General features: G+C 38.8%; 1 protein-coding gene across 1 annotated transcript; it reads right to left on the reverse strand.

Annotated features, from left to right (window-relative positions):
• Positions 1 to 31179: 31179 nt before the first annotated feature.
• LOC119140718 (very low-density lipoprotein receptor-like) lies at positions 31180 to 31836 on the reverse strand. The gene has a single exon (XM_037372252.1). It carries the CDS (start codon positions 31834 to 31836, stop codon positions 31180 to 31182), a length of 657 nt encoding a protein of 218 aa, XP_037228149.1.
• Between the last annotated feature and the right edge of the window lie 40253 nt (positions 31837 to 72089).

The following is a 72089-nucleotide window of genomic DNA, read 5'->3' on the forward strand; positions in this document are numbered from 1 at the left end:
TAGCTTTCATTGGAGAAAAGCTGCTTCTTTTTTTTGTTTTGTTTTATTCATTTAAAAATATATATGCATTTCTAAGCATAATGTTTATGCAACTGAAAGCTTTTTTAAAGGGTTTTTTAATCACATGAGAATTCAGAGAATTTCCTGTACTTGCTGTAATTTACCTAACTAATGAAATGGTTACATAAAGTCTAAAAAGAATAGGCAATTTTCTAATTTCAATCTGATTGAACTGAGAAACTTACAGTTTGTGTGTACATATGTCAGAGGGGCCAGGGGTTTAGTAAATTTGCTGAAATAACCTTTCTTCACAAATTAGTTTAACAGAGATAAGATGCTGTAATTCAATCACTGACGAAACTTGAAATTCAAATGTTTGGAGGCATGGTGAATTGGTTTTAGTTGTGCAAGGAAAGAAAAAGTCTTTTCCAAACCAACAGATTTAAATACCATCAGATCAGGTTCACAATGAACTGAAAATTAACAAAACTATTAATTGTATATTAAGCCAAATACCTTATTGAAGCAGTAAACTTTATTGGGCATCTGAGATATAATCTTAAATGCAACAGTAGAAGCTGCAAACAGCATTTACAAGCAAACAAAACAAGACAATTAACCCTTGAAAATAAGTTCTTATTTTGCTTGCTAACCAAAAGTACAGGAGAACTTATTTTATTTGTTTGTTTTTTTTTTTTTAAATCCAAACACGTATTTATGTACATGCTTTAATTCATAGCGGACCTAAAGTGCGTGAATATCAATGGACTGCACATATGTGGTTAGAGTAGGTATGTACTTCAGTGGTTTTAACATCAAGTTCTATGCTAAAGTGGGTTACCAATCTGACAAACCAGATTGTGTCAACATCTTTTATTTTCTGATGCAGATCCAACAAAAATATGAAATAAACTGTGTTATCACTAACTTAACAAAAGATCAGAAAGCAAATTACTCCATACTTTGTCCACAGGTAATCTTTTTGTTCACCTATATAATTTTTGACTAATGAATGAACATATATATAAACATATGCTTGTAAAATTGTAAAGATTGTGTATTGAGTACATAAATTTTGTATAAAAGGTTGATTCAATGACAACATTATCCAGATTTAAATATATATATTCATATGTGACATATAGTAACATGTCATTTTTTGTACTGCACACCTACTGAGAAAAATGATATGACTAAAAGAAGTGGTGTCCAGAGCATTGTTTAGAAGAAAACAGAGATTAAAAATATGACTTTCTGAGGAAAAATAAGTTAATGGAAGTCTTGTTCAAGACCCTTGGAATTTCACCTAGGTAATTTTGATGGGGGCATTCAGAAGGGCAGGTCAGTTAACAGACAACTATCACCAGAGCTTCATTCTGTTATGGGCTACTACAGCAGAAACATCAGAGAAACCTGCTCCTCACCTAGGTATTTGGTGTGAAAGAATAAGAGTAACGAAACAGACTTTAGTCCATTCATACCATTGCATGTTTGGAGTACCCATCACTGACTTTTAGGGTTACAAAACCTGGAGAATTAAAATCTATAGTTACATGTGCTGTAAATGTGGCTAATGTTCCAGTTTGCACATCCCAGACTTTAATGATTGTCCTTCTATAAGCCTACACTTCTTGGTTGTTGGAAGAAGGGTTCGCCAGAGTCAAGAAGACGCTCAATATGAGTTATGCAACTTGCTCAACTTTATTAGTTTCTAACACTACTTATATAGAATCGATACACATGCATATTCGTAAAGCAAAAATATAATTGGTTAGTAGTCTCTAAGCGCGCGCGGTTCTCACACCCCTAATTATCATGACTAAAATAAGCATTCTATCCATGTAGCTAATTGTGTTGCTGTGCTTCAGCCTTGTAGTTTGTTACTCCCTATATTCCCATACCGGTCCCTATCTTTCTTGGCTCTGCACCTGCTTTCCCAGCAGCTGTACCTTGTTACAGCCATGGCCTGTTGGCACAACATAATTACTTGGCCTCAGGATTCAAGAATAGCTCAAGGCTACCTTTCTTGTTAACTTCAGCACAGCAACTTCAGTACAGTTCTGATTACAGGCCTATTCTAATACCAGGCCTGGATTGTGCAGATCTTCAGAGATTCTAAGGCCATGCTTCTGCAGCCATTCTTCTACAATTCCCCATTTTTCTTTTGCACAAGCCAGGCCTGGTTGGTTATGTTAAAAACTACTCTCTTTAAACAAGAAAAAACACAGCTAAAACCTAAAAGCATTACAATAATGATTATAACAAAGCATATTCCTTCCGTCAATAACGTCTTTAACCAACCTGTTATGCCCAATCCTCTCAACCATTCATCAAAGGGATTATCATCAACAAGAATATGCTTCATGTTTCCCTGCAGTTGTGACAACTTCTTGTGGATAGATATGGAATGATCGGAAAGGTTCACACAACACATCCCTTCAAAATCCTCACAACCGTGTCCATGTGCTAATAACAAAAAATCTACTGCAGCTCTATTTTGTAATGTAGCATGCCTAACACTATCTACGTCAAGCGATAACGAACTTAAAATCTGCGATGTAAGATTAAATTGTTTCTCCCCCCAACACGCTAACCTTCGTATATTCTTAGCGTTTAATGCAGCCATTGCTCCTGGCATAAATATGGAGGCTAAGACATTTGTTGTTACAGACTGCAGATCGACTCGGTCATTACATGTTTCATCAAAGGTGCGCAGTGCCCTCCGTGATCTATGAAAATGTGGAGTCATTTTCAATAACTCTTTCATACGTGGAGCAAAGAAAGTTAAACGCCCTAAATAACATGGTCCACCGACAGGATTCAAAGGAATCCCTGGCCATGCTCTATCTCCACATATCAAAAAGACTCCCGGTGGCAACTGATAGCCCCCTGATACATTTACATGTAGGCCTCCAGTTTTCAATTCACCCCAATTAGGTGAACTGGTTAGATTTTGAAACCTTGTATCAAACTCCCATTCACCTTGACGTGCTAGCCACGATCACCACGGTTCACCAAACCAAATTACTCCAGTGCCATTTACAGGTTGAAGTGGTGGTACCGTGTCCTCGCATTCTGGCATTCCCGTTGCAGTTACGTTAACGTATTTTACGGGCCCAATGCTACCCAATAGGTCTAAGTCCTGCAGTGGCAAATGATATGATCGATTTAAATTCTCAATAACCGTTTTCTGCCACGCTGCATTACGCATACAAGGCCAAACATATTGCCCATTTGGACTCATACATGTACCATTCTGATTGGAAGTCAGATCCACTGTTTTCACATTTCAAAAAACCATCAAAATTTGTTTCATTGTCTTGCAGGGGAATACCAATTAAACAAGTTCTAAAGGGGTTGTCTGCTTGCTGAAAACTTAAACAAAAGTCTGTTACCCCTGTGATATATGCCCATGTCACCCATATGTTTGTTCTAGGCAAGATGTCAAAAATACTTTGGCCAGTGGGTAAAAAATTCATCAAGACCTTAAACCAAGTCCACCACTTAAAGATGTTTAGTCCTGCAATTTCCACCTTTTTTTTTTTTTTTTTTTCATGCCACCCCACAGATCTATGCTTTCACAGATTCTGATGATGTATACTGTCTCCAATCAGCATGGTATTACACTAGTCGTATGTTTTCTCTTGCCTCATGCCCGGTTACTAATCACATACACTCTTTACACCATTTACATTTAAGCTTTGGCTTACAGAACTGTTTTACCCCACATAGCATACATCGGCACAATACCCACGGGTTACATCCCTTACAACACAGAGAGTTTATTATGTCTGCTCGCTCTGAGTCTTCTCTTCTGTCTTCTGATCTTGACATACAGGTCACACAAACTTGCTAGGGACCCATATAGGTCCTTCATCTCTGGAGATACAAAAATAACCTCTGCCGATAAATAACACCAGTTTAGGTCCTTCCCATACACCTGAAGCCATATTTTTATACAGAACATTCAAACCAGGAACTGTAGTTGTTTGGTTCCCTCGCGCTGTTTGGTGATGTATAACAACAGGTGGTCCCTCTCTACCCTCCGTAAGGGAGAGATAGTTTAAGGTAAACAACACCTTAGTCAACCGTTTAGTTACGTCTATGTCCTGTGATACTTTCTGTCTCTGAAGATAATCCTTCAGGGTACGGTTTGCCCTTTCAACAACTGCTTTCAGTTCTAAGGTTTGAAGGTTGTCCCGTGGTTCACCGGTGATCACTTGCTTCTGCCACTGATTATCGGATTGCCAAACACACGCAGCCTTCTTCATCTTTCGTCCTGCATCTGTAAACACCGTTGGCCCTTCAGCTGGTCTTTTTGAGCATAACGGTCTCGCAATCCACTGATAATGTTCTAACATCTTCCAGAGAGGTCCCTTTGGCCGGTTGTTGTGTACAACACCTGTATAACCCATCAAGGCTTTCTGTATGGCTGTTGAATGTCTTAGAAGCCATTCATAATCATCACCACGGACTGGAATACTGATATCTGCCGGTTCAGTCCCATCAATTTCAACAATCCTGTCTCTTTCTTTTCTCACCAAGGCCGCTACTGCTTCAGGGCGACTTAAAATACGATGTCTGGGTTGCAATGGCAAAAACAACCACTCTAAAATGATCGCCGTATTTTCCCCCTTTTTCTTTTGCCATTGCAAAATAAGGGCAAAAGGTGAAGTGGCAACATTACAAACCAAAAAAGATAACGGATGATTTGCCATTCGGTGACCACACCAGCCAGTCTGAATCTTGCGGGACACAACTTCTAGGGCAGCCCACTGTTCTGGTGAACAAGTTCAAGGACTGTTGGCTTCGGTGCCATGCAACCAGGATCAGAACGGTTGCAAATCATCGTTGGTGAGTCTCTTTGTGTGTCATCAGGGTGTAAGGGAATCGTGAAAAAGAATGCGAGGACACGGTACCACCACTTCAACCTGTAAATGGCACTGGAGTAATTTGGTTTGGTGAACCGTGGTGATCGTGGCTAGCACGTCAAGGTGAATGGGAGTTTGATACAAGGTTTCAAAATCTAACCAGTTCACCTAATTGGGGTGAATTGAAAACTGGAGGCCTACATGTAAATGTATCAGGGGGCTATCAGTTGCCACCGGGAGTCTTTTTGATATGTGGAGATAGAGCATGGCCAGGGATTCCTTTGAATCCTGTCGGTGGACCATGTTATTTAGGGCGTTTAACTTTCTTTGCTCCACGTATGAAAGAGTTATTGAAAATGACTCCACATTTTCATAGATCACGGAGGGCACTGCGCACCTTTGATGAAACATGTAATGACCGAGTCGATCTGCAGTCTGTAACAACAAATGTCTTAGCCTCCATATTTATGCCAGGAGCAATGGCTGCATTAAACGCTAAGAATATACGAAGGTTAGCGTGTTGGGGGGAGAAACAATTTAATCTTACATCGCAGATTTTAAGTTCGTTATCGCTTGACGTAGATAGTGTTAGGCATGCTACATTACAAAATAGAGCTGCAGTAGATTTTTTGTTATTAGCACATGGACACGGTTGTGAGGATTTTGAAGGGATGTGTTGTATGAACCTTTCCGATCATTCCATATCGATGCACAAGAAGTTGTCACAACTGCAGGGAAACATGAAGCATATTCTTGCTGATGATAATCCCTTTGATGAATGGTTGAGAGGATTGGGCATAACAGGTTGGTTAAAGACGTTATTGACGGAAGGAATATGCTTTGTTATAATCATTATTGTAATGCTTTTAGGTTTTAGCTGTGTTTTTTCTTGTTTAAAGAGAGTAGTTTTTAACATAACCAACCAGGCCTGGCTTGTGCAAAAGAAAAATGGGGAATTGTAGAAGAATGGCTGCAGAAGCATGGCCTTAGAATCTCTGAAGATCTGCACAATCCAGGCCTGGTATTAGAATAGGCCTGTAATCAGAACTGTACTGAAGTTGCTGTGCTGAAGTTAACAAGAAAGGTAGCCTTGAGCTATTCTTGAATCCTGAGGCCAAGTAATTATGTTGTGCCAACAGGCCATGGCTGTAACAAGGTACAGCTGCTGGGAAAGCAGGTGCAGAGCCAAGAAAGATAGGGACCGGTATGGGAATATAGGGAGTAACAAACTACAAGGCTGAAGCACAGCAACACAATTAGCTACATGGATAGAATGCTTATTTTAGTCATGATAATTAGGGGTGTGAGAACCGCGCGCGCTTAGAGACTACTAACCAATTATATTTTTGCTTTACGAATATGCATGTGTATCGATTCTATATAAGTAGTGTTAGAAACTAATAAAGTTGAGCAAGATGCATAACTCATATTGAGCGTCTTCTTGACTCTGGCGAACCCTTCTTCCAACAAACCTGTTACACAGTTGTGTGCACAATTAATAGAGAAGACATTTACATGTCTTAAGTTCTTATACGATCCATGACAATAGTGGTTGAAAAAAAGAAAAGACATGTTCTTAATTCATATAATCATCCGAGGGGTAAGATCATGTAATCTGTCTTTAATAGTCATACTAGAAGCCACAACAGAAAGAGGAACTATCAACAACCTATTCTCAACTTTTTGCAACCTGTAGCAATAAACCCTAGCAACAAGAAATACTGCAATCAACACTCATACTTTACTAGACATCAGAAATTCCAGCCATGAAATAAAAAGTCATAGTGCACAAGTTTCTACTACTTATGCTGCTCACATGTTTCTTCTGTATCAATTGATGCAGGATTCAAGACCAGATCCTTACACCCTTCCTTCAAAGATCAAGGAACAGGAGTGTGGTTTTTACTTTCATAGCTGTGTAAAGGGAGGTAGATGAGCACATTATGTGAGCTGCCATCCTTCTTTAGCCTGGTTGGGATCAGACCCATTATAGTAATTCTTGGTCTTTATATAGCATTTTTCCCTCTTAGATTTCACAGCCCTTTTCAAGGAAGTGGAAGAGTCTTTGTCAAAACCATATTCACATCAGGAATGCACAGTTCACTCAGAAATTAAACACTTTACAAAAATTGAGTCAGATTCAATATAGTATTATTCTGAAGAGAAATGGAATAAAGCTCTCACAATTCAAAATACTACATTTTGACATTTCTGAAATAACCTATTTCTTTCTTTTTGCCTCTTCTGAAATTACTTTCCATTTGTGTTTTAATATACTACTTCATAAAATAAATGATAAAAAGTCAATTGAAATGTTTCAAATGTGTCGTAACGATCTAAAGCAGATTTTTTTCTTGATGAGAAATTAACAATTTCAGTTCTCCTTTCAAGCCATATGCAGCTGAAATTGGCAATTCTGTCAGTTTTCATTAAGTTGTAATTACATCTTCTGTATAACCACAGCAAGTATACTTATTCCTCTTCTACAAATGAGAAATTTGAGTCATGGAGAAGAAAAGAACTGAAACTCAGAAAATAGATGCCAGCAAAGCTGGAGGTAAAAATTCTAGTTCTCAACAGAACTGAACTAATCCAGAAAACTATTGGCCTGTCAGCCTGACCTCGGTGCTGGGGAAAGTGATGGAGCAGATCATCCTCAGTGCCATCATACAATGTACCCAGGACAACCAGGGGATCAGGCCCAGCCAGCATGTGCTCATGAAAGGCAAGTCCTTCTTGACAAACCTGATCTTCTGCCATGACAAGGTGACCCACCTAGTGGATGAGGGAAAAGCTATGGATGTTGTCTACCTCGACCTTAGTAATAACCTTTGATATCATCTCCCACAACATTCTCCTGGAGAAACTGGCTGCTCATGGCTTGGACAGATGCACTTTGTGCTGGGTAAAAGCTGAATGAAGTTACATCCCACTGGTGGCAGGTCACAAGTGGTGTTCCCCAGGGCTCAGTATTATTCGGGCCAGTCCTGTTTAATGTCTTTATCAACAATCTGGACAAGGGGATTGAGTGCACCCTTAGTAAGTTTACAGATGACACCAAGCTGGGGGGCAGTGTTGACGTGCTGGAGGGCAGGAAGGCTCTGCAGAGGGATCTGGGCAGGCCGAACTGATGAACCAAGGCCAGTTGTATGAGGTTCAACAAGGCTCAGCGCTGGGTCCTGCCCTTGGGTCACACCAACCCTACACAGTGCTATGGACTGGGGGGAGAGCGTCTGGAAAGGTGCCCAAGTGGAAAAGGACCTGGGGGTGGTGGTTGATGGCCAGCTGAACATGAGCCAGCCATGTGCCCAGGTGGCCAAGAAAGCGAATAGCATCTTGGCTTGTAGCAGAAACAGTGTGGCCAGGAGGACAAGGGCAGTGATGGTCCCCTTGGTTTTGGCACTGTTGCAGATGCACCTTAAATACTGTGTTCAGTTTTGGGCCCCTCGCTACAAGAGAGATGCAGAGGTGCTGGAGCGTGTCCAGAGACTGGCAACAAAGCTGGTGAAAGGTCTGGAGCACAAGTCTGATGCAGAATGGCTGAGGGTACTGGGGCTGTTTGGAGAGGAGGAGGCTGAGGGGGGACCTTGTCACTCTCTGCATCTGCCTGAAAGGAGGCTGTAAACAGATGGGGGTCTGTCTCTTCTCCTAGATAACAAGCAACAGGAAAAGAGGAGATGTCTTCAAGTTACACCAGGGGAGGCTTAGATTAGGTATTAGGAAAAATTTCTTCAGCGAAAGAGCAGTCAAGCATGGGAACAGGCTGCCCAGGGAGGTGGTTGAGTCACCATCTCTGGAGGTGTTTAAAGGACGTGTAGATGTGTTACTTAGGGACATGGTTTAGTGGTGGACTTGGCAATGCTGGGTTAATGGTTGGACATGATGATCTGAAAGGTCTTTTCCAATGTAAATGATTCTGTGATTCTATGATTCAATTATTCTAAACTTTTGGGGGTTATCTGTTCAGACAGACTTTTTTCCAAAGTTCAGATTATTTTTTTTTACAACCCATAGAAATAAAAGCAACAGTTATTTATTTCTCAGTGCCTCACTAAACACATTAAATCCAGAGCCTCTAGCAGCCCAGGCTTTGGAAAATTGATCTAATATGTCAAAGAATGCAAGTCCGTAGAAATTCTGTCTAGAACAATGTGGATTTGTACAAAATAAACCTTATGAGAACTCCAAGGTTTTCAAATTGATGTATCTGTATTTTCAAGTGAAAAAATAAAATCTGAATATTTCCAGGTATATTCCTGTATTCTTAGTACTATGTTGCCTGCAGGATTTAAAATCATGACTTCTCCGCAAATTGGTGGAAAGAAATAAAATCATTCATAGAATATGCAGTAGAGGCTGATTTGAGGGCGATATAGCAGTTTCCAAGAGCAGAATTCTGATCCATGTTGATCTGATATGATAATTACATTTTAAGTAAACCCAGGAAACCAAATCAAGAACAATAAAGAGGGGTCATCAATATTCAAGAGGTGTGGCTGGGAAGCTGTCTGGTTAAACCTTGGTGAACTTGGTGAGCTCATATGTTAAGAAAAGCATTCAAACTATCAGCAGTAAACCACATTGCCATCATTTCACTTAGGCTTCCTTGTTTTGTTATTTCTTTTTTGAAGAAAATAAACACTTTTTTCTTGATATTTTTAATGTAAAAGTTTTGGATTTTTCCTTTCAAAAAAACTGTTCAAATTAAAACTGTATTTCAAAATTCCTTAGTTTCAATTTTTTTTCATTAAAAAGTGTTGACATGGTGGATAAAAAGCAGCATTTACTTCAAATTAAAACATAGTTTTAACATTTCAATTAGTCAAAATTTTCAAACAAAAGATATATCTGGCTCACCAGATGTATTTGATATTTCACAAGCTTTGTGGAAATATTATCCAAGCAAAAAGTAAACCCATTACTTCCAATTGTTTTTATAATATGTTCATTCCATCTTCCTATTTTTGCATGTCCTCTAGAATGCCTAAACTGAAGAGGAAGAAATCTCTCACTTTTTGAAATTTTGAATTATATATAGCCTGTGATCTTAAGCATGCTTCCATAATGTGATTCTACAATGAATACATGCAGCAAAGCTTGCATGCATGTTTTACTGAACGTCTCTGTCTGTTTGCAGTCCAGGTGTAAGGGTGCAGATGTGAATCTCAGGTTGCCTTTTGTCCAGCACATATCTAGATGCAGTTCCTAAGGTGGAAGCTGCTATATGTTCACACAAGGTGTGGAGAAAGACCTCTGAGAGTCTAAGGGTAGTCTGTCAGTGTGTGTAATTTCTGGTGAATAGACTACATGTCTGTGGAAGCATTTGAGTGTGAGGTAGGAGAGGAACGGTTTAATTTTGTATTTTGTGTATACAAGTGAGATTTTTCAGCAATTACTTTTAATTCATCTATGTATAATACGTAACAGCTGTTGGCAGAGTACTGCTTTACACTTACATTTTAAATTGCAGCATAAAGAAAAAGAAAATAAAAAAGAAAAGTGGCGGTATCCTTTAGATGATAATAAACTCCCTGTGTTAGAAAGGAGCATTAAACCTGTCCATTTTAAAACTTATCCTTATACATGATGTAGGTGGCATTTACAGACTAAAGAATGGTGACATTTACAGAGGAAAGATGCTTTAGACACAGATCAAAGCCTTATGTTGGAAGACATTCCTCCATTCTGAAGTCACTACGGACTGCATCCAAACTGCCTAAATTCAGTTTCAGTCCTAGTTCTCTTCTCTTTTCCCACAGTGGGCATACAACTTAGGAAACAGATGTAGCATTCTGAATACTGAAAAGATAGTGGTGTCCAGAGGGAAGACTTAATTCATGCTCTGGTTCAGACACTCCCAGGCCTTAATATCTTCTTATGCAGTGTTCAGGAGCCTAGAAGTGTCTGCAGTCCTTGAAAGAAGCTAATATCATAGAATTATAGAATCATACAATGATTTGTGTTAGAAGGTTCCTTAAAGGTCATCTTGTTCCAATTCCCTGGCCATGGGCAGGAACACCTACCACTAGACAAGGTTTCTCAAAGCCCTTGAACATTGCCAGGGATGGGGCATCAATTCCTTCTCTGGGCAACCTGTTCCGGTGTTTCACCATCCTCACAATAAAGAATTTCTTCCTAATATCTAATCTAAATTTGCCCTCTTTTAGTTTAAAACCATTACCCCTTGTCTTATTGCTACAGGCCCTACTAAAACCTCTGTCCCCTAGCCCCCTCTTTCAGCCAAGAGTTCTGAATTACTTGTGTGATGTCTGCTTTTTAAGGTCTGTAGAGTCTGAATAGGCTGCTAGTACTTTTCCTGCTAATCATAATGTATCTTGTGGACTCCGTGATGAAAACAAGATTTTTTTTCATGTCTGAATGTCTATAGAAACTTAACCAGTCCCATATATTAAGCCAGTAATTACTTCTAAAGTATGATCTAGGAATACAATTGAAATTTCATTTTTTGCATCTGTCATATTTTTCTCCTCCTTCTGCCCAGCCCCTGGAATCAGATTAGATTCAGCACAGATTGATACAGATGCTTAATTTTCAAGGTTTCCTGCTGTTCTGGGTTCAGCTGAGATAGAGTTAATTTTCTTTTTTAGTAGGTGCTGTATTTTGGATTTGGTGTGAGAACAACGTTGATAGGACAGTGATGTTGGTAGTTGTTGCTGGGTGATATTTCTACTAAGTCAAGGACTTTTCAGTCTCTCAGGCCCTGTCAGCAAGAGGGCTGGAGGGGCACAGGGAATTGGGAGGGAACACAGCCAGGGCAGGTGACCCAAACTAGACAAAGAGGTGTTACATACCGTATGACATTATGCTGAGTATATAAACTGGGGGAAGAAGGGAGGGGGGAACATTTGGCATTATGGCGTTTGTCTTCCCGAGTAACCATTATGTGTGATGGAGCCCGGCTTTCCTGGGGATGGCTGAACACCTGCTGCCCATGGGAAGTGGTGAATGAATTCCTTGTTTTGCTTTTCTTGTGTGCACGGCTTTTGCTTTACCTATTAAATTGTTCTTATCTCAGCCCCTGACTTTTACATTCCTTTCTGATTCTATTCCATATCCCTCTGGGTAAGGGGGAGTGAGCGATCAGCTGTGTGGTGCTTGGTTGCCGGCTGGGGTTAAACCTCAGCACCGCAATGCTCTCTTTAGCTTGTAAGAGCTGAATAATATGTAAACTTCAGCTGTGTGCACACAAAACATGGAGTTATTGAGTCCTTTGAAGTCTGAAAACCCACATTGTGCTAGGTCTCTGGGACTATTTACTACTGGTCATTAATGTGTTTAGGATAAAAAATTTGCTTTACTTTTTTATTAAATGATTTCATTGCATGGTTGTGTTCCTACTCAGGAGCACAAGGCACTCTGCCTATGAAATCTGTCAAAATAAACAGCTGAGCATTGGGTCAGTTTCTTCACTGAACACTGTTCTGAGTCAAAAAAGGGTCTCACCATAGGAAAGCCACTGCTGACAGTGTCCTACATTTAAATGTAATAAGGCAGAAGAATGTGGTTGGTCTGTGCCATTCTTTAAAACAATTCTAAAATGGTGGATAGGACAAGATGAAGCTCCATAATCTTTCACTAAAGTAATTCCTTATCATTGCCTTGTTACTTTTATCATCTTTTCTTAGCTAGCCATATGGTCTTCTTACAAAAGATTTATCATATAAAACATTACAAACAGAAAGCTAGGTGATAAGCATAAGCAAAGAGTCTTTCAATTGTTGGAGCAGAGAGAGAGTAGCATCCAGAAAGTCATTTATTCACTGTGAAACACGTTTCTAAATTAAATAATTTTCTGGAGGCATCCATTTAGATCCATTGACCACATGTGGAAATGGTCTTCTATTTGCTAATACTAGATACGCAACTTTAATGACTAAATTTGTAAGATGAAACATGCCTTCAAGAAACTCTATGATAATTCTGTAAACCATATCCTTTTGTGCTCCATTTCTCTCCTGCTGTTTCTTTTGTTCACTTGTCACTTCTCATTTCCATGTCATGTATCTAAACTTAGACAGTACGCTCTTTGAAGCAGAAACCAGGACTGAATATTTGTCTCAACACTGAATAACTGGCTTAATCTACTAGTAGGATAGGCGGCTGTAGAGTGCCTTAAGACACTCTAAACAAATTAACCACATATGATTAGAGTTTTATTAGAAAATTTGCTCCCATTTTCAAATACACCAGATGAAATTCCACTAAGACCCATAGGATGTACTGAGTTTTAGTTTTTAAAACTGAGTATAGTTTTAACTCTAGTGGGTTTTTTAACTGAGTTTACTTATAAAACCATAGTTTTATATAGATGACACTAATAAACCACAAAGGACTCCTGATCCTGACAACTCGCCATAATACCCCACTGCAAGTGAATGAAGTTAGTGACCTTGGGACCATGGAATGGTAGAAGGGTTAATATAACACCATGAAAAGAAGTAAAGCCTAAGTGTTCTATAGCATTATAACACTATTTTCATTATTGTTGCAAGTTTTCCTGCATAAAAGTATTCTTCTGTAATAATTAGATCTGAACTAATAATTATAAGACTGACTAGACTTCATTTATACTAACAATAAATTAAAGAAGATAACACCATTCAGATTATCTTTAGGTTAACTGAAATTGTTTCTATAAGCAAAGCTGTGACTCTAACCTAGCTAATCGCTGGGATATTTACCTGCAAATTATCAGAACATCCAGCAACTAACATCCAAAATTACTGAAACTTGACCTAAGTGCAAGGTTTCACAGTGATTTTAGGGATTTCCCCCACCCTTTAAGGTATTATTTTTACTGAAGGATTTATCAGAGACCTGTAAAGACCTGCCCTTGGTTCCGGTTAACATTTAAATATGAATGTAAATGTCTTCTTTTGATCTATCGGGTATTTTTATGTCAACTTCTTATACCCAGAAAATACCTTCCAGACATACACTTTGGTAAAAAAGCAAATGATAAAATACCACTACCTTTCTTGAGAAAGTTTTGCTATTTTTCCTCTGAATACAGAACTTCTAAATCAACAAGATTGCTGTATCTCTGATAAACTGTTGTCATATTTTTATTCATGGAAAGGAAGTCTTACACAGTCCTCCAAATCCACCTCTACATACCATAATCTGCACCAGGCAATTTATTTTATATCATGATTCTAGGATAATTAGTTCAGCCATAACCACCATGTTTTATATGCCTACATTTAGGTGAAAGGAACTCTAAATGAAGTTTACAAAGCTTTTTAACTTTATTCCATCTGTCCTGGATTCTCAGCTGGACTAGAAGGGCAAGGAAAACCACCTCATGTACAAATGGATCCAGGTAATCATAACAGCTCTAGAGATCAGGAATAATATTTCCACCACAGCACAGAAACTTTTTAATCTTCTGAGAGGTTTAGATCCCAGACGTACTTCAGGTAAGTAGTTAGACTTTGTGTGCTTATTGGGTATAGGTACATTTCTTACACCATAACTGTGTGTATGCTTCCTCTCTCGGAATATCCTCCTGGCATTTCTTGCTGCCAGGGACCACAGATAAATACATAGATACATACTTTGCTAAGGCTCAAAAAGCTCATTATAAACATTCATTCTGACCTCGTATGTAAACATAAGCCAATTTTTTTTCCCCGAGTAATTCTCGCATGAAGTCTTATTCCTGGATATGCAAGACGCAGTCTTTTAGAAAGATATCCAGGTCACATTGCCACCAGTATTCCCAGACTCCTCACTGAGTTTCACATATCTGACTCCCCAGAACATCAGCAGGGGCTTTGGAAAATCATCAGAGAATGCTTTCAGTCCTAGATGCTTGCAGTGTGATTATAGCTTCCAAAAACAGTGACACAAACAGCAAGCAGGGGATCAGATCCACCCTTATTGTCTGAAAGTCTTGCAACAGAAATATTAAGTTTTACAGAGTCACTTTGTTGAAGAAGTGATATAATTTAGCATACAGCACTCCCAAGAAGGCAAATGACTGAAAACTAATTGTTTTTCCCATTACAGAGAACATCAGTGATTGCACCACTGTCAGTCTCTTTCAGAAAATATTCTAGACAAACATTATTTGTAATGTGCAGCAATAATAATTCTAATGATACATTGCATATGTACAATGACATCCATCTTGATGGATATCAAAGTGGTCTAAAATCTTGGGGATCTGTTTCTTTCTTATAGCTGACCTGACCTTGGATGTTTGGATAACAAATTGTGATCATAGCTAGCAAAGAATTGAGAAAATCTCCCTAATTTTTGCTGACTTCCATCCAACAACTTCTTGCCAAGGCTTACTTGTTTGTCTTCTGTCAGGTATTTCCCCTGGTGAACATTAATACTTAAAAACATTTAGCATCCAAATCTTCTAGGACTGGAGAAGAGACAGTTTGTTAAGTACTGCCTTTGTTCAGCTCTAAGTTTTAGCATAGTGTGATTATTTTAATTAGTCAGTGGTTCTTCACAGCTTTGCTACTGTGATATACAATGATAGTTATTTGACAATCATTATTGCTATTATTCAACTTAGTGTTTTAATTCCTGCTGCTGTAGTGTAAATGTTAAAATTAAAATTGTAATAAAACAAATGGTAACATTAATAATCACCATTATCATCATCATCACCATCTACAGAGGAGCTACAGAGGAGCGTACTTCATTAAGGTATCCTAATGTAGTCTGCCTTAATAAGGGTTCATAACCATCCAATAGGTAAGCATGCCCTCAGCATATAATAATATCCAGGTTTGGGGAGGAATGTAGTAAGTTTTCAAATGCCAATGACAAACTCCCATTAATTTCAACTATGTGCTATGACGCTATTCTTTAATAATGCAAATCATCAATTACATTTGGACAAGAAAAGGTATGAAAACTGAGAGAATATGTAAGGTGGTATGCACCTTCTGTAGGTGAACCAAGGAAGTCAATTATGTGTTTCATCTCACCTGCTTGACTGTGTAAATGCTAGATTTTGAGTTTAGGTTGATCACATAGGCTCTCTCTATTTGCAATGGAGACACCTCCTCCTAAGAAAGCTCCTTAAGATACATGAGCTGAAGCATCTGTGAAGGTTTCTTCCTCTATAAATTGGCTACAGACAGTGCCTACACATTTCACTCCTACAGAAGGAAAGTTACAGAAAACAACTTGAAAGTCTTGTCATGAGTAACTGTGTGCTTTCATGTGGATCTGACAAGTTTGTATACATCCTCTTTTTACACCATTTTTGGTTTACTACCTAGAGGCAAATTAATATGAGAAGTTACATGTTCCTTGTACATCTCAGAGGTCCAAAGTATTTTATGGAATGAGTAAATGAAGTGAAGAATTCCCAGCTAAAAGCCAATGGAGTCACTAATCAAGGAAGAGATCTTCAGGGATGATTGCAATCTGAAACATCTATCTCCAATACCACCCAGGTCCTTGGTTTTTTCCCATTAAAGTACTGCTCCAGCCCACATTTGAGAGTGAAAGGACTGAAGTAATGTGACCTCACTTGAAGGAATGAGAACATTTCAGACTTTGTAACATTTGATCTTAAAGGGTGCAATCAGGTCAAGAACCCCTTTGAAATAAATCTTATATGTGCACATTGATATATCTGCATCAGACAATGTGAAACAGAACAGAAATTGTTGAGATGAAACTCAGTGGGTCTGTCAGGTGGCTCGACATAGGACAGAACCATAGGGTTTCATAAGACTACGTCCGGGTGCAAACCTGCTGTATTTATTTAATGCTGCAGTCTTTCTTTGGAACTGAAGTTGCTTTAATAAGGACCCAGTTTTGTTATAAGTTCAGTGGGATTTCAGATCCAGAAAGAACTACACCTAATTTATTTAAGGAATGGCTATACCTAATTTGCAATTTTGAGGAAGGTAGAAAAGTATCCTACCAGGAGAACCCCAGAGCATGAACCAGCATCCATCTACCAATCACCCTACCAGTGCTCAATCTCCTGTTATCCTTGCTCCATGTGCTTAAAATTAAAGGTTTTCATGCTCACATTAGCAGTCCCTTGCTCCCCGATAGTCAAGATGCCTGTAGCTGAAATGGAGGCTGAAATGTGCCCTATATGTCATTGCAGACACAGCCCTTCTGCTGTGTGTTAGAGCAAAATGAGCAAGAAGAAAGACACAAGCTGTAAAAGGGGCAGACAAGAAGAAATAATTACTTTTTCAGGTTTAAAAATGACAAAAATATGTCAGGCTAAGTGAGGAAATATTGTGGGTTTATACCTATACTAACTGGGTTTTGGAAACTGTGGAGAACAACCCCCAAAAAATTATGAATAAAATTAAATAAATTAATTTTATTAGAAAATCTTTGCTTTTCTGCTAACATATCTGGATTCTAAATTTTAGTTAAATGTGTTATTGTTTCAGTTTAAGTCTTGAATGTGAAATGTACAATTTAGGTTAGTTAAGTGCACTGAAGCCTCCAAAACATCACTGCCAGAGCTCTGAATGGAATTAACAAGTGCATGTACAAATTACATCTTATTATTCAGCAGATAATTTTTTGCAAGGTTGAATTTTCAGTTATCAAGGTTATCCATCTCTCTGCCTAGACTATTCATGATGGAGATATGGAACCCTTATTCTCCAGGAATTAAAATTTTTCTGATGAAAGGAACACCGCTTCTAAACTCAACTAACATAAGAATGTCTCGGTCTCAGGCTATCTTGATGCACAGATGAGGCTGAGATTACAAAATGGAATACAATTAGGAAAACTTTTTTCTGGCTGCACACAAGTACAAGGAATAAACCTATGCTGTCTGAAACTCATGACTCCATTTTAGAAAACAATATGAATTTAAAAAAAAATAAAAAGAAGAATGGTACATGTTTTTTTGAAGGCAAAGAGTTTCAACACTTCCTGCAGAAAGGACTCTTCTACTTTAGCAACCAATACACTGCCTTTCTAAAGTGGATGGTTTAAAACTAGAAGCTTAAAAGTTTTGAGACCTCTAGATTAATGTGGGGCTCCCAGACATATCATTAACCAATGGGAAGCCTTGAAAAACAAAAGCTATCCAAAACTGTCAGTAAGAAACAATCACAATACCCTACACTTAATTTAGTTGTCTATTTTGTTTATGTGTTATGAATTCTTAAGGAGAAATTGAATTGAATGATACTACTGTGATTTTATGCAATTATCTTAAAACTACATAATTGATATGACTAGATAAGCTGAACTGTGGATTGTCTTAGGATGCACTAGAGAGACGGGAGAAACCAAACCTTTTAATTGTAGTATAAGAATCAAGCAGACAGCCCAAACTAAGATATTCACATAGCCAATGAGTTCTGTGGGTAAACAGGTTCCTTTGCTTTCTTTGATGATTACTTTTAATTAGGTAAGTTTGAAATCCAACTACTGTGAGTTCCACTAAAGTTATGAGTGAAGCAGAAACAGAAGGGCATGTTTAGTTATTCAGCCCTGAGGGGAAAGCAAGTTGTACGTTACAAAGACCTAGTTAGAGTTTCTGATGCATGCAAGCAAGCCTTGGAGTGGTGTAGTGACCACGACACAGTTTAGAGAAGCATGCTTATGACAGAAGTAGTGGTAGTTAGCATTGTCCTCAAAATTAATGGATGAAACACACTTTAAAGCTGCAGGCCCAGCTGTCAGCTCACAAAGACACGTCTGTCCTGTGCGGCACACCAAAAGAATTTGTAGAATCTTTGTGAATGGAGCTTGTGTCCTGTGCTGGGTGGCATCCCACTGATGGCTGCTCTCTGACAACAGCATAATGAAGGAGATTGAGCTATTCCTCAAGACCCAAGACCCCTCAGGTGAGAGGGGTCTTAAAAAATTACTGGCAACAGGCCTCACCAATTTTGTGTAGTCTGTGTAATTACAGATTAACTTTTGCAACCATCTCACCAAATGTTAAAATCTCCCTTTAACCTTCACTGAAGACAGAATAAAATGAATTAATCATTTTAACCATGTCCAGTGATAAGCATGAACTTATACAAAACTGTCACATGACAAAAACTAGGTAGTAGACAGTCTGACATCCATCCTGCATGCCTTCCCAACAGCAAAGGTCATTATTTTTGGGGAGTCATTTTACATGTCCCTACACTCTTGGGGGACTGGTGACACAAGAATATCTGTACAGGCTGGTCTTCATGACCAAATCACCTACCACACCCTTGCCAGCACACACATATGAAACAGCTTATAACTTCAAAATTATTTTTCCTTTTCACACCTGTGTTCTTTGCTCCTGAGAATCCTATTTAAGATCACAGGTCTTCATGTAGTGAAAATATGATGTAGAGAGATGTCCCTATGAAAAAAACATTTTGGAATGACTTGATTCCAGAAACTGATGTCCAGCATATTGATAGAGCTTTTAAACATTCCGTAGAAGCTGCAGATAATCTAGACCAGTTGTACTCTGAATCACATCACATAAACATGTAGTAATTTGGACAATTTCAAGATAGGAAGGTCTTCAATGAAATAAATTTGTTCAGAGAGATCCACAGCTGCTTGTCACTCATCTAAGTAAAAAGGCAATGCCCTAGCAAGTACAGTGAGGGCCAGGTCTATGGAGCTATTGCTTCCTTGGACAGCTTAGGGAAGCATATTAACAGAGGAAATTGATGCATTCTTTGCTGAAAGAATCCTGCACATTGGAAGTTAACCTGAAGAAAATACTCCCAGCTTTTCCTCCAAAAGCATGTCCAAATGCATATCCATTTTGCCTCAGATTAATTTTTAGGCATGTAACTTACATACTTATCAAAGTATACAATCACCTAAGTTCCTTTTAAAAGAAGATATTTAGCAGGAAGTTGAGTGTATAGAATCATCTTCTACAGGTCTTTTCCTTTCTTTCTCTGTAGAAAGAGCTTAGATTACTTATTTAGATTAGACACTGCCAGACAGATCTTGTTCAGATTTGACTAAACAAAGTCATCAGTCTACAGCATGAAATACAGGTGGAGACCAGAGAAACAGTGTGTCTCTGTTAAACCTTAAATTGAAACTCTGAATTTATGTTGACTAAAAAAGTCAGCTTGGGGACTGAGGTAAAAACAGATATTCCCCTACCTGGCAAAACATACCCATCAAAAACGCATTGCAGGTCCCAGCATATAGGTCATTGATGCATATTAATATGCTTAGAAATATACAGGTATTCAGACACGAGGGTTATGAGCATGGGATATAATTATAGCCAGGTGCACTTATAACACTATTCCTCCTAGTCAATGAGAATCTGTCTTAGTTAGAAATATGTCTTTTGTTTCTCCAGTAAATTGGTAAAGTTTTACCTGTATTTAGACAAGCATAATGACTTTGCAGGAGCCATAGTGAGTGTAGAAGAGTGAGTGTGTGAAAAGACAAAGTCTGTTGTAGCACGTCAATCACATGAACACTTGTAAGATGGGAAGTTTCTGTGCATAGCATAGCAGAGGGACATCACATTTCCTGTAACTACACATGTGCAGGCAAGTCTGTGATGAGATAATGTGTAAAACCTCAGGGGGAAGTTGTCTGTGTAAGACAGTTTGCTCATGCATTAAAAACCAGGTTTTTTTAGGGGGGTTCTTGTTGCAAACAAAAGCAAGAGCATCTGTATTAGTCTGTGAACACAAGAGAGTGTGATCATACATCTGTACTCTGCAGAAGGAAAGAGTAGATGTGATGGAAGGAGTTTCTGTGTATATGTGAGTGTGCATGTGCACATCTTTTCCCTAGGCAAGTTCAGCTATTAGTTGGAAACTTGAGAAATTTGCTCTGCTGGGATTTGAAAGAGATCTCAAGTAAACTATGTATGTCTTCTTTCTTTTTCCACTAGTGCAGTTGAAATGGATTCTCAGTCTAATAAGCTTTGACAAGACCTGGCACTGGAGGCAGGTGCCAAGGAATCCAACTAGTCAAAAGCATTAGAAACACCATGGGCACCAGAGGATAGAGGTGTTGCCATGGGAACAGAGTGAAAGACACTCCATGGTGGCTGGTTAGGAGGTTTGTTTAAGAGGGAGCCAAGCAGCTGCAGCCTTGCTATCACCCTATGCTTGAACAACGGTAGGTAAATTCCAGCCTCCTCGCTGCTCCACCAGGAGCCGAGGTTTTTAATTCTGCTTTCTTATGTGAATAAACCTGAAATATCTGCCATGGCTGGCACCTCCCGAAAGGTATATGCTGTAAAAGAAGATGGCTGGTTCAGTGCTCAAGACTGTGAACATTTGCTCTGCAATGGGCACTTGAGGGCATGGAAGACATTTTTTTAAAGGATTTGAGGACATCATTTTTAGTTACAAAGCTATCAGCCTCCCTTCCCCTGCCTTCCTCTCCCTCTCTGCCCTGCAACCTCTCTCCCTGCACCCTGAAATATGTGCAGCCCCTTCTGAGCAGCACTGCCAGTGAAAGAAAAACTTATTACAAAATCAAGTACTGCTTCAAGGGAGATTTATAAAAGTATTGTCCCTTCCAGAAAACAATCACAAGGGGGTTTTATCATTGTTTTCCTCTCTTCTTCACATCTGCAAATCTATAAAGATGGAAATAGGGTGTGAGGAAATGAGAGGGGGACTTTTTTGGCTCCATACTAAAACACCGGCTGAACAGCTGCAATACTGTATTATCATAATTTGTGTTTCAGTAATGTCTAGAATCCCCTGATAATACCACATCTCCATGATGTTAGGTGCAGTACATAATGTAATGGGAGACAATGGGTAGCCTGCAGTGCTTGAATGGAAGATTTAAAAGAAAACAGCAACATAAAACTAAGAATTAAATCTGAAAATATGCATCCTTATACAACGTCAGGAAAGGGAGGAAGGGGATTAATAAGGAATGGCTTGGAATTATTTATTGAAGAGCACTGAAAGATCATGTAACAACATTAAGCAAAAAACAGGCTCTGGATACAAGCTCTCATCAAAGTTGTCTCCTTTTGTCAGCAGCTAGAAGTGTTTTAGGTTAATGATCATGATACACATCCATATATATCCATACCTCCTCCTTTGAATGTATGTGTGTGTTTCTATCTGTCCATTTAGTTTCTGATAAATGCTGCCTCAGCACTGACCACTGACCACAATAACTTTTGTCCAAGCTGATGCAAGTATTCATAATTAAATGATTGTTGCTTTTGTTTATGAAGCACTTCTCAGTACATCATGTTGCTGCCCTCCTTTAAACAGATGTTTGTAAGTGTGCATAGGACCTACAAAGGCATGACTTCAGTAACAAGTAAACCATAAAATGAAAACTTAATTCTGAGCTCTCTATACATCTAAACATAAGACTGAAGCGTTACACTGAAGAGAAAAGGGTATATGTACACTTAAACGACAAGTGTTTCCTCTTCAATACAGTTTATCTGCTTAAGATGTTTAAAGCATGGCTTTTTGAGGTTTGTAAGCATTTTTACTTCCTGAAGCTTTTTGTGATTTCTATCTCCTGATTCTTTTTAGGTCTACTATTAATGGACTTTACAAACTTAGTGCTCTCATAGGTTTCAATTATCTAAACATAGGGATTTTTTAGATGATTATCTTTAGGGATGACATTTCCAATGGTGTTTAAGCCAGGTAGGTGTCCAGTATCTCTTAAATGTCAAAGAAAATAATTATTTTTTTTTTTTTAGCCTGAATGATAAACTGTAAATTAAACTCTATTAATACAAGCAGCCAAGCTGGCATATGTTTGCCAGATCAATTAAGTTGCCTCTGTAGTTTCAGTATGTACAAGACAGACTAAACAAAACCATGGATGACATGGAGAAGCTGAATAGAAAACAATTTCTCACAGTCTTTTCCAAATATCACATCTTAAATTCTCAATTATATTTTAGGTAATAAAAAATTGAGAATTTTTTTCACAGACTGTGCACATAAGAAGAAATGCATGAATGTTAAAATTTTACATTATTTCAAAAGACAAATTAAATGAAAGAATAATATTTTTCAAGGTACTAAATGCAAAGATACTACCTCTCCCTCTTAAAAAAATATATCCGTAGTCCCTAATTTTGGAGGCCAGAAGAGTACTGTCATAAAGTGTCATTCTATGACTGACATACTCTTACATTCCTTATCAGCTATCTACTGTTGATTGCTGCTGGAGACAGGATAAATGGATGGTCTGACTTGGTAGAGCTGTCTTTATGTTCATTTTGTTTGTATGACCCACTAATATATACCAATTCAGAGCTTAAATGCAGCTACTGCGGTTATGCAGGCCTGCAAGGATGTAATAGATCTCACTGCAGACCCATGTTTATGAGCTTGGCAGTAGACAGCAATTTCAGAATTTTCTAGAGATTGTTTTTTCCACAGGAAATGCAGACAAATTCAGTCCCTTGAAAAGTGTCCAGGTCACTTTTTTCTTGCAGACACCTAAAAGTAATCCATTTGCTGGCATAGGAGAGGGTCATTTTTTATCCTTGAAGTACTCTCTGTAAATATTAGGAGACATCTCCCTAAAGAGGAAAATGGCTCAGGCTCCTCTCTTATGTCTCTGAGTGAACTTGTTTGATTAAATTAAAAGTTGACAAAATAAAGAAAACCTCCCCAGCTTCAAAACTTGTAAAACAGTTTTAAAGTAAAAGCAAGATGTTTGCAAGTTATTACCTATATAAGTTTGGGGAGAAGAGGTGAAAAAAAACTGCCATAAATTTTTCTTTGGAATCCCCAGGGGGAAAACCCCAACCAAATAAAACACTCCAGAGAAAACATATCCTTTGTTTGTCCTTCCCAAAACTTTATACTTTTATAATTTAGATAATTTTGATTGTTTGTTTGCTAATTCCATCCTTTTATCAAATCAATAAGAAAAATCTCATTTAAAATTATGGTTTAAGAGACTTTTAAAATTTTTATATAAAAATCAAACACAAAGAAATGTATATTCATATGACAAATCTGACTTTAAATAAAGACAAATAAAGATAAATCACTGTTGAATTCTGTCTTGAAACTTTGGCAAACTTCTGTGGGAACTTCGTGAGTCTCTTCTACTGGAAATTCAACAGCATTGTGTCTTAAGAAGCTATACGTTTACACTTTTAAAATCATAGCCCAGAGTAACACCTCAGTAGTAAATGCAAGAAATGAGAACCAGAAAGCTGGAAAGGTCACTTCTTTTCTCTCAAACACCCTCACAAGAAGCAGAAATGCACCAAATACTTGTTTACTTTGCAGAGAGCCACATATGCCAGTGCAAGCCATACTGTCATACAGCATAACAATAGGCAAAGTGAGAGAGGAAGGGGAGAGAGAGGACCTCAAGGTGGGAAGGGGCCTTCATCATTTGTTTCACATACTCTATCCTCAATTAACACATCTTGAGGATTCTTATGACACTGCCAACAAGAATTAATGCAGAAGTTATTCATTTTACCTTTCGTCTCAATTGTGTTGCACAAGTCTGGCAAAGATGAAAAGCTGCTAATTTAGTAGTCAGCAGTGTAAAATAAAATTTCTAAACTGTATGTCTATAAAAGAACATCTTTGCAATAAGGCGTAGCAAATATGCTTGCAAAACAGTTCAGTCAGCAAACCTGGTTTAGGTTTTGAAATATTTGGCAATGACATTTATTAGAATGAAACTATAATATATCAGTGATATAAAGAGCTGTCTCTTCATCACTGGCGCTTTATTATAGGCACTAATTTTGTGCAAAATCCTTTAGATTCTTTGCAAAACACCTGCTGAACTTAAAGAAATATGGTTACTGCTTGTACTGAGACAGATGTAGCTTAATCACATAATACTGAATTTGACTTTTCTGTGCCTTACAATAAATGAACTGAACATATCAATGCAGGAGATTTAAATCTTGTTCCAATTTGAATATTGTGTTTGCTGACTGGAGGACCTGAGCTACAGCCAGCTTCCTCAGTTCCCCAACACCACATGGAACAATTTTCTTTAAACCACTCTCTCTCTACTTCAACTAAAAAAAATAAAAATAAAAAAATAAAAATATTTTTCTTTTCTTCTCTGTGACTTCCTTGCCTGTTTCAGTCTAGCCAGGCATTGAGCTTTCTTCTAGCCATATTGTTTCCTTTAGGCACTGTTTGTCAGCATACTTTTATTTTTCCAGGATTTTTTAAGATTCCATGTTTGCTCTGGAGGCAGCTATGATGAACATCTTGAGCCAAGAATGGAATAAGACAAGCCATTTTCTTGCTCTGTCATCAACCTCACATGATTAGTTTTAAATGTTGATTGATTTTTGGTGGTAGATAAGTTGATTTCTATGAATTTCAGTAACCAGGTAGTTCCCACATTGAGATCCAATCTTGTTTAGTCTTTTCTAATTCTCTGTGTTATTTATGGGTGCTGGAGATTCTGGAAATATGTGCACACATGCTTTTTGGTGCAACAGTTTCATATGATGGGACTTTGTATATGCCTGTAAAAGAGTGTCTAATAATCCAACTATACAATGTCTGTACATAACATACAGAAGTACATAACATGGCATACAGCACACAAATGCACAAATACCTAGAAACATATTTACAGAATATTTGTTACATTTTACTGTGCATATATTCTTGCTTTTCTCTATTGACTCTTATTTACACTGTAACGTCAAATAATAGTACTTTAATTTTACTTCTTCAGATAAGCTCTGTGCTTTGTAAAAAAACATAAAACAATGAAACCTCATGAATATTTATATCAATGGCTACATAGCATTATAGTCATAATCTCTGGAACTGGTTCTCACCAGTTCAGAATTAATTATCAAGTTCAGTTTTAATTGCATTCTTCTAAATTAAAAAAAAAGAAAGAAAGAAAAAAAAAAGAAAACCCACCCATAATGAATCAACTCACAAGTGCTCTGCTGGGCCTGGTGCATCCAAGACTGCTTTCTGCAATCCCATTCTTAATGTGTAATGATGAGCCAAAGGCACACGATGCAGGGGCTCCTTTGTAACCAACTTACTTCAGTAACCAACTTACATGTTAATGCTTCTCCCACTTTACAGGTAAAATATAAATCCTATTTCTAGTTGCTGCAGCAAAAATGTTGAAATGACTATTCCATAACATAGCCTCTTTTTTTTTTTCTCTCTTCAGATGGTTTTGACATATGATTGCATGCTACTTACACACAAAATATATTTTCATAGTGTTGGCTTCAGGTGGTTTTGACATAGATTGCATGCTACTACCACACAAAATTAATTTTGATAGTGTTGGCTGAAAAACTCTAGGGGAAAAGCAACTTTCAGGAGACAATCAGCTTGAGCTCTGTGCATAGGTTGTCTTCTGCATTAAACCTCATCATTTCTTGCAGATGAAGGTCCTGACAGCACCTCAAGCTATTACCCTGTTCAGGCAGAGTATGAAATGGAAGATTCAAGATTCATACTCTCTGTGTATAGTTGCTGATCTGTATCCAAAAGTCTTTCAAATGATCTGAGCTCAAGTCCATCATTTAAATAAAAGAAAGGGGGTGAGGGAAGGAGAAAAGGAGTACAAAATAAAAGCAGGAAACATTGCGGATCTTTTCTCTCAAGTGTCTGTTTACTTTCTAAAGTCAAATCCTACCCAAGAGGAGTGACACTCCCTCCTGACTGGACAAGGGAACTTGTATTTTTAAATCATTAACAACTGTTTTTTTGAGATAAATCTGGAGATTTTTTCTCAGGATGTTCACGAGCCATTTTACTCGCTGAGTTGCTCTCTAGGCAGGCAGTGTAACCAGGTGCCTAATTCTAAGTGTATGGGTAACATTGATTTGATCAGAGCTGCTCTGGCACCCAGGCTACCTGTTCGATCCCTGCATGGAAAAAGTGAATTATAAACAGTGCAGCAAGCACTAGTCTGCTCAGGAAAAGAGACATAGAGAAAAGCCCCAAACCACAGCCAAAAGACTCCACATCTTGGAAGTAGTCTGGCAAAAGACAGGAACAGCATTGAAATCTAGTTTCTACTGCAATCTAATGATCCAGGGAAAAAAGGGCTATGAGTCTTACTTACACTCACCAAAAGAACAGCAATACTTGTTTCAAAGTAAGCTTTAATAACTCACTGAAAAAAAAATGTACTTTTTCCCCTAATTTTGGATTACTCAGGCTGAATTATTTATATTTTTTTTTAAGATTTAGTGGCTGTTATTACAACATAAGGTACTCTTCAGAGCGAGACAGAGGTATTCTTTACATTCTTGGAGAAACATTTGTTGCATGTATAGAATAACAGGACGTTTTTCTACCTGCCTGGAATTCCCAGGCACTACCACAGTAAAAAGAATAATCAGAAAAATGGAAGGACAGGAAAAGAAAGTATTAAAGAAAGAGTGGAATAAAAGTCCAAAGTAAAACTATATATGAACTTGGATACAGGCAAGGTATGTCCCAGGTAGAATCAATAAAGGCAATCATGTACAATCAACACTTATGTGGATTTAAGTCATGTGACTCAAGCTTAAAATAGAGATGCGTTACAGCAGATGGCAGCTTGTGGAGGAAAAGCATAGGTGCAAGAAGTGATGTTCTTTGAGGAGATTTCACAGAGGTGTTATTAGCAGGGAGAGTATTTTTTTTCTTTGCTCCAGAAGTGAAAGAGGCAGGGTTTTGAGCAAATCATAGTCCAAGACAGAAGTTGTATGAGGTTGTATGAGCAAGGCATTTCAGAGATGTTTAAGTGCATTTATAAGTAGTATGGCTGAATGAGGAGAAAAAAGGGGTTTGAAGGCCTTCTGTAAATGAGTTCTCCTTCCTTTCTTTCTCTTTCTTCTTTTTTTCCACTTTCACAGTCAATTTGCTGCAAGTTTGATCTTGAAAGGAATGCACTGACATCTAGCAATGAGGCTAACCTGTTAGGGAGATTTTCAATATTTATGTACTGTAACCCCTTGATAAAACTGCCTTCTTCTGAATAGTCCTGCACCTTGCCTTGAGGACCATTTAGAACGTTTTTCTAACATAAAAATGCATTTATCTTTACATTTTTGTTTCTGTTCAGTATGTTCAGTCACTTTCACTCACTTTCTTCCTCTCTTTTTAATGCTTGATATTTCATCCCCTCCATGGAGCCTTATCTACACAAATAGATTCAGCCTGTTGTTCTCTTGCATTTTAAATTTGAAGAAAATAACAAAATAGCTTTATTATGGTGAGGGAAACCTCAGGGAAGTGGGTGTGCCTAGCAGCCACCTCCTTTTGTGGCTAAATGAGGGAACAATTAAATGGTCCTTTGTTTAGAAGCAGATGAAACAATGGGAGCCACTGCACCAAAATACAGGTCACACATTAAATAAATCAGTGATCTGGACTATGTGGGTGGAAAAATTCACAGCAGTATGAATCAGAATATAGCAGTGGTGGGGAAGGAGGGAGAGTGGACTTTTTTGCAGCTGTGCAGAGTAGGGGCGGGAAGAAAAGGGTGAAGGGGCAGATGCAGAAATAGAAGTAATATAAAAAGGCCAGAGAGCCCGAAAAGGTCTGAAAATACAGCTATGAAAAAAAAGGAAACAAAGACAGAAGAAAGGGGAGGAAGAACACAACCATGCCCTGGCAAAAGAGAGGAACTATCAAAGTTATTTTCTCTGACTCAAGTCTTCCTGTGTTTGGAATTCAAGCTTGTGCATGCATCCAAGTCAATAAGCAGGGGAAAAAATAACTTTTCTTTTCCTCTCTAGAGTCAAGGAAGATCCAGACCCACTCTGTTCCTGTCCATGCATATCTTTGTGAATTGTCCGGGTGAGAGAAACTAACTTTTTGAAGTCTTTGCAGAGGATGGATATGTGGGTTTCTGTCTATAGCGTAGTTCACTAACCTACAGAGACCTACTGTAGACAGGTTGGGCTCTTTCAGACCCTGAGGTGGCTCTGAAGGAAAACCAAGTGTCAGTACTTCAGTGGTAAAATTTTCGTCCCAGGTAGGTCTGTCTAAGTTTGCCTGTTAACTATGGACATTAAATGATTTACCCCAAACTGCTTCAAGAAAACCAGCTTTTCATTCATTAAAGACATAAAATAGAAGAGGACCTTCTTGGCCACCAAGGTCAATTCCTTACTATCCTTTGTTGTTTTCTTAATTAGATTGTTAAAAATCCTCATGACCTGCTAAACATAGTTGTCTGTGCTTGTTTGATGTGCTGGTCTGATTGTGACAACATTTCCCTGCTTTGATGGTTTGTTTCTGTTCATTTTTGAACCTTGCTAATTTTTCAAGCTTTATCAGTAAAACAAATGGAAGTATTACCTATTTACTTCTCCAAATAAGTTTTCCAGAGATGAAGAGAAACAGGATCTTTTCATTTGGAGTCCAAAGGTAATTTTGCCATTTTATGTAGATGATGACTTTTCATTCTTCTGCCCTTAGATCTGTTAGTTTCTTTTCCTGTCTTTTTTGTGCTCCCTTTTGTCACTGGGAAAGTAATTGTCTCTGTATTCATTTCTGACCACCAGTTGGTGTTTAGTTATGGCTAATATGCACTGTATTCCTTTTGCTATACTGAAATATAAACTGTGTTAGAAACAAAGAAAAAAAAAGACAAAAAGTCTCAAAAAACTTCTCAGCAAATTGTCAAGGAGAGTTCCAGTATTGCATGGCACCATTGACAATATCTGAGAGTTACTCATAGTCTTCTTTAAAGCCATTAGCATTTGCTCTCAGTAAGCAAATGTCAACCTAGAACACTGAGTACTGAGCAAAACTTCCTATTCATGCCACCTTCAACTTGAGTTGCTTGGGTTTTCTATGACATTTTTATTTGAGATTTCTATTCCTCCTCAGGAAAAACAAACAAACAAACAAAAACCCAAAAAAAACCCAAACCCGCCTCTGTGCTTTCTTTCAGTTTATTTTCTTTCAGGTTTTTCTTCCTGTTTCTCGCTTTCCTTTTAACTGTAGTGCTATGGGGGATGGAAAGTGAGGAAGAGCAAATATTTGGAAAGCACCAGTGAAAAGAAATGAGGGAAAGTGGTTAATATCCTTGTTTATTTGGCTTTCAGGAACACCTCAGAGATGTCACACTCTAAACATCACATAATTCAAAACCACAAGCAAGTCCCAAACCATTTTATTAAACAGTAAAGAGACACCAAATGTGAGAAAACAGATACAGTATTTCATTTAATCATCACAAAATGTTCAAATACTGGAGAGCTATAGGTTAATAAAGGTATGACTGGTAGAGGAGATACCACACATTGAGCACCAGCTCAGGACACTCTCTGGCTGGTGTTTTCAGGGCAAAGAGTGGATACATGTGAGGAAGACCTCTTACAGTAGGGTTGCTTCTTTTACATTACTTAATAGCCCCCTCTGCATAATGTGGAATCAATGCCTCAGTCTCCTGTGAACCTTCAGGCAAGCACTCACGGTGCTACATTGGCCATCGCCTCCCTCACAGGAGCAGGAGCGAAGGGCACAGGTTGTCCCCAGGGGTATGCTTTCTTTTCAAAGGAAGCATTTTCCACAGCTAGCCCTCTGCAACACAGAGATGTGTTTCTATTTCACTGCCTGTTTGACCAGACACTAATTCATAGCACATTCCCCCTCCTCACTCACCCCTTTATCCAGAGCATGATAGATTTATTGGGGCAGGTCTTCATCTGGTGCAAATTGGCATTGCTGCATTGATTCCTGTGGGTCTGTGTTGATTTATGCCAGATGAGGATCTGGTCCATTTTCTTGATACTTGAACATCAGTCCTTGCATCCCCTTTTCCCATCCGAAGGCTTTTTCTATCATGCCTCTGAGAAGAAAACGCAAATGAGTTAAGGAGCTGTCACCGGCCTAGGGAAGAATTTGCTTTTCTTTCTTTGTGACTAGGGTCTCTTCTGTTAATTTCCATGGCAAGTCCCTCACAAGTTTCTCCAAAACTTGTTACCATGTCCTCTTGAGGATGTCAGCTCCTCTTGCAGATTGAAACATTAACAGGAGAAGTTATTAGCTATTCTCTTTACATACTGTCTTTCTTTATATCTGAATTATTAGAAGGATGAATGCTGGTCATCAAAAGAAATAATGAGTTTTAGAAAGTGAAAATGAAAATGACAAAAACAAAAGAAGACTGATCTCAGCAGAGGGGTCCACAGAGAAGAGGAACAAAGAGGTAGAAGATAAAAAAGAAAAAATGAGAACCTAAAAGGAAAAGAAAAGAAAGAAAGGGAAAAAAAAGAAGAAATGAGAAGAAAAGGGAGGTTTGGACTGAGAAAGAGCAAACTAGCTCCGCAGCAGAAATGAAAGCAGTTATGGTGAAGGCAGAAAGAACTTATCACTAGATCTTGAAAGACTTGGGTATTTTTTATTCCCCTCCCCTTTGAGTAATATTAATATCTGTCATTAAATCTCAGTACTGGGTGGTGACTTTCTGTTGCAACGGAGGGACCAGTGATGTTTAATCCTGCACATCTCAGACCATCCTCCTGCAACAAGTATCCAACAGGACATACACAGATGTACTTTGGAGAGTTTTCATTTATCTGAGGAGCAGGCAGGCACAGGTAGCTACAGCCTCCATTTGCCATGTTCTCTTCACACCAGTTCCTGCCTGAAGGCTGAACAAGTTCATGATACACAATGATGTCCTGTGCATCGTTGAGGTTGTTTACTAAAGTAATCAATTCAGATCCATTAAATTTGTTGGCACCATAGACTGCCTCATTCTCTCCATCGATCCAGTACACATGGTCCTCAAATATTGTTAGAGCAAGAGGATGAGGAAGGAACATATGAGACTTCAGCACAATTCTACGGTCCTGGCCATTGAAGTCAACGCTTGACAGCATATGTAGTTTAGAATCAAGCCAGTACAGACGGCTTTTTACAAGATCTAGAGCAATTCCATTAGGCCATTGGATTTCTGTTGTCACAAGCTGCTGTCTGTCAAATCCATTCATTCCTGCTTTTTCAATTTTTGCTGGCTCACCCCAGTCTGACCAGTACATAAAGCCAGAGAGAGGTTCTACGGCAATAACTTTCCACATGGGATTTTAATGGTTCCAGCTGGACATTATGCACTCAGAAGCAAAAGGCCACTGAAGCACAATGTCCTATACACACACAGAGCCTAGACAGCCCCCTTCCCTTCTTCCTTCCCCCTGCCCAAAAGACCTGCAGAGAGCAGTTGTCAAGATTGCCTGACCATGAGCCAACACTGCACATCAGGTGTGCAATCACTGCAGCAGAACTGCTGCTGGTTGAGGAAGGGCACAGGAGAAAAAAGAGCAAAAGAAGAACGAAGGGAAGATGAAAAAAAACCAGCCGAACTAAAACCCTAAGAAAACCCCAAACCAACCACAAAAAAAAAAAACCAACAAACAACCAAAACCAAAAAAAAACCCAAAAAAAACAAAAAACAAAACCTGCCAAGTGTTCTTGCCCCTGTCTTTCTTAGTTTATAGTTGATGAAGACTTGTTACAGCTTTTCTGGGGAAAAAAAAAATCTTTTTTTTACTCCTAATACAGACATATATTTTTCTTCTTTTGTTTTTGTGTTTGGTTGTGGGTTTTTATTCCTTTTCCTCCATTCTGCTGATAAAATAAAAAGTTGAAAGGGGTTAGTAATTAATATGAAGATCTTACCTATACTTATCCATCTGCTTTAAGCAGTTGAAGTAACAGATTTCCTCAGCTTGAGCCCATTCAGACTCCTCTTAATACATTGTGTCTCTAGTTTACTTGGCTGATACCTGTCTGTCCGCTATTTTAGGAAGTAAATGTTGGTAGATTAGCAATGCTGTAATGGTGAGATCCTCATTCAAGTTCCTGCTTTGCCACATATCTTCTGTATGGCCATGACTATGCCACTTATCCTCTCTGTTTTGAGTTTCTTCTTATCAAATACATCAAAGCAAATACTTTGCTTCCTTCTAGAAGCGGTATGAAAATGGCCTAGGAGGGTACGTGTACCACAGGTGCATTTTAGGTAAGTCTGCTTTATAGAACCAGCAATGACCATTACACTTTGGAACAATAGGTATGATCTGATATTCTGCTGACAGACTTTTTCTTTCTCCTCCTTTTCTGCAGTATTCAGAGAGGACATCTCTAATCCATATCACAGTATATTACTAGTAACATTTGAGTGGTTAATGTGGAGACCAAATATGATAACAGAGGACTCTGAGCAAAAATAGGTGTGCAAAGCTAAAAAATGTCCATTATTTTTGTACAGCTTGGGTTGTAACACTTTTTGTCTTGAACTTTTACAACCTTACCCACTTTAGATTGGCACTAGGGACATATCAAGCAGTGGAACATGGCATGAAATTTCTTCTTCCCTACTTCGGGATGATAGAAATTCCTCCTGGAGTGCTCTCCATGTGTGGCTGTCTCTGCCTATGCAACCTTTGACTGGCTGTACCTAATCTTCAGCTTAAAATGCATCATGCTATTAAACTGTAAAACAGAGACTATACATTTAAAAATCTTGAGAGGGTTTGGAGATAGATGAATACACTGCACTTCACCTAAATGTATGGACCTTGAACCTAGCTTATGGAAATATGCCTGAGTGGCATCAGAGACACTCAGAGACAGCAGTACTGTCTCTTCGATGGTCGTGGTTCTTCATTACATCTTCATAGTCCTGCGGGGTAATTCAAAGAGGACATTAATGAAGAGGGGTTATTTTGCCTTTTTTTCTTCTTTTTTTTTTTCCTTTTCACTTCCCTTCACAAGTTAACATATATTTCTGGTGCCTGAACATACTAATTGGTGTAAATTTGTGTGACATCCTCCTGGGAATCACTTACCTTGTATCACAGATGGTATCCTGGGAGATGTGGATCTCAGCTGCAGTCCTGTGAAGAAAAGCTAAGTGATCCTCTACCTTAGATGAACTGTGATCAAGACACTCTATAATACAAAGAGAAAGAATCTCAGGACACCTGATACAAGCTGCATAGAATAATGAAATATGGAATTGCAATGTAACAAATGTAAATAATAAAAAAATGCACTCTTAAGACCGTTTGATACCTCCTTTTGAAGGTTTCAAATGAATAGAGATAAAAGCTTACTGGGAAAGTCTGCATTTCAGTATGACTGATTTTGAAAAATAGATATTTTATTACACTTTTGATCAAACATCTTCTTCAGAATTGTTGTCTGCAGTATGTTATGGAAAAAATCCATAAACCTGCAGTCTTTTTGAATGATCAGGAACTGAACAGGTAAAAATAGCTGGGCTTTTGGCAAACAACAATCATTATTTTGACAAAAAAAGAGCTAGTGTTCTTTTCATGAGTATTGAACTTGTAAGTAACATTTTCAGAACTTTAATATTTTAGAAAAAAATAATTTTGACAGAAAGGGATTTTTAATTCATTAAATACATCTTAATAAACCTAAACAATATTGTGAATAAAAAAACAAGAAAAAAAGATTCTATCTCTTGCTAGATCTATTTCAAATCACAGCAAACATATTTGCATAATCACACATCGGTTTGGTAACCTTCTCACGATAAGGCAATGACCATCAGCCAACGGTAATGTACACCTTTTGACTCTATGTTACCGTCTTCCATGCTCAAGTTAAATGACCTGTATGCAAAAGCTATCATTACATTTCAAAGCAATGTGTGCTGCACAAATAAGAATTATGTTGATGTCTAGTTCTTCCTTGTCGTTGATAGGACTATTTCCATTTTGATTTAATTACTTTCGTTGGATGTCTTAGTGACACATTGGTTCTTAGCTTGCAAACAAAGTATAATTTTTTTCACATTTAGAGGGAGCCAAGATCATCAAATGAGGCCAGCACTGACTTCTGACTTACTTCAAGATATATGATAAGTTATTATGATGTGTCACTTACTTAATCATACTCAAGGGTGTTAATATTTTGTGACATGGCATGAATGATAAGCTGCTGTAACTCAGAAGTTACCTTCTGTCACAACTGTCAAGCGGGACATGAAATCTGTTCCCACTGGTAAAATTTACTTATCTACCTACCTAATTTAGGGCCAAGACTTCAATATGCTATTGCTGTGCTATCCCAGGGAAGTATCATGTTAATGGAGGAGAAGTTAAGGAAAGCTTGTTCAATTTCTTTACACATCTTTTGTGAGTTTAGCCACTGAATTTGAGTGTGCTGTTCTATGCACCAAATTCTTTTCCTTCACCATTTAGAGGAAAAATCCATTTATCAAGGAATGGTCTTTCATTGGATTCATTTATCAAGAAAGGTCTGCTCCCATATACTCCTCCTGAAATCGATGAGTTACAGATTTCACTGACACCAACAATGTCAATGTGGCAGAGAAGTATAGCCAAGTGCAATAATATTAGATCTCCACAGATAAGGGAGAAGCAGCAGAGATCTTTAAAATAGAACTGCTACGGAGGGGTATAAAGAAAATTATTATTCTTCCTCTTAATAAAAGAACCACATAGCAAACAATGAAATTATTAGGCACTGGAGTAAATATATATATATATATATATAAATATACACACACACAAACATAATTAATATACCAACCTTGTGTAACTCTTTGCCACAGAGTGTAATGGAAACCAAAAGTGTGCATTAGCTACAAAGTCATTTTATTGATTTCTAAAAAATATATTTGTTGATAATGTTATTTTTTTAATTTATATTATTGTAAGTACTATTAACTCGACCTAATTTCTACAGCATTTCAAGGCAACTTCAGACAACGCCAGTGGCTGATCTAACCATTGGGTGCTAATCCAGTAAGAGGAAGGAAGAAGCTGCTTTTCATCTAAAATCATCATATTTGCTGGATGGGAGGATTGTGGGTAGAGAACATACTAATGCTCTGCATTAAGAGATTACCAAAATTTCAATGATCTCAGCGTCATGAGTGTCTGGGAGAGCTCAGTTCATCTCGTGGCATTGGAAAATGGCATTAAGTACACGCCAGTCTGTATGGAACAGAAATTATAAACTCTGTGGGAACTAAATGGACTCTTCTGACCATCCTTCCAAGATCCACCTTAGTAAGACATCATATATAGTAAAAGTGGGATGGTGACAAATCCCAGCCTTCTTGGATGGATCTGCTAAGACGTGGCAGTATTCACATACTACAGCAGGGAATTCCAGGCAAGTTCCTCTGATGGAAACCTCTGTACTGCTCTGAGCTAATGTCTCACTACCTTTGTGGTTGAGCAAAGGAAGACCTGAGGAGTAACTGAATATTGTGGGCAGGTAAATTCTGTTCAGGAAAATGTTCTGGCCTGCTAATATGGACAATTTCATCAACCTGTGCAACAACTCTAGTACAAGGAAGCTTCTTTAAAGATGGAATGCTGCTCTAACTTTTACACATGGCTTTTAACCTTACTGTAGGTCAAAAAGAAGTTCCAAGGCTGTATATTTTCTTGAGGCTGTCAGGGCATTAGGATATAGTTCCACATTTTCAAGTCTACACCCATCTCTCTTCCAAATACATAAGGAGGTCAGGAGCCAATTATTCTAATTAGTCACCAAGGTCAGAACAAGAAGTAATGGGATGAAGCTGCAACAAAGGGGAAATTTAAGTTAATGATTAAGACAAACTTTATAACTATTAGGATAGCTAGAGCCATGGAACAAACTGCCAAGGGAGGTCACAGAACCACTTTCACTTAGAAGCTTTCAAGTGCGGACTTATAATCAGTCTAACAATAATGGCTTAAGGGAAATGAATTCATTCTTGCTGTGAAGCACAAGCACAAGATATGCCACCCACTAGGGTCCCTATTCCAGCCCTAATGGTTCAGTGCTGAATCTTTGGGGAAAAAAAAAAAAATTATCTGTTCTTATAGAAAATAAGGTGTAGGAAAGAAAGGTGCTGATGTATATCTCAACTAATACTCTGCTAATGTTCTCAGCATGTCTAACTGGGTGCCACTATACCTGAGAGGTTTTAAATAATATTAGCAGTGATTTCACCCAATACTTATCACTTTTATCCAAGCATCTCAAACCCTGTTGCAAGCTTTGTGAAGCTCGATTAACCTATCAAGCTTCACAACAGGAACATGTTGTGCTCAGGTGATTATTGTGACAAAAGCAGCTGTGTCATTAGACTGGAGGATTTATTTCTAAATCATAATAAATAGCTTGAAGCAGTGCCAAATTCAGGACTGAGTTGAAAAGATTGAATGTATCAGGGAAAAAGAGGTGCTACCTTAAAGGCAGATAGACAATTAATAGCGCACCCTTGTTCCTCTGGACTATGTCCACAGAGCTAGCTGAATTTGACTTGGTGTAAAATATGTGTGGGTGAATGCCTCATGGTCACTTTCCTAGCTGGTTAAATCTTGGGCCAAACAAGGCATTGCTGACAGTGTAATTTCTTTAACTCTCTGGATAAAGGAAAACCTCTTTCCACAAAGCAAGCCCCAGGAGTTCCTTATATTAATTCCTACATCGAGTCCAAAATCTATGTTTGAAGTAGGAATAGAATAGCAAACCCATTTAAAAGAACACCCAGAGATGGAAAATCTGTCATCATCTTTGGTAAATAGTTCCCATGGTTAATCATCTTACTGTTTAAATCTATGCTTTATTTTCAGTTTGTATTTCTGCAGCTTTAACAACCAGCCTTTGAACATTGCTACAACATTATCCACAATGTTCTTTACATAGATACTTACAGACTAATCAAATCTCCACATGTGTTTTTCCTCTGCCAAGTCAAATGAAGTGAAATACTGCATTTATATGGGGACACATAAGAAAAAAATAAGTTTGAACCCTGATGTGAAGAAGATTTTACAAAGGGAATCTGGAAGAGCAGGAATTATAGCCATGTTTAAAAACTGGGTCACTACCTCCTTGCATTATCCTTCTGTTTTTACAGTCAGCTTTAATTCTTTTTATCCCCTGGATTTGTAATAGCACATTTGGTCCCAATTGTTTGCTTACACCCAGCTTACCAAGCAGTCTAAAGAGCTCCAACTCAGTCATCTATTTTGCTCTATGTATACTGCTATACCCAAATTTATGTCATCTGAAAATACTCTCAGTAATTATTTTCTGGTGGGTTGGGGTTTTTTTTTGTTTTTTGTTTCCCCAGGTGCTTGTTAAAACGATTTAATAATGATAGGTATGAACTATGACCTCTCTGGAATTTCACTGAAAGGAGTTTGTGAAGGGCTGATTGCTCATTTTATGTGATATTTAGGGATCCATTGCTCAGTATATTTTTCATCTGTGCAAAGTAAGCTATATTAATTATTAAAACCAGCTCTACCAACTCCTTCTTCCCCTCCTTCCTAGAGAACTCGTCTAACTTCTTGTTGCAAGAATGTTCTTATAATCAGCCAACCCTTGGCCAGGATTTTGAAGTTTTCATTTTGGTACCATAACATCAGTATTTCCAAGCAATAATGACAGATGTATTGAAAAATAATTTAGTCTATTTCACAATGTGTGATCATAAAAAATCAGTTACTACTTTACTTTAAAATAAAGGGGGGGGGGGGGGGGAGAGGGAGAGAAAAAAAAAAAAGCAAGCTATGTGGTGACTATTTTATACACATTTTCAGCTTTTTTCAAATGCCTTTAGTTTTGGGGTTTTTTTTAGTTTTCCAGAACAAGTCAAGTACAGATGACAATTATGAAGAGTGTCAAAGGACACTTTTACCCTGGTGATTTCACAGCAGCAGCAAAAACCAGGGAGGGAGTATCCAGAACCCACAGTTCTGATAAGCACTGAGAGTAGCCCATACAATGACAAGGTATGGGAAATACAAGCCATCCTTAGACTGTAAGAGGCAGAAGTTACTTCCTTCCCTGTCACTGTAAAAATTCTTATCTCCTTACAGTCTGTTCAATTATATGAAAAACCTGCTGCAGCTCCAGTTCAGGGGGGAGAAAAAAAATCATATTAAAAAGATAGGCACAGCAACACTTTGAATGGAACAATTATGCCAAACTTGAGAGACTGGACACCAACCAACAATGTGACCATTGAATCTGTTGCTGCAGATAAAATGCTGTAGTAAACATCTGAGAGAGAGGGAAAGGAGGGGGGGAGGAAGAAAAGAAAGAGGGAGATATTCAATTTGATCACATTAGGATTGATTTAAAGATTGTTTGGGAGCTACTTTCATTTTCATTTTAATATTATTAGGAGATAGCAGCATGTAACAGGCTTTGACACCGCTATGCTATGCTTTGCATTGGTTGCAGAACTTGCCTGGGGAAGCGGGGGGAGCAGGGAGGAATTGATCAGATTCTTTCTTTTTTCATATGGGAGGGAAAAAGTTGTGTAACATTTACAAAGTCATCTGTCACCTGAACAAATGGGCTGGAAGAGAATTTCCTACATTTCATGCTTTAGATCTTTTTTTTAACCCATACACATCCATTTTTGTTGGCCTGAGCTTAAAGGGAACGCTGTACTTCCAGTGATGAAAATCAGTTCCTTCTGCTTATCCATCCACTGTTTGTCTCTCTCATCATTCATTCATTCATTCATTCATTCATTCATTCATTCATTCATTCATTCACTCCTCTAGTGTATTGTTCTCTTTCCACCTCAGACACACTGTAGATTTTCTGATGAAAATATGGAGTTTATACCTGGACCATTAATAACCTACCAGCCTCTGATAAAACCTTGTCAATAGATGTTAAAGCATTTTATAAATAATTACAATAATGGAATTTGAGATTTATGATCTGTCTTGGTTTAGGGTTTTGATTTTCCTTTTGATGAGGAATCTGATAGAGAGAGACATAGAATATGTCGACTGGCGTTAAATGGTGGAATAGTAGTCAGGAAGGAACTGCTGTATCCCAGTTCTGTGCTCTACACCAAGGGTTATGAACATATCTGTAAAATATATCTAACAGTACTATGGTTTGGCTGTATGCTTTTAAGGAGGCTTCCTTCTTATTTTATTTTTTGGTTCCATTTGTTGACCTTTTTTTAATAATTTCATCCAGAATCCCAGGACAGACTGTCCAGTGATTCAGCATTAAAGACTGATCAGGGTTACACTGCTGGAGGAGGAAAGGAGGTAACTAAGGATGTTGGTGAATAACTGAGGTGGGTCTGTGAGTGCAGACTTTTACAGACGAGCCTAAAACATCAGGGGACCAGCCCAGGTGTGAGGCATGTGTCATTATGCAGTACTTCAGGTTCTCCTGTATGTTTTAATCAGCTGTTCTTTGTGTCTTCTTAATGCGGAAGGTTGCCAGACTGTCCCTGATAATTCACCTGGACATCAGCTTAGGCTTTACTGTTTGGACCGAGGAATGAAAATTTCGATTCTTCCTCCATTTGGAGGCTAGAGAGAATAAAGAGGGGATAGAGGAGACAATCTGGGATGGAACAGTCCTTCATCTGATTGCTCTTCATGGCTGGGAGATGGCATAGGACTGATGGACCCCACAAAAATGTTGAAATGAGCATAGCATAAGCAGCTGGAAGTTTCTGAAAGGCATTAATATTCTCTCCTTTCCCTATATATGGCACCTAGGATATCAGACACACTCACAACCCCCCACCAGAGCTGGTCTGCAGTGGCTTCTTGCTCTAAATGTGGAACAGCTTCTTCAGTGATAACACTGTGCATGGCAAGCAGGATAAGAAATCAGTCGGTTTACAGATCGATGGTACATTGCCAGTCGCATCCCAGCCTGGGGGAACATGCAGGTTTCTGTTAAAATCAAACACCTTCCCAGAGGGAGCCTACATGTCTCATTTTCTTGTGGAAATCATAGGTCTCATCAGTGCAGTAATTCAGTATGTCTCAAATATTTCAGATTAGACAGGACAGCTATAAATTTTTTCTTCTTCTTTCCCACAGGAGGGAAATTGCTTGATTTGCTGAGCTGTGTCTGTGGCCATTTCTCTATAGGTAATTAGGTGAAGAAATTATTGAGGTAGAGTTGAGTTCTGCACTTGGCTTTGAACGTGGTTTGTCTGAAAGCATTGGCCAGGCTAGAAAAACAGCATAAGTTGAAGGAACTTACTGGTCAGACAAGATATGAATAGAGAGACCTTTCATGTTATTATTAAAATGACTGGTGGATAGAAGGTTAACTTCTTAATTATTTCTTCAAAACCCAAATGCATGGGGATCATGGGGAACAGAATTCAAGTCCCAATCTATTGCTTTCAGTTTGGATTTGCATTCCATGTGGATGATGTTGCTACCATGTTGAACACACATGCCCAGTTTTAATCTTTCTCCCACTTACCTTGCGTTACCTAAGAATAGGTCTTTATCAGTCTGGAAAATATTTTCAAGCCTGATAAAGCCTGTCAGCTGATAGGATGGACTTCTTCATATAGGTAGGCTTTACTTTAAAAGTGTCATCTGAAGAGGAAAATATGGTTGGAGCCATGGAGGTCTAACCACTGCAACAGAAGGGAGCTCAGCCTGCTCTGGCTGACTTCTGATTAAATAGGTTTTCCTCATTCTGACTTTGGAAAAAAAAAAATGTTGGTGCCATACCTGCCTGCCTATAGCAAAATATAAGGCCTTATATCCTGGTTGAGTGGACCCCCTGTCCTTGGCAGTTTTCACGAAGTTAGTGTGTTTTATTATTCTGAGTGCTGGTGGTACTTCATTTTCTTTGCCAGATGTAATAACGCCTGGGATCATAGCTCTGGGCTGTCCCACTGCAAAGGGCAGGCATCTAATCCTAATTCTACTGGGTCAGTCCGCATAAACTGCATTGCCCTGCTAGCTACTGCAATACTGCACCAGTTTGAAATCTGTGACCTCAGTACCTTGAGTAACTTGGTTTTAATTGTAGTATGTTTAGAGCAGCTCTGTAATAAGTATTACACTCTGCAAGTGGTAAGAATCATGCCCTGGGATTGAATGGGATCTAGTGTCCAGCTGAACCACAAGGAGCTCTGCTTCAAGCTCCACCAATGCAGAAATAGTTACATGAAGTTTATGCTCTTGTAACCCAAACTGCAGTCTATCCATCTGACTTTATTCTTATAAGTCAATCCTTTTTACATTTACAGTTCAGATTACATCTTTCCCAGCTGATGCCTTTGTTTCTGCACTGAATTACTGCCTTTCAATAGAGCAGAATTAGCTAAGACTCTCTCCGTCAAAGCTCATTACAATTGTGTTACAAACCTTATCTGCAGACACATCCAAGCAAATGTAATCACTTATGCTTCTAACACTCTGAATTTAAAACCACTATAAAAAATTATGATTGCACTAAGTAACTAGAGCAAAAGCTGTTCAAGCTAAGTTTTTACAGCTCTGGGTCAAATCTGTTGTAGGTGTAAATTGAGGAACAGAGTAAGAATTATGCTAGCTAGATAATGGAGCTAACTTTGCCAGGGAGCCTGGTTCCTAAGAACAGCCACAAAAGCCTCAAGCCAGCTGTTCTGTCTGGTTTACCATGAACCACTGCCTTTGATCAGAGAAGAGGTGCTGAGATGTGCTGAGGTTTATTAACTGCAGGTGTAACATCCAAGGTTGCTCTCCCCAGAGGAACTTCACAGTCTGTGGTGACACCAGTGGGATTACAGCAGCAATACATGTGGCCTACCACCTTTCAAAGCCATCATGTAAATACCAGATTTCATTTCCAGTAATGACACTGCAGGTAGATTGCTAAAATGGGTTATCCACATGGGAGGACCAGGAGATGTTTATAGCTTCACATCTCTGTTTCTTGCCCACGTTTTTCATGCTCTTTTATCATGGCTACACACTTTCCATTTGCTGCTTCTCCCTGTAGTACAAATCTCTTCCCTCAATTTACTCCCTTGAACCTCATTTTCTACTATTTTAACTTCTCTTAGCACTATCTATGCTTCATCAATAAATCTCTCCTACTCATTTATCTCCCTGAGAATCTCAGTTCCTATTCCTATCACTTTTGCTCTCTACCAAGAAGTCCTTTCCTAGTTTGACATCCCAGCACACTTAATCACAATGTAGAATAGGGAGATGTCTGCCTTCAGCGTGGTTGGCACAGCACAGAGAAAAATTTGTTGCTAACAATGTCAATGAATAAACCTTTCCAGTGATCATTATCATGATGAAGTGATATATTTAACACATCCCAGAGGCTTTTACACACTTCAGAATATTATTAAGGAATTGGTGAAATTGGAGGTGACACTTGGGTTGTGAAATTCAGGTTCTCTTTGCTCTGGAGGGAATTTTTTTTTGAAAACTTAACAGCTAAACCGGCAAATTTCTACAAAGTGCCAGCCCTGCCTCCTTCCTTTTCCAGATATTGCTTCCTGTTTGGACCCATAGGGACACAGAAAGACAGCTGCAGATTGAATAGCTCCTGGAATAAAAATGCCATTATATTCACTACATTGTTTAGGTTTCCCTCTTGTTTTAAATTACATGGCTGTATCTAGCTCAGGTCCAGGGAAATTCCATTGTATACACAGTTTGAAACTCACTATACATGGTTCTGCAAGAAAAAGACAGCAAAGAGCTGGCCCTTATAGTTACACACTTACAGAAAAAATTAACACTTATAGATCTGCATGCATGTGTGTATAAGTGTATTTTCTTTATCATTAGCACTCTGGGCTGGAAAAACTTGGCCTACGACATCATGCACTCCATTTAGGAAAAATATGTTGTATATCATCTTTTCAATCAAAAGCTGCAGGAGATTTTAGATGGGTGATGCACACTATGCCCTCAGCTGCATTTGACCACTGTGTCACTCTCAACTGCTTGTTGCACATGCATGAAAACTACTTAAGCATTTTCAGTGAATTTGATTAGTATTAAAGACAACTCATTCATTACCTGGCACATTTGTAAATAAATAGTGTGATTTAGGGACAACACAGTACTGTGTTCTGTTAATCTGATACAATAGCTACCGTGTGGAGTCTTAGACTTGTTTTCCTTTACTGTAATTTTTTAAATATATATATATATATATATACACACAATCTGGAAGTTACAAGAAGAAGGAGAAACACACCTGGATCTTTTGTGATAAAAGGAAGTTTGTATAAATGAAAAATTGATACTGTTGTAATATGCAGGATCATGGATGTTTTGAAAGGAGGATATTTGTCTAACACAGCAAACGTAAGTCGAGATCTACACAAAAAAGCCTTCCACACCTCTTCAGAGCTACTTTTGTCTCCTTTGTTTACTGGAGACTGAATTGGCCTGAAACTGTGTGCAATAATCAGAGACATCTAGTGGTTGACTGATAAATTGCAGATAAACATATAATTTCCTGACGCTCTTTCATAAATGCTCAAGACACATCAACAGCTTCAGCTGTCCTAACGTTTTAAGGATCCCTTCGTCTCAGTGCTTTGCAGTTGGATACTAGGGGTTCATCTCGTTGAACGAAGCATTCCCCCACTCACTGAACTACAGGGATAGTTCAGAGCTCCCTTCCTATAATTCTCTCCTGTGAGGAAGTGTAGGGCTCCTCTTTTGCTTCCTTGGTCTATGCTTTGTTTAATGCATTCTTGCCTAATCACTCACAATGAATTTCAGCAAACAAACAATTAAAAATAAAAAGGCTACACTGAGCAATTGATGCTTATTTTCTCTGATCCTGAAAAAAACAGTGGAAGTCTCTCACAGTGGAGAAGTCACAGGACAAAGGTTACTCCTATAACAATAGACATATATGCAGTTTCTTATTCTGTGTTATTTAGATTTCTATTACTTTGAAATTTCCCTGGCATTTTACTGCTGATGAGAAGAGCAAACAGAAACAGGGATAATTTGCTTCTTTTTTTTCTTCCTCCTCCCTTCCTCTCACCCCAAAATTGTCCAACTTGTGTGTCCAGGTTTGGTAGGTTCTGAATTTTTGTTTCTTGTTTTGTTTCTTGTTTTCTAATAAGGAAATTTGCTTGTTAAATTTAAGGTCTTCCCTACCCTTGGCAGGCTAGTTGCTGATATAAACCTTTAATAATTAACCCCAAATATTCTGTTTGTTCTAATTTGCACATTCCTCCCAGGAAATAAATGTATGGCTCTTTGCTCAGTTTAAGAGGTACTGTGCTTATGTCTAAAACCAATAAATGAATGTATCCAGTTTGTTGTTTTGGAAAAAAAAACATCAAGGAGTTGTTTAGAAATGATCTTAAAGGGAATTTTTCTCCATCCTTCCTAAAGAATTTCTTTTGCAATGGACATGAAAGAGGAGAAAAATCAGTGACCCCTTTCTGCATGAGATACCCCTGCTTGCACAGAGGAAAAACAAGGACAAAACTCCAGAGAAAGTGGTGCCCCGAGGGAAGAGAAACTCCTCGCAAACAGCTGGAGCAGGCACACCTCAAGTTTCTGTCTAGCTAAATCCCCACTTTCCCTTAAAGCAAACAAACTCCAAAATCACTCAGAACAAACACACTCCAGTCCAAACCAAGTCAAGACAGCAAGCAAATACACTCCAGAAAACACCAGGCAATTAGACTCCTAAAGTCAGTTTAAACACAGGCACAGCAGATCAGCAAACACTCCCTTCCCCTCATGGAAAACAAACACAGGAGGCAGCCACTCCGCTCTTGCTGGCAGTGCTGGCCCCGATCCCCGGGGGAGGGAGGGACAAGTCTGTCCCCCGATGTATTGCTCGCACTGCATCTGGCTTCCTGACGGGGAAAGTAAATATTGATATAACTTTGCTAATTAGAGTTGCCTGTATGCTTTTCCTATTACTATAATTGCTATTTTGTTTGAGTAGGGGGTAGGAAGAAACTTTGCAAAAAAAAAAAGGACCTGGTGTGGTCCTGACCGACTGGTTGACCATGAGACAGCAAGGTGCCCTTTCAACAAAGAAATCCAACAGCCTCCTGGGCTGCAATTGATGAAGCACTGAGGGAGGTGATCCTTCCCCTCTGCTCAGCACTGGTGAGACACATCTGGAGTGCTCTGCTCCCCAGGACATGAGACAGGGATAGTTTAGAGAGTCCAGTGAAAGACCATCAAGATGGACATGGATCTGGAGAACATGATGAACACAGAGGGGCTGATGGCAATGAATCTATTCATCCTGGAGACAAGGTGACTTGAGGGGATATTTTCTTGTGTGTCTGACCACCTGATAGGTACTTGCAAAAATATGGAGTCAGATTGTTCTTGGAGGTGTCCAGTAAAAAAATTAGAGATAACATACAGACATTAAACATCACTCTCTCAATTTCTTCATCAGGGTAAAGGAGAGTATTCATCTTTATTTTCAGACTCTTTCTTTTCTCCATGCTTAATAACTCCTGAGCTAAACAGATGGGGAAGGCACAGACCAGGAACAAGAGAGGGGCCCTAAACTGGGAAATGCAAAGTTAGCAATGTGGGTTTCCCCAGCCTGTCTAGTGCTTTGTCTGCTACAATTCCTCCTTTGTGTTCCAGATTAAACTTTCTGAAGAAAAATGTGTGTACAGAGACACCACTAGCAACACGAGAGCTTACTGGATGTAACAGGCTTTACTTTCCAGTAGTACATCAAGCACAACAGTACCATATATTTACAATGGAAGCTTTAAAAAACCTTGCATGAGCTCATGGGCTAACTGAAGTATTCCTGCTGTCTTATAAGAAGCAAAAACATCTCTCATAAGCAGGCAGGACAGGGTTCTATTTTACTTAACACATTACAGTCCCAAACTTCTACTGAAGTTGCTATAATTCCTTTTGCACTGTAGAGTCAGCCATTAAGGATGAGGAAGAAACTTTGTGTCTTTATTTCCCAAATTCCTTTTCTCTGACTTTTTTACAGGCTTTTAAAATCTGTGCTGTGGCAGAACTCAGTTAAGTGATCATGCACAGAGCTTTTATACTAGTGTTAGATCATACTTGTCTTATCTAAGGCTATTTGCAGGAATAATGCTGCTGACCTGAGTAAACATGTAACAGGAGTTTGCATTTGCAACACTACTTCTAAAGATATTTTTTCATTATACTTTAGAAATCATACTCAAGCCAGAGGGCATAGGCCATATCTCATCTAGGAGAAAAGAAACCATCTTAGCTATTATGCTTCTACAAAGGCCTTATAAACATGAGCTCCGAAGTAGGCATGCTTATATAGCTACCTACCATTTCACCTTGTTTGTCTGTAACTTCCAGCAGACGATCATGTGAACAAACCTATGATGCATTTATGTCCCAATCCAACCAAATCAGGCGCTTCACTATATTCAGCATTAAGCCCAGAAGCAGACTTGCATGTATGTTTTTCTCCTTCAGCATTGCAAAATCCTGTTTTCAGCAGAAAAAAAATCACACACTAAATTTTACGCATGAACTGAAGTATCTGCCTGACTGAGATTTTCCTTTATGTGTCCTGGATGGTGCAGTGGTTCCGATGATCACAGACAGCAGATACAGAGATTCATGTTGCAATCAAAACAGCCTGGTTTCCTGAGAGTGCAATCAATACTCACAATTAATTTACTGGTTCCTTCTTGTCCTTTTGTTTTTTATGCATAAATTAATTTCTCCAATAAAAATATCAAAGAAACCTTTTGAAAGAGGTATTCTGGTGCCATTTATGAAGAGTCAGCCTTTCATATTTGCCAGCTATGGAGGGGAAAACAGTAGTGTGAGTTGCAGTTATGATGCATGTTATTTCCCTAAACAAATTCACGAGTTGCGTGTACTGATTACTCTCAGGTACTAGTCTGACTACAGTGTCCTTTTAATTGCCATTTAAATCACTTAATTTGGAAGGTGCTGGAAAACAAGAGGTGGTAACTTAACAGTCCTTGCCTCAAAGAATAGACTACCAGACTTCTAGAGCAACTCAGCTGTTCTGTACGATGAAATAAAAGCGTAAGACACCTCAAAGAGTGTTTTCACAAAGAAAAGTCAAGGGATAAGAAAGGAGAAAAAAAAAACACACTGAATACTGGGGTTTGTCAGAAAATCTTGGCCATATGTCAAGCTCAGACTCCTGATCAAGACCACAGGTAACTGCCTTCAATCATCTGGTACCTGGTAGCCAGGAGCCCTCATCAGGGGCAGTCTCATACATCTCTTCTTTGAATTAAATGTATATGGCTCACTTGTTTTAAAGAAGGCAAGTATTTTACCACAGACCTCTTTTTTTGATCTCTCACTGGCTATGACATTCACCAGAGCCTAAAATCTCCGTTCCAGTACCCTAACAAAGTGCATCTCCCTGCCTCTTAGGCTGCACTGGGTGTGTGAGGGTCCCCAGGGGGTGTGCATGTGGAGAACACGGGGTCCCTCCAGGAGAACCCTGGTGACTAAGGCTGTACACATATTCTGTGACTTCAATGGGAAACTCAGGCAATTCTGAGGTAGAGACTGGAGCCAGGAACCACTACACGGATTTATGCAAGGGGAGAATTCCCAGGGGAGCAACAGCACTACAGTTGTGTCCTTTGTAGGAGACAAGGATGTGTGAGAAGAGTCAGATATTCCTAATGTCACTTCAGAAAGATGAACTGTCAGCCTAATGTCCTGGTCGTGTCTGTTGAGGCAAAGGACAGCACAACTATGGGTGAACTTTCTGGTCAGAAAGGAGAGTTTAGTGATTTTACACATTTGAAGACAGTCTTCCACCATTAGATAACAGCACCAGTGTTTCTCCATCCCATCTGCACAAGCTGCTCTGTTTTGGAGAAGCTAATTAGCTTTACTGTATGAACAGAAACTGTAGGTCCAGAGCCTGAGGCTGATGTCAGTTTTCAATGATTTCGGGGATGCCTGGGGAAGAAACCAAGGCTAGATTCCCTCCTTTTTTTCATTGGTTTGTTTTAGGGACCAGTCCAGCATGCGCTAAAGTCAATAGCAGGTGTTTCATTAATTTCAGTAGGGAGTAGCTTAAGTCTCACATGTTGCACAAACATTAATTAACATTGTATCCAGCACCCAGTGAAGCAAGTGGGGATCCTTTAGTGCTATATTGAAAGGTTATTTGCGTAGAAAACTTTCCCTTGGAGTAAAAATGTTCACTTTTATATAATATTCCTGGATATCTGTTGGGGAAAAGGGAGATAAATAAAAATAAGAACTTTTGTGAAATTTAATGAAATTTAAAAATCAAAACAATACAGAGGAAATTAACTTACTTGTACTCTTGTTCCAAACATATTTTTTTGTTTGAGAACTGTATATTATTTAGGTTTAGATTTAAGTAAAATGGGATTTTATTATGTGAAACATTTATACCATAATTCAAAGGCACAAAGGAAAAGTTTGCTTTAGAAGGGAATGCCTATGTCAGGAGATTAGGGGAAATTTTTAAATAAAATCCCATAATAATCACTGGTGATTTTGATTAGCTTTGGCAGCGAGACAGATGTGTATATCTCTTTTGTTTTCCTTTTTCTTTTTTCTTCTTTTTTCCCTTTTTTTTAATATGGCTTGTTAATGAATAGTGGGTTTTATTTTTACTATCTTGGGTAATTTTTGTTTCTCTCCTTTTTTTCTACTTTATCTATCTGTGGTCTGTTGTGGCAGTGACTCTCTTGGTTAGTGTGTAGTTGTTAGTGTTGTTACTGTAATATTTCCAAGTGACATATCAGAACCCCACTGTGCTACATGATGTACAACTATTAAGTCAAAATATGGCCCCTAAAATATGAGGCAGGAGAATACAGAGAGGGGAACACAAAAAGAAACCAAGAAACCCAAACAAAAACAAAACCAACAACACACAACAATAGTTGGCTGGTATGATAGACTGTAGTTGCATTTAGCTTTCACGGCAATTCCTTCCTGCTACGAAAAATATAAAGAAGTTCGAAGAGAAATGCTGCACACTGATAAAGGCAAATTAAATTCTGCTTGCAATTAACACCTTTGCTACATTTCATGGGCTACATTCCTGCAAAGAACAGATTGGTGTGGCACTAGCTGGAGAACACCCATTTGTGCCTTGGTAGGATCTGGCTGTCAGGTGTTTCTATCAGAATATACACTGACCTTGTGGCACGGTATTTAACTCAAACCTTGGTGTTTGACAATCAGAGATGTACTGCCAGTGAATCTCATAGGTTGGATTCTCAGTGAGTATAAGTAGTTCAAGCATCACTACCATAGTGAGCTCTAAGATCGATTTATACTGATCTTTATCTATGATTTGCCTTCCTTCAGCAAAGACGATATCTAGCTCTCCATGCCAAATTCAGGGGCCTGTTTTTTCCCTGCTTTTTTGTTCTGATAGTGAAATGGATTCAGAGAAGTTCTACCTTAAACTTACAAACCAAATGTAATTACAAAAACTTACAATGGATTCTGTGCTGATGTCTTTTATGTCTCACTTAGGGGAAAAAAAGGAAAGAAAGAAAAAAAATACTGTATCTGAGCCTCTTCTTGATTCATTTTCCTCTTTCCTTCCTTTCCTTTTGTTTTCAGTATCAGCCCAAACCAATGAGAGTTTTGCTTCCAGGGGACAGAAGGGTTAAATTCTTCCCACTTCACCTGGTGTCGCTTGAAGCTGGAGTTACACTCATCAAGGATCTAGCATGGGGAGGGATGGATTTCTTAAGACAGCCTGAGGGCTCCAACAGCAGCCTTCGCTTTCAATCAATGTCTAGAGGCATGAGTGGAAATTCATTCAGCGAACAGTCGGAGGTCTTCGCCTGTCCATACAGCTGCCTGGCACACAATCCCAAGCACAAACTAGTGGTGTCTCAGCTGGAGATCTGACATTTTGCCGAACCACCATTTGCTTGAGAACTGATAATTAAACACTCTTTCTCCTTTAAAAAAATAATAAAAAGGTAGATAAAAAACTAAGTCAACTCTGCTGGTAACCTTGGAGGCTTCCTTTTGTAAGGGTCTCAATACATGTCAAAATGTATTCTGTTCAGGATCAGTCCTGGCTGTACAATTGCCTTTTTTGTTACCCGAGTGTATTAATCTGACTGTTTTTATTTGACTTGCCTCTGGGGTGCTATGCTGCTCTGGCAGAGATTTCTGCGCGCTGGCAGAGTTCATGAACTCACGCTTGCAAACTGATCTTTGCCCTGTGTGTTTCTAAATATTTTGGTGTGTATGTAACACGACAGAATGTGACTTTGCACTGAAAAGAAAAAAACAGGAAGAGGAAGAAACATCCCACATCCCCTCCTTCCTCTGCATCTCCCCCCTCCTCCAATCCTGTCAACTTCTATTATGCTCAGAAAGCAACCAGATGAGTCATAATATTTAACCAATATTGGGGGAAGGGAGAGTTTTTAATTAATTTCATTACACATTAACAAAGTCCAGCTCATGACTCAGTGGAAGTCTATACAGTCATTTGCAGACAGATGGGAGCTTACCCTCTCTGTCCTATAAGCTTCCTGGATGAGATGAAGATGCATTAAAACAGCTTATTAGCTGTTTTGCAGTGCTGCTTGAAGTGTAATTCCACTGTAAAATAGCCACACAACCCAAAGATTAAAGTTGGGTTGGGCTTAGTCAACTCATATTTGAGGCATTGGGTTTTTTTCACTTCTAGCCACAGAAAAAAATAAATGAAAATAGGACGCATGCCTGGAGGTGTAATTTAAAGCATCAGAGAAACAACCCTGGTGTACCTTACAATCAGGTGTCATCTGGTATCATTCATCTGGGTTCAGAGATGGCATGAACTCTGCTTCTGGTGCAGAAAAGAAATAAAGTCTAGGTACTAAAAGGGCAGAGGCAACTGATATTACTCCATATCTTCATGTCAGGAAAGGAATAGATCACAGTCAGAGCAGAGAACTGGAGAAGAGATTCTGCCCTCTGAATACACCCCTCATTTGTGTCATATTGGACATCCTTACCTAAAGGTGATCTTGGTCTACTGATTCCAGCCTTTATTCTAACGCTTGGTTTTGTCTGGAATTTTTGTTATTTTTTGAGTTAGTTTGTTGGGTTTGGGTTTTTTTCTTTCTTTCTTTTTTCTTTTCTTTCTAAACTTGTGCCAAAAGAAAAAGAGCAAAAGATCTATTTCCAGCAAGGCCATCCTGTGAAGAGCAGCCCTTATACCTATACTCAAAGTTTCTTAGAGGTGCCAGGTGAAGGCTACCTCAGTTTTCCTTTCTCATGGTAAGAAATGTTTATATGGCACACATGCAGCTGAATCCCGGTTTGCAAGAAGGAATTAGACTGACATCATACTAGGATGTAAACAGGGGCAAGGACAGCTTGCAATTTTTTGTGACTAGGCACAGGGGCTGGCCTAAAAGTTTTGGTAGAAAAAAGTTTTCAAGTGTATGGTCTGCTCTTCCCCTTTTATTTAAGTATTTGTAGGTAAATGAGCACTGAACTGAGATTTCTGTTACTGTTTCCACATCTTACCTAATATTTCAATGTCTTTTATTGCATGAACAAGCCCAAGGCCAGGCTAAGCATTTTTAGAGCTCTGCACTATTTCAGTTAAACTCTCAGCCCCAAAAAATACAGGAACAGGCAGTGGAGTCCAGCTTCCCAGTTCAATTTCATGCCAGGAGTTGTATTGAAATAAACAATTAAAATAAAATAAACCAAAACAGAATAAAATAAAATAAAATACAAAATTAAATAATAAAATAAAACATAAATAAAATAAAAAATTTAAATAAAATAGTTATGTTTAAAGATTCCTCTCTCGCTATCTTGGTTCTGGGCTGTCAGAGAAAGGAGGAAGGGGCATGGCTTCAGACCTGTCTAACCCTTTGACCCCAGACAGCTGCAAAATCTCTGCAGTTCCTCTCTGAGACATCCCGGAGCAGCAGTCAGACTAAGGGAGCAGAAAGAAACAGGACTAGTCATCTGCACTGCCAGTTTAGAGCTGAACCAGATGGGTGGTGGGCTTCACTTCTCTAGGTTGGAAGTTTTCTATTTGCTCCTTCGCTTGGCAGATCAAGCAAGAAGCATTGCAGAGACAGTACTTCAGGGAAATATCTCTCAGGGTCCTCCTGAGTCAGGAAAGTGTGTACACATAGCATTTTCCAGGGCAGTGCCCTGAGGTGTGACCTATTCAGCAGTCAAACCCCTCCGCTGTAGTTCTCTAAGACTGCAGTGTGCTCCCTAACCTGATATTTGGGAGACCTGGAGGCTCTCGTTTAGGAAAAAGGGCATAATGAGGATGAATGAATAAAGTCAAAGATACATAAAGAGCAAGGGATCATGAAAGATACCGTGACCTCAGAAGTCACCATCTGTATTTATTTTTGGTTTTAAACCAGCATTGGGTACCTTCAGTATGTCACAGAGCACTAAAGGCAAATGAGTCCTTCCCTGCTTCCCCACCCTGTTGCACAGCCTGCTCCCTCTGTCTTTTGTGCATACCAACCAGCTTCTCTGTTCCGTTTTCCTGCACATCACACCCCCATGTGATGCTACACGCAGAACAAACAGCAGCAGTGCACTAAGCCAAACATACCTTGTCAAGTGAGTGCCATTACAATGTAAGGATTGATTTGCTGGTGGAGGGCTTGCATATTAGCAGACACAGAAGCAACAGCCAGGGTTAACAGGTTTCGACATGGAGAATTTATTAAGAGCACAACAATAAAAGGGCAATCCTTTTGCTGCTTCTTAGATTCCAGCTACTGCAGATTTGGGTTGACCTCAAAAGTTCCTGGGATCAGACAAGGAGAGGGTTACATTTATACAGGCTTTCCCCTCAGTCCCTGCACTTCTTCCAGGCAAGTGCTTCCAGCAGGTAGCTGTCTCTTTGGATATTAACATTCACCCCCCCTCATTTTTGTTGTCAGCTGGGGCCTCTAGCAACCCGCCTCTGGTGATAACCTTGTCAGTTCTCCCTGGCTAAGCTGGGAAGGTTGTTTTTTGTATAAGAGCTGCAGTGACATCCCAAATTTTGTGGAAAATGCTGCTGGTGACGCACAAGTGGCATCCACTTATCCCCTGCCAAATATGTCTGGAACCAGTGCCAAAATCTTGAGCTTTGAAGAAACACTACTTTCTAGATAAGACATTGAATAATTATTTGTGTTAGCAATAGGTTTTCTGTCTCTGGCAAAAGTAGAACGGAATTATGCACTCGACCAGCAATGGATGCAAAGCTGACTTGAGATCTCTTCCACATATTCCAAACCTCTCAGCACAGGCTGTCTTTGTTTCTCCCTTTCCAGAAGTAAATGGAAGTTCACTTGAGTATTTGACTGAGCTTGCATCAGGTGTTGTCTAACAGGCTCATATTGGATATTGACTGTACATTTGTGAGGAGATGGATTGAATTGACATGACAGATCATTTGCAGCCTTAATATCTATGATTCTGGAAGACCTCTTACTGTTAAGTGGAAGCTAAATTGACTCAACACTGGGAGAATAAAAAGATATATTATTTTTTTAATTGTTATTTTTTGGAAAGAAAAAATAGGATGTTGAATTATTATTTTTTCCCTTTTAATTTTGAAAAAGCACATGACCTTTGAAGTCCACAGGGCTTCACAGCTCTGGGGAAATATTTCTAAATGTATATATTGTTTTAAACCAAAACCACAAATTAAAAATGTTGATTGATATTGTCAGAAATGCTACTTCTTAGGAATGTACAGGATTAATAAACATTTTATTTTCTGTTTGTCTCCTTAGCAATAGGAAGCCTTCATATTAATGCCGATGTGGTAAAGGAGGTAGCATTTCTGTGACAGTGATCTTGATGCTGTAGGAGTAAAATATTGTAATGTAAGACTTAAACGGAAGAAACAGGAACTTTTTACCATTGGTGGCCAAAAGAGAAACTACATTTTTAAATGTAAAATCTCAATTGTAGTTGTTTTTGTTTGGTTGGTTATTGTTGGTGTGGGTTTTTTGTGTTTTTGTGGGTATTTTTGTGGGTTTTTTTGTCATGGCTACACTAATTTCTTTGGGAATTCTGTACTTATTAGGTAGAAATCTCTCCCATAACTTTCATCTGTCCTCTTCATCTACCTGTGCACAAAGATGCTACATAGCCATGCCCTGTGCTCTGTGGGTCAATATTTGTCACAGTCCATCTTAGAGAAGGCTTCAAATCAGAGCTGGGTTAAATAGCATTATTCACTGTGATCTGATTCTGCAAAATATTCCAGAGTAAACAACCTTCCTATTCCACAAAGCATTTAAACATGACTTACAATTTCATAGGTGCTCAAGACTCTTGAAGCTAAAGGCATGGCAGCATTTTTTTGAGCATAAGCATAACCTTAGGTACTTCATTGAATAGGCAGTGCAGAAGAATTGCCATCACAATGTAAGGCTTTGTGGAAACATTGAACACTTGACAGTCATTACTTTGTGAAAAAATTGTAGGTCAGTCATGGGGATTAAAGGCTATTTCAGATATTTTTTTTCTGCATATTTATTTATTTTTGTCATTTTTCTGAAAGCTCAAGATAACTAGAGATCATTTAGCCTTCCAGGCCTGGGGGGACATATTCGTAGGACATCCCTTTCAAAATATTAAGAACAAAATTGCGTGAAACCATTTTAATGCAAGGGAAAAAAAATAATTTCTGAGAGGAAGTAATGTTGAATGTTGAAAATTATAACAATCTTCATTATTGTGTTGGGTTTCAGAATTAGTAAGCCCTTCACACATATTTGCCATTAAGAATGATATAACAATGTTGTTTGTTCTTTAATTAGTTTCCTAAACACATAACAAACTAAATTGAATAAAACAAAATGACCCTTCAATTCCCAGAATTACACCCTATTTAAATGGCCATAATAAGGTAATAATAATCCAAGCTAATCATAGTTTTACTTCCCATACTCTATGACTTGCCATGTGATATGCAACATTACTAATTTTAGTGTGATTACAAATTATTCCCATAGTTCAAGTTTAATACAGTATTGATATTGTTATTAATATAGATTTGTCAGTAAAGATACAAAGCAAAACCAGTTCCACTTAATATCAGTTGACAAAGCCAAAACAACAAAAAAAAACCCAAAACAAAACAAAACAAAAAAACCCAAAAAAGCCAACACACCACTTTATAGCTTAATTCACATGGGGAGGAGGAAGTACAAATGAAAAATAATGATTTAATTTCATTAAAGGTGTACTTAAACTGAATTAGAGAAGATAAAGGGGAAGAAATTATATACACAGCAAGGATATGTTATTACTGCATTTCTAGAATGAAAGCATGTACTTACTGCTCTTGCTAAGCACTTGTGATTGATGTTACACAATCAACCATTTTGCTGGTGTTAATCCAGTAAAATTTAGTGTACTTCTCTAGATTTATATCATCCACTCAAGAGCAGAATTTGATGCAAAGGTATCTGAGTCAATATGGTTATTTAGTCTACTAATTATCTGGAAAACCGTAGCAGTTCTGCATACTTTGTGTTTGTCCTGGGCTTTCCTGGCCCTTGGTCTAGCTAGTTTTGTTATGTGCTACATCTATAGAACACACATCTATAAATTGAAATGCAGCAGACACCATAATCTCTGGAAAATGAAGTTTTCGGTTGCTAGATCTTAGCTGAGCATGGTAGCTGGATGTAAAAGTTTGTGTCTCCTGTCCCATACTGACTTGAAGGCAAACAAATTAATGCAAAGCACAGATGGTTTGAGATAATGTGCTTGACTTTGCTCTGGATCAGAAGATAAATGAACACACATTCATTTACCAGTGCAGAAAAAGTAGTCATTGCACCAATTGTCAGCTCTTACTTCCCCAAATTTCTGCCTATTCTATCAACATTTAACTGTTTAGAAAGCAAAAGCTCCTCTGGAAGAACTGAGTTTCCTGCAATTTCCTTATCCCTAAAGTATTCTGGGGGCAGCAACAGATATTGCCTAAGCAAGGGTGAGGAGCTTTAATTATCCTCCAAATTCAAGTCTAGTACAACTAACATTGTAAGCATCCTTTACTAAAAGAAATATAGTCAGGTGTGTAAAGGCTCAAACATGTGAACAAGGAGTAATGAATGGTCCTGTGTCAGCTCATCTGGGACAACTCACATGCATTTATCCTGCAGCAAATATGAGGTAATGCACACTAAGCTTTTAAAGAAAGAATTTCCTCTACTTACCTTATATTCATCCTGGACTGAGAGCGTCTACATGGATTTGTTATCACAGTTTAGCTCACATTTTAACTAATTACATAAATAAATGATTTGTGCACCTGGCACGCTAGGCCAGATGTTGTTCATATGCATAATAAAGAATCCTGTCTTGCCTGTAGAACTTGCTGTTTAAGCAAACAAGGCAAAGGTTAGTTGTTATTTCCTATTTTGCAGCAGAGGGAACAGAGACGCCATATGACTGGGAAGCTGACTTGTCCCAAGTAACACAACTAATCTGTGGGAAGACATGGGACTGAACTCAGATATCAAATAAGCTAGCTGTGAAATCATCTTTCTGATCAATAGGTATCTCTTCCTACCAGACTAACTGCCTGTAGCATTTTTCTCACACATATATCCCTGAGCCCATAGAAAGATTTCACTCCTGATGCCTCACGACAGTGGTCTCTGAGATACATTGTTCAAATTCAGCTTAGGGATATAGCATTCAATGGCATTTAGGGACCTTCTCTTGCAAATCATGGGACTTTTGTCAAAAGGGAAGGAAGAGCATTGCTAGCGGTGATCACAGCACAGCCCTCCTTACAGGTGTGCTGAGCACCTGCTAGGGAAGTGCTTTAGGGACAACACTCTGAAGTGGCTCTACTCACATTCAAGCTTCTGCTTATGCAGAATTCAGAACTGAAGGAAAATGTCACAGAGGGATCTTGGGTTTATTGTACATATTAAAAATACCACCTTAAAAGTCCTCTGCAAAGATCACCAACAAAAGCCTTTTCCAGTAAGGAGAATCCAAGAAGCTTGATTTACAGCCCTCTGTGTTCAGCACTGTGCAAGATCCCCAGTTTACAAAACAACCTGTGCATTAATGTAACTTTTATTTATGCTCATTTAGATCACTAAATAAGCAGAAAAGGCATGGGAGTTGTGAGGAATGCCCAGTAGTAGTCAAGAATGTGTCATGTGACTTAGAAATTTTACTTAAGGCTGTTTGAATCTTCATCTTGTTTTGAAAAACTAAAATAAATAAATAAACACAATCTTCCAGCAGTGTTTAAGAGCAATACCAGGACATGTCTGGGGATACCATGTCAATTAGGTTTGAACTAAAGGGAAATTCTTTGAACTGATATTGGGAGTGCACTGAATTAAAAATAAATAATGAGAAATATTAAAAGACATTCATTTTTCTCCTACTACTACCCTAAGGCCACTTTTTTCCTTTACCCCAAATATGACAAGTTCCTTGTAAACATGCACACACGTAAAATACAGGCCAAGCTGCATGCCATCTTAAACTTATGACTCCTTCAAAGACTACAAATAAAAATACATTCAAATTCCCTATACAAATATCCCATAGGCAAAGTCATGAACATTGTCACTACCCTATTAAAAAAGCACTGTAACAAATCTTTAGATGGGGTGTTTTTCCAGAGGGTTGTTTTTTTGTGGATTTTTCCCCCCTTAACTGAATGTCTATTTGCATATAGAAAGCTGCGCTGATGAATTTTATACAGTAGAATAAAGAAAAAGAGAAGGGAATTAAATGGAGGAAGACAACATGGCCTAGTGAATAAAGCAACAGACTTGAGGGGATCAGGAGACCTAGATACTATTCCCAGCTCTTCCCGGCAGTGTGACTTTAGGCAAGTCTCTGAGCAAGCTTTCCCTCCCCACTCTGTTGTCTATTTATACTGTAGATTCTTCGGAGAAAGTACCATCCCCTGTTGCATGTTTATACAGCCCCAAGTGCAAAGGGGCTTTGTTCTCTGTTGGAAGATCTTACAAATAATAACTGGAAAAAAAACTTAAAGATCCACATATCAGAGAGAATGTTAATCTACCTTTCCTCAGCCACTGTGGCTGCAGATGGTTCTGGATTATATACAGTATTTAGATCATAGAAAAAAATAAAATTATCCCCTGGCACACAGGATTTAAGTGGCATAAGCAGTTCCAGGGCAGTGCATAAGAAACCTGGTCAAAACCTGGGCCATGGATAAAATAGGCTTGAATATGAGTAGAAGCACATGGAGTTTTCTCTAGAGGTAAAATACATAGGAGTTCCAAGTGGAAAAAACAAAAACAAAACCAAAAACAAACACACAAAAAAAACCACCACAAAAATTAAATACAGCACCCTTGTGTTCAAAAAGCACGGTATGGCTTCAAGAGTGGAATGGGTTTCTTCTCAGAAAAAGAGTTGGAGGGAAGGAGGGGACTGAGGTCCCTTCTGTTTGCACCTCACTATGTACTGTGCTTGCTTTTGCCTTGGATAATGCAGTGGTAGCTGTGTTCGCGCTAGTACTTCATCCTTCCCTAAAGGAAATTACTATAGCCAGAGAGTGTGAAATTGTGTATTTTGTCCTCACAGAAAAGGCTGAAAATAAAAGAAGGAGGAACCTTGAAAGAGAGTGCGATCTACATAACTCTGACATCCAGCACAAGGACAGGTGGTTAGACTCTTCTGGCACAGTACTTCAGGCTGAAATGTGGGAGTTTTCCTACACAGGACACAGTTGTGGATGTTCTCCACTGAACTCTCTGAAAGTAAGTACAAGGCTTGAACTTCATGCTGCAGCACAGACAGAAAGTTAAGTAATCCTGAAATACTGTCGTAAGGGTTTTTCTTTAATGTAGTCACTTCTGACATCTACCTGTGCAGACATTTCTAGTTTTAAATTAAAGGTTAAGACTACATTGTAATTGAAGTACAGATCTGAGCTTATTCTTAGTTCAATCACCACTGACATAGTAATTTTTCTCACCTCAGTGGGAGTGGGGCACCTCAGTCTAAGGTTTGAAACTTGGATGGAGTGAACCCTATATTATCTCAAACCCTAAAATCAGACTCGTGTATGCACCATGAACTCTGATCAGAGTAGATATGCATGGAGCCCAAAAGGGGAAATGGTTAGTGATCTGCTGCTTCAGTTACACATTCAGAAGTCTATGGGGCTGGATGGGATCCACCAGAGGGTACTGAGGAAGCTGGTGGAGGAGCTCGCTGAGCCGCTCCCATTATTTCTTAACAGTTCTGACAAATTGGAGAGGGCCCAGCAGACTGGAGGTTAGCCAGTGCAACACCCATCTACAAGACAGGCAGGAAGGAGAATCTGGAGTACTACAGGCCTGTCAGCCTGATCTCGGTGCTGGGGAAGGTGATGGAGCAGAACATCCTCAGTGCCATCACATGGCACATGCAGGACAACCGGAGGATCAGGCCCAGCCATCATGGGTTTATGAAAGTCAAGTCCTGCTTGACAAACTTGATCTTTCTACGAGGTGACCTGCCTAGCGGATGAGGGAAAGACTGTGGATGTTGTCTGCCTGGACCTTAGTAGTACCTTTGACACCATCTCCCACAGCATCTCCTGGGGAAACTGGCTGTTCATGGTTTGGACAAGTGTACTCTACGATGGGTGGAAAAGCTGGCTGGGTGGCTGAGCCCAAAGAGTGGTAGTAAATGGAGTTACATCCAACTGGCAGCTGGTCACAAGTGGTGTTCCTCAGGGCTTGGTGCTGGGGACAGTCCTGTTTAATATCTTTATCAATGATCTGGGCAAGGGGATTGAGTGCACCCTCAGTAAGTTCGCAGATGACACCAAGTTGGGGGAGAGGGGGGTGTGGATGTGCTGGAGGGCAGGAGGCTCTGCAGAGGGGTCTGGGCAGGCTGGACCAATGGGCTGAGGCCAATTGTATGGTGTTCAGCCAGGCTCAGTGCTGGGTCCTGTCCTTGGGTCACACCAGCCTCACATAGCACTATGGGCTTGGGGAAGGTTGGCTGGAAAACTGACCAAGTAGAAAAGACCTGGTGGTGCTGGTTTACAGCCAGCAGAACATGAGCCAGCAGTGTGCCCAGGTGGCCAAGAAGGCCAACAGCATCCTGGCTTGTACCAGAAAAAGCATGACCAGCAGGACCAGGGCATGATGTCCCCCTGCACTGGGCACTGGTGAGGCCGTCCCTCAAATCCTGTGTTCAGGTTGGGCCCCTCACTGCCAGGGGGATGCAGAGAGGCTGGAGCGTGTCTGGAGAAGGGCAATGAAGTTGGTGAAGGGGCTGGAGCACAAGTCTCATGAGTAGTGGCTGAGGGAACTGGGGTTGTTTAATCTGGAGAGGAGGGGGATGAGGGGGGACCTTATCGCTCTCTACAGTTGCCTGAAAGGAGGGTGTAGACAGGTAAGGTCAGGTCTGTTCTCTCACGTAACAAGTGATAGACAAGAGGAAACAGGCCCAAGTTGTGCCAGGAGAGGTTTAGATTGGATATTAGAAAAAATCTCTTCACTGAAAGGGTGGTGAAGCATTTGAACAGGCTGCCCAGGGATGTGGTGGAGTCACCATCCCTGGTGGTGTTTAAAAAACACTTAGATGTGGTGCTTAGGGACATGGTTTAGTGGTGGACTTGGCAGTGCTGGGTTAACAGTTGGACTTGATTATCTGAAAGTCTTTTCAACCCCAAATGATTCTATGATTCTATACGACAGCTTAGCCCCGTATCAAGTATTAGCATCTTTGCTCTTCTGAGGAGCAACATGGATTTATCAACCTCGGGCTGCAGATTGGTGACAGCCAGCGTGTGTCGGAAAACAAAAGGGTCTTGAGACTTGATATATTTAACTCAGTGCTAATGCTGTATGTAGACATAGCCCAAGGGTCTCAGGTACTTATACTACTTTTAACAGTAACAATGAGCTCAGAAATCGCTAACCATCAAGCACTGACTCCCTTCCTAGCTGGATTATACAGCCTTTGCTGAAATTTAGGAACGACTGTGCTGGGTCGACCACAGTCAGCAAGTAAGCATCCATCCAGATTCTCACTCACTCCTGTCCCCAGCAGCATGGGGGAGAAAACACAAATAGTGAAAGCAAGACAATTCATGGTTCAAGAGAGGGAAAGACGGGAAAACCAAATGATACAAAGGCAATTGCCACCTCTCACAATCAGACTGATGCCTTGCCAGTCTCCAAGCAACAGTTAACTTGGAAGACAACCCACATACAGACTACAGTTTTTATTGCTGAGCATGACATTATATGGTATGGAATATCCCTTTGGTTAGTTTGGGTCAACTGTCCCAACTGTGTCCCTCCCAACTTCTTGCCAACCCCCAGCCTGCTTAGTGCAAAGGGGCAGAGTGAGAAACAGAGAAAATCTTGACACAGAAGACACTGTTCAGCAACAGCTGAAACATCAGTATATTACCGACACTGTTTTAGTCACAAATACAAAACACAGCACTGTATGGGCTGGTGTGAAGAAAGTTATTTCCATCCCAGCCAGATCCAGTACAACAGCTGAAGTTCAATATCAGTTTGATATGTTTGCCCTCATCACCCATTCTCATCCTCACCCTTCAAATAACTTGTGTTTGAGAAGTGTTCAAATGCAATCTTGTGACTAACTCACAGTAAGTTTATTGTAATTGTTGAATTTCTTTGAGATGCTTTTAACACAAGTATAGTTCAGGAAAATACATAAAAGAGTGACTTTCAGTCTAGGATATAAAAATGTATTTCAGAAGAGTCAACAAAGTCTGAGGAAAATAAACTTGCATAAACTATACAAAAACCTACTCATGCATAAAAAAAAAGATTCTGAAAATGGGGAGTAGGGAGTGGGAGAAATCCTGACTTTAGGAATATTTCAGGATCATGCTGATGATTAAAACTCTTTCAAATTAGGATAAGACTTTCAGTTTAATGTCACAAAGAAAACAATCAAGGACATTAACAATGTAGATGCAGAAAAAGTTCTTACATTCCCAGTGAAGTCTCTTGTCAGCTTCATTTAAAATTATTTCTTTCCAACCTTTGACATATTTGTCTTAGCAATTTTTTTTAATTTACTTGTTTCAAAGTTTTCTGCCTTCAATAACAGTTGGAATCCCAAAATGAAATTAAAACCATGTAGGTGCCAATATATATATTCAATAGATATGAGACTAAATTAAACTAATTGACATTTTATTAATATTCTTCTGTTTGTTCCCGCAGAGTTAAAACCATACTCAAGATCCTATTATACGAAGATATACTCTGGACCATCTGATAGCCAAACATTTCTGATTATAAATAAGTAAATTTTTGTTAATTATTTATTTGGAAGTTGTTGTTTATTATACAAAAATCTGGAAAGGGAGAATAAATAGAAAAATGTGCTGGGGTTTATATTATATCTTTCATAAGCAAAAACATCTTTTGCAGAAAAATCTGGTTGAGACAGGAGAGGACCCTGAATAGTCAGGTGAATTAGAAAGCAATTTCCAAAGTGATTCTTGTTTGCAGCCCTTTTGGCTTCACTTCGGTGTGAACATACAAGCACCTAGTCTTAGCAAAGGACACACTCAGAAGTAACAAACATTTAAGTGAAATTTAAAACTCTAAAAAGGAAGGAAATTATCTATTCATCACAGAGATAACACAAGAAACAAGAGACACTTTATGAAAAAGAAAAAGAAGAGAAATCTGTGAGATAACGATAGTGATGTTCTGGGACTGTTTGTGAAGGGAAGCTGTAGGCTTTTCATCACTGGAGGTCTTCAAGAAGTTATTAACATCTATCAGGAATGATGTGCATAGAACTGATCTTCTCTTGAGGAAGTAGACTTGAGTCCTTGAGGATGGACTGCTTGGTTTCTCAGCATATCTTCCAGCTGTGTTTTCTGCATTAGAGATTACACTCTATACATTATTGATAACTGGTATAATTTTTAAGTTTAGCCTTCAAGCAAAATCCTTAACACTATGAGACAGAAAAAAAGTCATGAAGTTTGGCTATTGATCTGTTTCAAAAGAAATTAGAAAGTAACTATCAAATATGCAAAGACCGTAGTTCCTTGGTTCCATTTGAGACTCTGAATTATTTGTTTTGTCTGATGTCCTATATTCCCATCAACTTCCAAAATATCCATGCTAGAGGAATAGAAAAAAAAACCTACAATGTTGAAGAATCCTTAATGAATTAAACAGTTATTCATCATTGATCTCTGAAGCAAAGGTATATCTGTTTCTGAGCATTAGACAAAAACCTAGATCAACCACAACCACTCATGTACAGATGCTTTGATTCTAGATCCCTTGGATCTAGGTAAAGCCCCAGCTGACTGCAAAGGACCCAATAAGTTACAGGTTTAAAAAATTGCCTAGTCATTGAAGCCAAGTCATTGAAGACACTTTTGAAGCAAAAGTACAAGCTATAATGATAAAACTGAAGAGGCAGAGACAGAAAGCTTAGCAGGAGTGCTGTAAGAATGATAAACTTTGAAAGATAATATTCCTCTCAGTGAGTAGGGATGGCAAGCAGACAGAAATAAAATTTCTTTAACAAAGGTTTCTATTCACTACTTGATAAAACAGACTGTCATAAATAACCCATGCTATCACTGACAAAGCTCAACCACATAGACTAGAGGAAGAGAGTATCTGCTAGGTTGCTCACAGTCCCTCGTCAGGGTGGAGTTCTTCCCCTAGGCTGCTCTGGGCTTGTTCCATCTCAGTTTGGAGCTCCCTAGATGAGAAGGATTTCATAGAATTGTTTGTCCAACTATTTTTAATGCCAATGGAGCTTACTATCAGGAAATTACCTTTCTTACTCCAAATGAAAGTATTTTCTTTCACTTATTGTTGCATTGCTCATAGTTATGAATACAGGTGACTTCCTCTGCTATAGTGCAGCTACCATACAAAAAGTGCCTGATGAACTGCAGTGTTCTGTACTCTAGACGTACATACATCTAATCCTGATGCATGACTGAGGTTCCCAAACAATATTGAAATATAACAATAATTAGCATTAATAAAAAATTCATTAAAATGAAAGTGATCAAAAGTTTATAACTTAATGAAGTTTTCCCTTTGTTTTTATTATGTAGGATAGCTTAGAAAACAGGATACTACGATTAGTAAAAATGGGAAAGGGAAAGGGAAAGGGAAAGGGAAAGGGAAAGGGAAAGGGAAAGGGAAAGGGAAAGGGAAAGAGAAAGAAGTCTGCTTTATTTTAGGGTTTTTTCCGTCTGATCTGACTTGTCACTGGGCTTTAGGGAAAAGCTATACTTTGGATGAGGGACAAAAAAATGTCTCACATCACTTTACTAGGCCTCCAGCTTCAACAGTCTTGCAACAAAGAAACCACTCATGGCAGCCATTAAAATCACTCTCCATTATAAACCTTTACACAGTTTGTAATGTAAGCAGGCTATCGTAGTCATGCAGTATAATCTTCTATAGAAACAGAATCAGCTCTTGAAGCTTTGAGTTAATTCTTCATGGAATTAGGATGGATATTAAACAAAGAAGAAGAAGGAGAACGAGAGAAAGGAGGAGGAAAGAAAAAGAAGGAAAAAATATCTTTTCAAGTTGCCAGCACATCAGCCACTATAATTTTATTTTTAATGTTTTTGTGGGTTTTTTCCTTTAAATCTGTTACTGTTCAAGCAGTAGCCACTGGATATTGTCAGTCCTGTGTTTGTTAAATTGAAGAATCATCTATCCCCATCTTTCATGTGAACATTTACAGATTTAGTTTTATTATTCTTCCTAGTATCATCTAAAATTATTCATTATTTCCTATGGAGTTTTAAAATAAATAAAAATTCTGGTGCGGACTGGAATAAACAGGGGACTGCAAACATGGAGCAGTTTAGGGACAATATGGATTGTTAATGTGAGGACTGGGAAACTTGGCAGAGAGTAATATCTGCCCTCCCCAGAAGGTGAAAAGGGGAATGGCTGGTATGTACATTTTCCCTGGGAAGAAGTAAAGGACAAGGGAGGAAAGCAGGAATGAGGGAACAGAGATTTGGAGTCATCTGAGTGTCAGGCACAGAACATCCCTGCTTGAGAGAGAAAATAGAAGAAAATGAGATGTAAGAGTGGAGAATAAGGGACACACAGAGACCCTGATGCCAGGAAGAAATAAAAAAGAGTACCATGTACTAAAAGAGAAAGAGGAGCTGGTGCAGCGCAGTGGACTGAGCCAACAGGAGACATACCAAATGCAATGCTGACCCCGATGGCAGTAACACCCCAGTGGGCAGAAGTGAGTTGTATGAACCACGAAAAGAAAAAGATCCTAAACAAAGGAGAGTTTGTGGAAAATCTTATAGGTTTGCACCATCACATGTTCCAAAAGCTTTTTAGAGCAGTCTGACAACCAGCTAACCCATTTCAAGGTGTGGGTGGGTGGGTGGGTGCGTGTAAAATAAGCTGCTAGCCCTTCATGTACGAAGCGCAGAACTGGGGACAGCCAGTATTGCAGATGCCCCCCAATCAGCTTGGGACAAAGTGACCTGCTCTACATCCACCAGCCTAGGAGCTTTTTTAGATAACATTTCTGCCTATTTTCTCACATATTTTTTTTCAAATTTTGTACTAGATCTACAAGTCCAGCCAATATCACAGGGAGGTATTGTTCAGGATTTAGGAGTGTTATTCTTCTCCCACAGACGGCAGGGCTGGTTCTGCTTCTCCCTTCAGAGCTAAGAAACTAATTTGCATGTTGTTGAAAAGGAGAATCCTTTTCTGATGGCTTTTCCCTGGAATGCTTTATGTGTAGAGCTGTGTTCATTCCCTCCATGGTGGTGATTATTCAGGAAATCTGAGCAACTAACTGTGCCTAAGTGTTTACATTTCAATATTTTATTAAATGGTCGCTTAGTATTATCCACTCAGTATAACAAGAACCAACTATAAGACACCCTTAAGACTAGGAGAGGTAAATGCACAAAAGGCTGCACTTCTTTCTTTAGGACAAAGTCTAACCATTAATGTGCATAAATAGGAATGGATCAGTTATGTTACACCAGCCTTGGAGTAAAAGGCACAGCTGAAGGATAATGTTGCTAGGTTTTGGGTCTGGCACAGTTTTGAGCAATGCTGCTGCTAACCAAAAGAAAGGAGAAGTAGCAGACAGGGTTTGTTTCACCAAATTTGTGTTTTGCTGACCTGTTAACATAGCGAGCAGCTCACTGCATTACTGGTGTATTTTGGTGTGATCATGGTTACAGGCAGCCAAGAGGGGCTATGTGTTTCAGTGTTTCAAACACTGTAAAAGGCCAAACACATTTCTGTTGCTTGCCTTCATATGTCTAATAGTTCAGTTCATAGATTTCCTTATGTCTGAGATGCGTGCAATGCCACATATCCTGTGGGTCCAACCATTGGTGGCAATATGTATTTTAGAATCCCTAATGCTCATTTCTCCTAATCTCATCTGGGTCAACATGAAGATCTGTGTCTGTTCTTAATAGGGCTGGACTGGACTGGTGAGCTATTTTATGCTTTCAAAGAGCTGTGTGCATAGTGGATGTCATTACAAAGACTGTTATGTTTGATCATACAGAATAGGAAATAGTGACCAGAGCTAGACTGAAAACCTGGCCCTATCACTTCAAAGGAAAGAAGAAGAAAAGAAAAATAAAGTTACCTTCAGAGCAGCTTTTGTACCTGCACATACTAAGGTTAATCAAATCTTACGCTTCAGAGTATATGGTTGATTAGCTTGTGTGTCTGGAAGCACTTCCCCTTATTTGCGATTCTTCTTTTAGTTACAGAAAGAACAGAGTTCATGTTGGTTCCAGGATATTTTTGTTATTTTTTTTTTATTATTCACTTGCCACAAAAACTGTGAAAACTACTGGTAGTACTGAGAAGTGTTCTATGCAGAATAGCTCTATTTTAACAAAGACACTGGGAAGCCTGCAAGTTTTGATATGTATTAGAAGGTAAAATTATTTTCCCCTTATTATTATGAAGTCCCTGCGTTCTTATGAAGCTTTATAACTGAAAATGAGTTATTCTTCTATGAACCCTTGAGGTAGAGCTGTTCTCTCCCTCCTTCAAACTATGGAATGTGAATATTAAGGTATCTTTGCATTGCGATTTAACCCATGCAGAAACTAAACTGAGGCAAGTGTTGGGTATTTTGTTTTCTTTGGGTTTTTAACCCTCCTATTTAAGTAGGAACAGCCAGAAGGAAATCTGGGTTCTCAGGACGCCCAGTCCTGGGCTTTCTTCCCTCCTTTCTCCTCCTCTCTTTCTCTCATTTCCATGTGAGACCCACTTTTTGTTAATCTTCACAGTTCTGTGTTAACCTATCTATTCCTTTTGGCATTAATTTCTGTTCTTTTTAGTTTTTTTGACTTGCACATTCTGAGAGGCACCATTTTTGTCCATTCAGTATAGCTCTATCAACTTCATTAGTGTTCTGGCAATTTACCCGTGATAAAGACTTGGCCATGGGGCCTGTAAGAATGTATGATGGTGATGGAACTACAGGCATTTATAATTTCATGAAGAGTTTAAGGCACAGGTAATTTGCAATGTAATTATTAGGAATATAAGCACCTGTGTGCATGCCTGGCCTTCCCGACAGTCAGAGTGGTGAGGCAGGTACCCGAGCTTGCCCATCACATCAACATATCGTTCAGCACTGTCAGCAAGGCACAGTCCATTGACAGCACTCACTTTGTCACTCTCCTTCTCATGTTGTCACCTGGGTCTGGCCTGCTTCAGGTGATTCAGGTTTTGAAGATTTTGGGAAGTGGATTTTTCACTAAAAAAATAGTATCAGACAGGAGGCTGGTTTGTAACATAACCTTAAAAATGAAATGGGCAAAACTCTAACCTTGATTTGATGGAAAGTGAAGTTCATGTGTCAGAGAGAGTATTAGGTCGTGTGTATTTTATAGCTACAGATATCAAGGAATCTGGTATTGTACCATGGATTAATTATTCTGCCCTGATAGTCTTGGGAAGAGAAATGTATTCTGGCTTTCTGCAGACCACTGTAGGTTTAGGCAAGGTATTTTTTTCCTCACTCACATAAATTTCCTTATTAAGAGTCTTGAAGAAAGCAAGTTTTAGGTAATGCCTGACCCTTGTCATTTGCTTCCTATCTGCTTAATAAGCTCAAAAAAGTCACTTTGCAAAGGCCAAATACTACTGAATTTAGAGGCAATTTTGGCAAAAGATTTCTAGACTTGCACCTTAAACTACTCACCTCAAATCACATCTATATACAATATATATATAATATATAATAAATATATAATAGATCAAATACATATCTAAAAGACCTGTAGGCTGAAGTGATATTTTTGCATAAAAATTACACGGGTCTGGTAGCTGCTGGAATGTGTTGCCATCACAAACAAAAAAAATAACATTCATTACCTGTATATTTCTTAATGAAGTACCTAGCAAAAAAAAAAATAATCCTGAAATTGTGAAGAAAAGTAGTCAATGAAAAGTAGCTACTCAGACTGCAATACATCTGATCTTCTCAGGCTGAACTTACTGCTTTGAAAAAAAATGTATATGGATCATAGGGTTTTTTCTGGTCATAGAGGGTCATGATTTTATAGGTTTACTCTTATACCTTGTGGAAAAGAAAACAACTATTTCATCTAACTTTTACAAAGCAGCACAGAGAACCTTTTTAGTTCATTTTCCTTAGTAAAAATGTCAGTTGTAATTCTGCCCATTATGAATGATGGGTTTATTTGGAATGAAGAATTTTCCTTAATTAAATTGCAATTCCTGGTTTCAGTATGTTTGTATTTTTATTGCAGTGAAAAAAACAGCAGTTCACTCTCAACTTATGTGTCAACTTGCAACAATTTCTCAGCTACCAGAAAGAAGATGAAACTTGGTGGAGCATAGGCATTTATTTTATGTTACACCGAATTTTCAGAATAGCTTTTTGTATTTATTTATAATGTGTATCAGCACTCTAATGCTAATTTGATCTCTTTGAAAAAATGTGTCATCAGGCTTGTAATGAATGACAGATTGGGAAACAGGGAATTGATAATGTTTTGCCATTTCAATACAGTCTGAAATTCTAGTTTAGATCCACACTTAGGAATTATTTATATCCTCTTATGTCATATCAATTTAAATAATATTCCACTCATCGAGACATAAAGAATAATGTTAATGTTAATGTTTCTATTTAAAATTTGTTAATTGCACATGAAGGGGTTATATCTGCTGCATTCAGGGTTTTTTAAATTTAATTTTATTGTATTAGAAAATCTATGAGGTTAAATCTGCAGAAATTATTGCTTTTAAATGTTGTATAATAAGAATCTTGCTGCTGTTATGAGCACTGAAAAAACGTGCCTTCATCTCAAATAAGCCTTGTTAAAGCTACAGTTCTGGAACTGCCAGGATTTAATACTAAATTTGGGCCTGATCCAGCTCAGCTTTACTCATGTGAGTAGCTTGGTCTCCTCTGATGAAATCTGTGCCTGAGCAGGGGTTACTGCAGATGTCTCTGCAAAGTTATTGACCTGGGTAAAGGCTGGGAATGGGGAAGAGAAAGGAGTGAATGTACAATCTCCACCTGTTTAGGCTACAGGTCCCCAAAGTATTATGTCTCTGAGACACTCCTTTTAGAGGTGATCTTGGTCAGGGATGGAATAACAACTGAAGGCTCTGCCAAGGTGATGAAGGAGGCTGAAGGCATATTTTGTCCCTTCTCCACACACCTGGATCAGGTAGACAGTATCACAGGCTTGCCGGAGGGGCAAGGACTTGGCAGCTCCACACAGGGAAGAGGATGCTCCTCTGCCCTCTAGCCACTCTCATCTCCTGCTCCAAGCTGCTAAGGGCCAAATTCTGGGAAGGGCATTGTCAGTAATCGTTTGCTTGATTAGACCCCTTAGGGGAAGTCACCAGTAGTGGTTTGTTCCCCTGGGAAAGAAAAATACTAAAGCAAATATGAGCCTATTGACTACTGAAGTCATGTGGAAAACACTCATAGACTTCAACCTCAGCAAGAAATGACCCAGCATTACTCTAAAACGTATGGACTTAAGTGAGCGATGCTTTGCTGCTTGTAACACCAAACAGTAAATGAAATTATCTTTCTTTTTGCTCTAAGCACAGATACTGAGCCTGATCCTCTTCCCACTTTCATACATTTCATACAGTGACATATATCTGGAGGAAAGCCCTTGCTAACAGCAGGATCGCATCGTCAGTGAACAAATGAGAGAGCAGAATCAGTCTCATTTTTTGTGACTAATAATTTAAAAATGCAGAAGCTGAAACATTTCAGATTCACAGTGGACAGGTCCACCTTCTGCCAATGTGTGCTTTTAATTTCTAGCCCTAGATGAATCTGAGCAAGTTTAATACTCCATTTTAGATAAGCATCAAAAAGTTAGGATTCTTATTCTAATTTGAAGCTCTTGAGTTTGAGCCATCTGGCTGGGAATCTTCGCAGAGCAACCTGCCACATCACATTAGTTTTGTGTCCTAATTGGTGCCATGAAAAGAAACAATAATCAATTAAGTTGTCAATTAACTAAAAAAAATAATCCTCAGTTTCCAGAGGTATTTTCTTAAAACATGAAGTGGGAACTTTTCTATAATTTCAAAACAATATGTACATTTGTGTGTATACATGTGTATATGCATATACACACATACATACATGATTTAAGGTTCTCCTTAACATCATTGCAGTTATTTCCCTCCATCTTTAGCACTCCTTTGGAAGGACTGCTACTGAGCTCCAAAGATGACACTGATAGCTGAGAGGCATTCGTTTCACACTGGCTAATTAAGCATGTGAAGGCCACGTAAAGGATCGGTTCTATCAGCACACACTCACCATAAACAGCCTGTCCCCTGCAGGGTTAAGAAGAAGACATTAAACGATCACCTGTCCCAAACACCAAATGACAGTTTCAAGGTAGTAAATGAAGCCTAAGGGATAAAATTCAGTTTTAGGTTTGCAATGAAAGGAAGGAAACAGCTGAGGAAAATCACCTTCTAAGAGCTTGGAGAGAGAAGTCTAAACAGAATTTTGCATTGCCCCTTTTCATGTCTTTACCAGGGATGCTCCTTGGGAGAAATTCTCATTTCGATGAATGTTCAGGCTATGCAAATCTTGAGCTCACAGCTGACACCCCTTGCAATCCCCGCCTGCCCTCCTCTAGGGATGAATTGCACCTCTGGTACAAATTACACATGCACACCAGATGGGGTGAACTGAATGCTCTAACTAGAAACAGAAGGAGGATGATCTTGTGTTTAATATGAAAGTCAGGGACTCAAAAGACTTTGATTCTATTCCTGGCTCTGCCTCAGACCTTGTATAACTTTGGGTGACTTGTTTAATCGTTCTGCCTTGGTTCTTCTCATCTATAAAATGGGAATGGTAATATTGTACTACGTTGTCAGGGTGTTACAAAACTAAATGACTGCTTATAAGATGTACTGCAATCCATAGCTGAAAAAGAATGCAGACAGGACATTTGTTACTGCTAATAATAATTTTGGGCAGGAACTTTAACTTTCTTTATGTCATCTAAATATATATATATATTCAGACTTATTTTTAGGGGT

Source organism: Falco rusticolus, chromosome W (genome assembly GCF_015220075.1).
Source record: "Falco rusticolus isolate bFalRus1 chromosome W, bFalRus1.pri, whole genome shotgun sequence".
Taxonomy (NCBI): domain Eukaryota; kingdom Metazoa; phylum Chordata; class Aves; order Falconiformes; family Falconidae; genus Falco; species Falco rusticolus.

What these genes read in the sequence shown, in the direction of transcription:
- LOC119140718 (XM_037372252.1), bottom strand. Translation starts at nt 31,836, where the DNA reads ATGTGGAAAGTTATTGCCGTAGAACCTCTCTCTGGCTTTATGTACTGG.